The following is a 72089-nucleotide window of genomic DNA, read 5'->3' as shown; positions in this document are numbered from 1 at the left end:
TACAGAAGCCGAGAAGTATCTGTCAAAGAACACCTCCTTGAAACGGCTCCATGGCATCTCCTCTGGACTGGCTCTCTACTTCTCTAGTAGACTCACCACAGTTCACCATCGACCCGCCTCCCCAGACAGTTGGAAGGTGGCATAAAGGACTGGCTGCCTATCCGTGCAGTGTAGGACCTCCAAGATCCTTTCTGTCTTCTCCACCCAGTCCTCCACCATCGTTGGGTTAGGTCCTCCAGAGAACGTTGGAGGATGCATGCATGTAAAACTCTCAATGGTGCACCCCACATCAACAAGAGAGCGCTCGTATCTCCTCACGCTCCAACTGATCTCCCGTAACACCTGCCTCGTCAAACCTCGAGGCACAGAAGGGGGCTCATCACTTGTAGTCTCCTCGGAACCACTTCCCAAGTCATTATCCTTGGGCTCCATTCTGTAACACAATAGGAATTTATCAGTATCCCTACAAAACATATAGTTAACACAATGATCTACACTAATCGTGTTAACTACCCCCTGCCAGGTCTAGGTCTGTCCTGTCACACTAACATGAAAGTCATCAATGATCTGCCCTGCTTTTACTGGAATCGCCATCCTAGGAAAAACACAGAATGCCATCGACAAATCCTAGTCTAGCAACCGAACAACCCTAAACCAACTCTACCCATATCCAACATCCTATACTCTGGTATGTACTCACAGCTAAGCATAACCAAGTCTACAAGACCTAACAACTTGGTTAGCTCGATACCAAGCTGTCATATCCCGAACCCAGAAATGAGACCCGGGGTGAAAATGTAATCTAACTTGTCTCTATATCCGATTAAAACATCCGAAGATACAGTACAAAGGATGAGGGTCCGACCCTGTGGGTTTTCTAGGCACCCTAAACACATCTAAACACAATCATATACGTAGCGGAAAAAGTCATTCTATATATATACAGTACCATACCAGAGTCTATACAAGAGCAGAAACAAACTCTATAAAAAACGTACAAATGGGTGCCCAAAAAAGTCTCAAAATGGCAACCCACCAAAATACAGTCCTAGCACTTGCCCAAGCGCTAACCTTAGTACACCGGCCACTATGTTCGGTACACCAGAACGCTAGTTCTAGTTACTTGTAGGACCTATAAAAATGTACGTACAGTAGGGGTGAGACACCTCTCAGTAAGGAAGAACACAGTTTATATCGGTGTGTGGCATTTGAGTGTTATCATGATGCAACATACGCGCAGTTAAATGCAGTCCAGTACTAATTTTACACAGTGCATACACGCACACATACACATGATCAGCAATCCCGGTGTCATCACACCCTTTGGCCCGAAGTCGGCCCGCGACATATGGCGTTGGCCCGTAGCCAACCCGCGAACACGGTGCCACCGGCCATGGCATCGTACCAGCACTAACTGGTGGATCCATACCCTTCAACCTGATCTGCCGAAATAGGCTCACGCCCTCAGATGTAGAGCCGGACACTCTTGCCTTCATGGCAGGCGATAAACATATGCCCTCGGATATAGAGCTTAACACTTTCAATACTTGGAACAATTCGGAACCCTGTTCCTACTAGCATTTCAACCATCACACACACATGCATGCTCATATAACCAAACAAACCACACCCATTTGGTAATCTAAATTATGGTTTTCCAAAAAAATACAGTTTAAACAAGTCAAGGCACAACCATCCCAATAACACAATATAAATCACCATATACGCTCGGTTTTCAACAAAACCAGGGATGCAGCCCGTCTTCCCCTTTTCTCCAAAACTGTAATAATGATCTCGTTAGATTCCCCCAAATGAGTAGCCAAAACACACACAGGACCGTGAACCACAGTTTCACCGAGTCCGATTTAAAAAATAACCAATATAAACACAATTCCCCTTACATTTACCCCAAATAACAAATCCCGAACTCCAAGGCCTCTAAACAGCGAACCGAGTTCCAAAACCTATAAATCACAGTACAAAATATACTCACAAGATTGTTTCCTACAAAACTACGGGATCATAATTGAAAACCGATCCTTACCTCGATTTTACGCCGAAACCCAAAAATCTCCGAAACGGGATTCCGATCCGTAGAACTTGTAGAGAATCCTTCCACTATCCTCATGGTAACTTTAGATTCTCGATTCTAGCGATGATCGATGAAGAAATCTAGAGAGATAGAGTGAATCCTGAGTTCCTAGAGAGAGAGAGAGAGAGAGAGAAACCATTACTTCACTACTAAGCAACTCAAAATATCCTTTTAAAGGGCCTTTGACCCGGGTGGATTCGTCGACGAATTGGAATCCTCGTCGACGAGTCCGCCATTGGCTTCATCGACGAGACGGTGGCCTCATTGACGAGGGTGATATTTCAATTTCTCCAGAACCCTCGTCATTTCCTCGTCGACGAGCCCCTGAATTTTGTTGACGAGAAGGACTAAGATTTCATCGACGAAATCTGGCTTCGTCGACGAGGCCTGCTCTTTTACAAAAATGCCCCTCTCTTTAAATATTTAAAAACCATTATCAAAAGTCGGGTTCTTACACCTATAATCTACTACCAGCATGCAATTCTCATCAACTGCATCTGTCATGTAGGAGGCATTCTATAACAAGCATGCAATCAGGTAGTATAATCAACTCAAGATATTAAATACAGGTCAACAGAAGTTCGTGCTAGAAGAATAAATAAACTATCCATCAAAGAAATTTTAACAATTTATTAAATCAAGGATAGTAGATTACAATGCTGATTTCATAAAGGCGTATAAACATAAAAGGTATGATATCAAGAGAGCATGTTAATGTATAAATATATTCATGAAGAAAGATGCTCCCTCTGAGTTATGCACCTATTCAATTTATGTTTTTTCTTAATTTTCTACTTTCTTTAACCAAGTGTTTTAAGTTTTCAATGATTATATCTTGGCTTTACATGATTAGGCTTAGAGGACCAAACAGTCACAATAGATATTTCTTTAAGTGAGCTAAGCTAGTATTGCCTCTATTTGATATGAATTTCAATATGTGTGAGAGGCACAAGTCAGAATGACTTTCAATTTAAAAGTACACATGCATAAGTCTACTTGAATTTTATGCATTCATCTAGATTGAGACCTAGGCAGTCAAGTTAGTCATTCAACTCATCTCTAAGTATATAAAGCTCTAAAGGGTATGACTTAATAATTTGAGAGCTTGTGAAGTGAAAATAAGTAAATACTCTTGACAATCAAATTATCATTTAGTTCAGAAGAGTATTTAGAATGAGTGGACATTTTCAAAAATATTTTTGTACTTAGTAATCATGTCCATGCTTGGGCAAAGAGCATATAGGATATGTGAATGTTGTGAACAATGCTCTTCGGAGAATGGAAAGTATCCTATAAATATAATTACAATCTAAAGCAAGCATACAAGTAGATAGGTGAAACCTTACCGAATATGATCATGGTTTGGTAAGTATTTCCTATGAAGGGGATAGGTGAATCAAGATTAGGGGATTTAAATATTAAGCTCAAAGGGAATAATTTGATTTAACAATAAAATACGAATTCCCAAGTGGATGCCTCTAATTTTGATTGTGTGAGGGATGTCTTATTTATTAGCACAAGATAGATATGGAATTTGTTATCATTGCTTATACCTAAAGTGATGACCAGGTCTTGACTAATGAGATTAGGGTAAAAATATATAATGCAATACGAGGTCCCTAAAGCTCAAGTCTGTGCAATGGACAAAAGTATGCTTAAACTTGTGATTTTCATGTTAGCATGGGTTAAGCATTTTGAATTAAATACCAGGCATACATGCCATGTCCATATGGAAGTGGTAAAGATTCTTAGTATAACAATATAGGTGAGTGTGTATACTAAGATTTTCATTATAAGCAACAACCACTTCCCAAACCTACAGTCATCAAAACCCCCTAAACCTAAACCTAGGAACTAAGGAAACATTAAATAATTTTGTAATATTAAGTTAAACCCAATTTTCCTAAGGATCTACGGGGTTTGCTTTAATGATCATCCATATCATTTCTTTGTCTAGGCCTCGGGCACTTCTAAATGGACAATTAAAATTGACGTGCCCTTTCATTCTATGGTGCAAGCAAGTTTTGAATAAATGTGAAAGACTGTGCTTGCATATCCAATTTTTACTAGATGTGGCATGAAAAGATTTATGGTGATGGGATTTACAGAGTGAACCCTTTTTGAAAACATTTCTCTTCTTAACTCTAAAAGGTTTATTTGAACTGTAATTCTTAGATTTGAAAATCATTTCAGAATAATTGTCAATTTTTCTTTTTAAGCAGATGATTTCCAAAACCTTCACCATTTTTCTCCTTTCTAGAGTGGCTTGATATTCTTTCAAATCATTTAAGTGCTCTGCCACCTTTTCATTTTCATTTTTCAAAATTGTTTTCTTCTCAGATATTTGAACTAGAATTCTATGCATTTTAAATGAGGTATTTTCTAGTTCTACGGAGGAAGGCATGCTTTCAATAGTAAATTCAATATATGATATATCAGAAGATATATCATAATTATTACATGAATCATTGCATGCTTTGTCAATAGGATTATCACAAGGAATATGAAATGATTCATCAAACGAATTAATACAATAACTTTCACATGAATCATTGCATGCAATAACAACAGTATTTTCACCAAGAACCACAGATGATTCTCCACATGATATTTTGCGACAATCAACATAAGAATCATCAACTGCATAACAAACTGAAACAGAAGGTGAATCATATACCTCCTCGTCGGTTATTGCAGTATGCTTATGATCTGCCACTCCCTGATCATTAAGATTTGGAGCATTTGAAGTGGCAATCTCCTTTTCCTGGGATTCTCCATATTTCTTTTCAAGTTCATCCCAAATTTCGTGCGCACTATGTCATGCCACAAACTCAACAAAAATATTAGACTCTAAAGCACAATATAATATATCCATGGCATCAAAATTAATCATATTAAAATCATTTTCATTTATTTGTGCACATCTTCCTTTAGTAGTCACAAGCCTGACCCTCCAGTCCATAGATTTCAAAAATATGGTCATTCTAGTTTTTCACGTGGTGTAATCGACACCACAAAATAATGGAGGACTGGAAAGTAACTGTCCCTCACCAAATGGGGATACACCAATGTGAGCCATCTCGATCTTTTAGCAAAAATGTTTAAGTCAATGCTATGAGGCTCTGATACCAATTGTTAGCTTTAGTGTATTCCCAAGAGGGGGAGGGGGGGTGAATTGGGTATTAAAAGTTTTTCTCCTAGGTTAGCTGGTTTTATCAACAGTACATTCACAACTTAGGTCTATCTACCTAAATGTGTAGATAAGTATAATATGTAGAATTTAAATCATGTGCATCATTCACACAATAACATACACATATGGTAAGTATAAAGTGCGAAAATATAAACAGACACACGATATGTTATCAGGGTTCAGCCAATTATGCCTACATCCCCGCCTCTAGCTCACAAGCCCGAGGATTCCACTAATGGCTCACTTAATGGGTGGAGCGGTACCTAATACAACCAGGTCAATTCAAGGGGCTGACCTCAACCAACATGCCTTAACAGGATGGCGCACCTAACTTTCCTAGCCGGGTCTAAGCCAATCTGGGACTATTTCACAGGACTAGTCTCCCTCTTCAGGCCCATGCCTGGAAATACAATAGTATTTTCTCAATAAAACTGGTACAGTGATTATGCTTTCATGTAAAGCAGATATGTACCCCAATACGCGCAGTATACTTAATCAATCACATACACATCAACAATGTAGGTAGATGTAAGCTCAGTGATGTGTATTTTTGTGCAATTTTTGTACAAGCCACACTCAACAAGATATGATCGCTAATATTCTCAAGAGTGTTCTAAACAAGAAATACCTTGGAATTTAAGCAAAGCACAAATCAATAGCAAATCAGTATTCCAAAGATATCAATCAAATATTCAAACTTGTTGAAGAAGATTTTCCTCAATAAAATACGCACAATACTAGTTTGAAAATGTTTTGCTTGTTTGGAAAATATTTGCACAACAAAAATCCAAGCTATTGGGCATTTGCAATAACAATGCAAATATCCTAAGCTTACTAGGTTATCCCAACACACGATTTATAGTATGAAAATCTGTGGGATAAACCTAAGCTAAAACTCCCCAAGAAAGGAATAACAATCAATCAATCAAATGGGAGTTTCTAGCAAAGTGTAGTAATCTCAAGCACTCTATATATTCACAAACTCAGAATATATCAATGAAGTGAAGATTTAAGAGTATTTGAACAATAAGTGTGCTTTCAAAAGAAAGGATTTTTGGCTAATGATTTTTGGCTAATCTCCCCTTAATTTTGCAAATGAGCCCCTATATATAGAGAGTGGCAAAAATATAACCGTTGGGGACATGTAGATCATTCTTAAAATTGTTTTAAAATTGTTTAATAAAATTAACCCAACTTAATCAAATTTAACCTCGGTAAAAATAATTTAACCCGCGTGATTTAGGTGGCTGAACCGAGGTTCGGTAGCCCGAACAGACTCAGTAAAAAAGGCATTTTTAAATAGTTCGGTCATCCGAGTCTAGGGTCGGTTGGCTGAACAAAAGTAAGAAACATTTGCCGCAGGGTTCGGGTGCCCGGTGCTAAGTTCGGTTAACCGAACTAACAAGTTTGGTTGCCCAAGGCCTTTTTGAACACGAAGGTTCGGTGCCTGGGTTGGTGAAAAGCACTCTGACATGGGTTCGGTTGTCCAAGGGAGATACGTTTATTATAGGTTCGGTTGCCCGAAACCTGGTCAAACTGCTGACCTTCCAACAGTTCGGGCGCCCGAGGAGTTTTGAACTCTTGGGGTTCGGTCACCCAACATCTCACATATTTTCCTAATATGTTCAATTTAATTTCAATCTGATCCTCAAATTGAGCAAGTGATTATGAGGACTTTCTTACGTGTAAGTGCTGGGACCTAGGGTCTTTTCAAGTACGCCCAAAAACTTGGCGTCGGTCGACCTTCGGTCGATCGAATTGTGCCCTAAACTCATTCGGTCTCTATGGTCAATCTATGACATTTCTGAGCTTACAGAAACCTACATGCATGACATGCAGAGATTATTAAAAACCATATCCTAATTACTATTGCAGACCAAAATAATATAAATTACAACAAGAAGATAGTCTTCAGGGTCTTCAGTCTTCAAGCTTTCACGTGCCATCAAATGATCAAGCTAATATGAACCTGCACACAAACTTGATAGATATTAAATACTGGAGTATTTGTCATAATCAAAATAGGGTATGACCTATCAGTTCAACACAATGTAAACTTGGTTTTGATACCAATTGTTAATTTAGGTGTAATCCCAATAGGGGGTGAATTGGGTATTTAAAAATATTTTGGTATTTCAATCCTCAATTGAAAACCCAATCATACATCCACAAATTTGGATATACACCAATTTCAGTATTATGCAACTAAATTGATTTAATAAATGGATATCTCAATTAATTCAGTATTACCCAATTATTCTCACATATTTTAGATATTCATATACACCAACATTTAAAACATGCCCCACAGATATAATATGAATATAAATGCGTAAATATAAAGAGAGATAGGGAGAAAGAGTGTAGACATCGAATTTTTAATGAGGTTCGGCCAAATCCGGCCTACGTCCTCGCCTTGGACAAAACCCACAAGGATTTTACTAATTTGCTCCTTAAACCCGAGCGGAGCTCTCGTTACAGATTTGCTACTTACAAGAGGCATAGCTTCCTCCTACTCTGCTGCTTACAAGAGGCACATTTTCCTCTTACTCCGCTTCTTACAAGAGGCGTAACTTCCTTCTTCCCAGTTCACAACCTAAACCGTTAATACAATAGTTGAATGAAATTCCTAAACACTCAGGTGCTTCTTAACAAGCTAATGACTACAATAAAATCCTAATACATACTCTCAAGATATAATCATGAAGTTCAATGAATGTATGTGATGATTTCAATAATAATCAAATACATGATCTTTGTATATAAAAATATGTATGATGAGTTTTCTCAAAAATCTACACCCAGTGCAATATATCTCAAAAAATTGATTTTTCAAATAATATGTGTTGGAGAACTAGGGTTTTCTCAAATAACTTTTGGCACGAATAAAAGAATATTAAATCTTTGAGTAAAACTAATATCAAGAATGCTCCAAAGATTTAAAGTCCTAGAATGAACTTCTCCCACAAGAGTTTTCAAACAAAAATATAAAACTTAGGGTTCTTGCTCTCTTAATAAAATATTAAATAAAAATATGAGTGAAGCAAAACTTTTACAATGAAGATTAAGTGCCCAAATATAAAACCTTGTATACCAAACCTCAATATCAACCGTGCTTAGCAAGATGTGTGCGTGAATGCCCTTGAATAGCTAAGAGAATGCTCAAAAGATGTTTTAACTTGATAGAGTGTAGGCAAAGTATGCAAAGGCTTTCAAAAGTATGCTCAAAGTGATCTCCCCTTGTCTTGTTATGTCTCTTAGGGTTTTGGGTTAGTATATATAAGCAATCTCATCATCTAAGCAATTTTTGGCCGTTGGATAATTTAAAACATCACATTTGCGTCAGTTTCCACGCTGAACAGCCGTTCTGCACCGTGACATTCTTCGACGAGAGCACGCATTCGTCGACGAGTGTACAACTCCTGTTCGTCAACGAGAACGTGAGTTCGTTGATGTTGGCCTTACAAAGCTTAACATCTTGTTTTGATTCTAAAAAACAAGTAGAACTTAACATGCTTTGTTTAAGTGATGTGTTGTCAGGACTCAATGATGAATGCAAGGTTAAAAAATTCGTGAAAGCTTGTACTTCAAAGAAGGATATGATTATATCAAAGCTTGAGGTATGGAATAAAACTTGAAGATCATGAAAGCATTGATATTAAAGAAAATTCTTCAAGAAGAAAAGCTCAAAGAAAGATAAAGCAAGCATAAAGACCTCAAGGAATTCAAGAATTGAAAATTTGAAAGAGTTTATAGGAAATTTCATGTAAGTACTTCAAATAATTTCAATATGGATGCATGAAACTTTTAGGTTAATTTATTGGACCTAAATACCTTTTAACATACTTGTATAAATATTTTTATAAGGTCAAAAATTATTTCAAAAAGGTTAGAATCATTTTTGGAATGAAAAGCATCAAAAAGAGGATTTTCAAAATGGTGTTAATTTTTCTATATCTGCATTGAGGTGTATTTTTCTTTATCAAAAACCATTTATTTTAAGAGGTTCAATACTAAAGTTGTAGTATTTTATCTTAGCTTTCATTTGACACCAAGATCATTAAATTTGGAGTTATACATAAAAAGTTATGACCAAAATACATTAGGGTACTCGAAGTTGACAGCAACCAGTAGACTGCTTGAACCAGGATAGGCGCTTAGGTGGTCGTGGCAGCTGACTGGCTATGTTCTGGCAAGCGACTGCTGGGCTACTGCCCCTACTCTCCTTTAAAAATAACATGGCAGGCGATTGGTGGATTGGGGCTGGCGACTACCACGCTGCTGTTTTGATTTTTCTCATAACGATCAAATTTTTAAATGGGGTTGTTTATGGCTCAAAATTTATGGAAACTTGGGGCATATTTCAATGCACTTGGGGACCAAGTTACTTAACTTTTAAAGTCTATAAATAAGCCTCAAAGATTATTGAATCATACACCAAGAATTAAAATTCAGCAAAAATTCAGCATCTCTCTCAAATTGCTCTCAAACTCTCAAGTCTCTCTCTTGCTCTCAAGCTCGCATATTGTGCACGAATTCAACTGAGTTTTTGTTGATCTTCTTCCACCAATTTTGTGCTACAAATTCTCAATATTTCAATCATTGAAAGAATTAATTGGTGACATACTTCATCGAGCTTCAAGTTAAATTCCATATTGTTATTTACTTTAAAGTATATTAGTTTTTAAATTGTTGTACTAATCAGCTCTTTGTGTGAGCAAGTTCTTGTACACAAATATTTGATTTGTATCTTGTAGATTTACGATTCCAAGGGTTGTTTGGATCGTTGGCTAAGCAAAGGCATATTGCTTAGAGAGGCGGGCTCCAGCCTATGTAAGGAGTGACCGGACGAGGGGATATCGTTTGGAGAAGGCAGGCTCTAGCCTTAACCAAGGAGTGTTGTAAAGGTTTGTTCCACCCGTTAACGGAACAGGTTTAGTGAATCCTTTGGTGGTTTTTCCAAAGGCAAGGACGTAGGCTGTGTTGAAGCCGAACCTCGTAAAAATCCCCGTCTCACTCTCTTTTTCCCTATTCTTTATTTTCAGTTCATATACAACTGCGTGGATGTTTTAAATATCTAAATTATACATACTACGTATATTTGGAAATTAAGTAAACTCAAAGTCCAATTTTGATTTGGGTTGCGGAAACCGAAAGGGAGTATGTTGGTTACACCATATATTACGGAAACCATACGGGAGTATGTTACTTGGTTAACATCCCAAAAATAAATTTACCAAGAGTTTATTTGAGTTCTAAATAATTGGAAAGAGTAATTGGATTCATTTATACAGGGCTTTAAATCAGCAAGCATAAATTCTCATTCACTACAGAGCTTTACATAAGTGTCGTGTATTGGCTTGGTTGTTTGTTTTCTAATTATAGTTGATTGGTTTGGTTGAATGATTAGATGTTTGTATGGTTAAGGATTAAATAAAGAAACTACGTTCTTGAGTGCTTAACAAATTAAACAAACAAGTCACGATTTGGTTAAAAGAAATAAAATAAGTTTAAGAATTTTAAAAATGAATTAAAAGAAATTTTTAAAAGCCAATTCACCCCCCTCTTGGGAAGCTATTCCTAATTTCAGTTGACGAGAGACATGTCTAAACTTTTTGGGCTCTCGATATTTTCTCGTCGATGAGAAAACACTATTTATCGCCAAGTGGCCTTCATGTGTTCGTCGACGAGGCCATAGGGTTCGTCAACGAGGTCTCTATTTTTCGATATTATTTTGCCTCTAAAAAATCCATCCAACCTAGAACTAATATAAATATATTTTTCATGAAATGCATGAGTCCTAAGGTCAATCTAGGGTATATTTGAGCTTCCAACTATATCTTATGAAATTTGTAAATGCAAGTGAGACTAAACACACATTACAACTAAAAATCTAAGTGTCATCCTTTTTCTCTTTTAATTTCATGGAATATGCCAAGTCGTATGCACTTCAAGTTCCTCATGGCTTCCATAGCATTCGTATCATCTGTGCATGCTAAATAATGATCCTTCTAAAAAGGTCAATGCACAAATGAGATAATTGTGTTTTGTCATTATCAAAACGAGATTGGACTCAAAAAGTCAACAAGGAAAAACGGCCCAACTGATGAGTAAAGCTCATGAGGCCACAAGAGTGCCTAAGAAGAGCTTCTTGGCAAGAATGGCTCATCAAAAATTGCCCAAAAAGAGCAGCTTGGCAAAAAAGGCTCGACAAGGACAGCTCTGCAAGAATCGCCACGAAGAGCAGGTCGGCAAAAGTTGCCCACGAAGAGCAGGTCAGTAGATATTTCCCACGAAGAGCAGCTCGGCAAGAACAATCCATGGAGAGCAGCCTGGGAAAAAATAGCTTGGGAAGAATGACTTACCAAACATTGCCCATGAAGGGCAACTCGACAGAAATTGTGTAGGAACTCGAACCCAAAAAATAAGCAAATAAATAAAGAAAAATAAGAAAATAAAAAAATAAAATTTAAAAAGAGCAAACAAGAGGTTTCGTTAATGAATCCTCTACTTTTGTTGACGAATGTCCTTCTGTAGTTAGTCAACGAAATTCAAGTGTCATCGATGAAGAGATACTGAAAGGAATTTTAAACATATGGTTCATCGACGAACCCCTTCTTTCGTCGACAAATGTCCTTCTACAGTTCATCGAAGAAGGTCCTATTTTGTCGATGAATCGTGTCGAGTCAAATGGGTATAAATAGAATTTTTTTTTTGCTTCTTCATTAAGAAATCAACTTCTCTCTCTCTCTCTCTCTCTCTCTCTCTCTCTCTCTCTCTCTCTCTCTCTCTCTCTCTCTCTCTCTCTAACCCGCAACCCACTCCCTTCTCTCTTCAATTTCTCATCGTTCGTTGCCCAATTCGATGATCATAAGTTATCAAGAGGTTCTAGAAGCGTTTCTCTACAAGTCTAGTAGAGTGGATTTTCGAATGGGGCTTTTTAGGCACCAATCCAAAATTAGGGTAAGTAGGGCATTTTAGGGTTTTATTGTTGATTTAGAGTATATGAGGCCTAGGAAATGTTAAATGTGAAATCTGCTGTGACTTCAGTTGATTAATTTGGGAAAAATGTAATTTCAGGGTTTAGATTTTCGAACACCGCAGAGCATGGATTTAGGGTTTTCAGTAGATAAGGGGATTATTTTATGTCAGTAAATTTTGAAATATGCACCGATTAAATTGCAATATATGATTTTCTGAACGAATTGGGTATATGAAAAGAATGGTTTTGACTGTTATATGTTTTGGGGAAAATTTACTTATTTGGTTTGAAATCTCCTATTTTCTATAACATAAATAGTTTAAGTTAAATAAAACCCTGGAGATGCTCAGATCCTATTTTCAACAATTTTTGTTTTTCCTTGTCAGATTATTTTATTTATGATCTATCAGATACAATTTGTGTGGTGTGAGAACAATTTTAAATGGTATATATATAAGTAGAAAGCTTTTATTGACAATATACAGTATGATATGACGACCGGGGGCCGAGATTTAATATGACAGTTGGGGGCCAAGATTTAATATGACGGTCGAGGGTCGAGATTTAATGTGACGACCAGGGGCTGAGATTTGATATAACGGATGGGGGCTAAGAGTTATTAAATAACAGGTTTTCTATGAAATGAGATATAATATAATTTTATTATGTAAATTGTCATATATGATTCTAGAGTCCTATGGATATGAAATGTGATGTTATGAGCATAGTACCGTAGCTATATGTTGGCAGGGAGTGCAATCACACTGGGATGATAGTGTCATGATGGATAGATGATTTGGTGACCTGGGCCATAGTACTACTTTGAGGTTTCTGCCCGGGGGGGGGGGGGGGGGGGGGGGCGAATCCGAGGTAGTCTTGGATGACCATACGTAGGCACAATCGTACTTACTACCTTTTCTGACTCAACTATAGTCGGCCGGCCAGGAGCTGAGTCCAACCTTCTGGCCGCACAACCCGTCATGGGGGGAAGCATGTCGTATGAGTATAAGATAGCGTGAGGACACTAATACAGCAGTCTAGGTTGTATCTTTTATGCATATATGGGCAAATTTACTATAAAAGAGCTATATTTAGCCGACAATTTATTATTCAAAATTATGTATTTTCATATATACAATGTAGTACAGTTTAAATGATATTTCATATACAGTTAAATAATGGAAATCTTATATTCACGAGAACTCATGTTAGCCACACAATGATATTAATATAATCCGTCTTACTGAGAAGTGTCTTACCCCATTATACAAATTATTTTTCAGGTCCTCTAGGGAACCGTACCTAACTTACCTTGGGGCTAGGATTAGACTTTTGAGAGTGGGTTGTCGGAACTGGTGAGATACCAGATATCATATTTTGTTATTTTGGGATTGTAATATGTAAATGGATAGTGATGTGTATTTATTTGGGAAATAGTTAGAACTCTAGTAAAGTGGTTAGGATGTTTTTAGTATTTTCCGCTGTAAGGTTTTAATTTCAGTATTGGTAGGTGCACCTGGGATTCCTTGGTTAGGGCGGGTTGAATATATATATGCTACAGGTGGTATATATATGTTTTATTAGCACCTCAGGCCCACGTGGCCGGTTGAGGCGCCACAACTTGCCCATGAAGAGCAGCTGTGTAAGAACAGTCCATGGAGAGTAGTTCGGCAAAAAGAGCTCGACAAGGAAAACTCGGCAAGAATTGCCATGAAGAGCAGTTCGGTAAAAATTGCCCACAAATAGTAGCTCAGCAAGAACAGACCATGGAGACTAGCCCAACAAAAAATAGCTTGGCAAAAAGAGTTTGGCAAAAACAATTCAGCAAGAACAGTTCGATAAGAATTGCCACGAAGAGCAGCTCAGCAAGAACAGTCCATGGAGAGCAACTCGACAAGAATAGTTCGGCAAAAATAGCTAAAAAAAAACTGCTCAGCAAAAATAGTTTGGCAAGAACGGCTCAGCAAAAATAGCTCAACAAGAACATTTCGGCAAGAATTGCCACGAAGAGCAGCTTGACAGAAATTGCCCACGAAAGGCAGCTCAGCAAAAACAGTCCATAAAGAGCAGTTCGGTAAGAACAGTTTGGCAAAAACAGCTCAACAAGAGTAGCTTGGCAAGAATTGCCCACGAACAGCAGGTAAAAAAAAATATCTTTCGAATTTTAGAAGCAAGCTCCATATATTCGAAACTAAAATGGGGGCAAATTGATATACCCTAAATATACCAAGGTCAAAGGATCAATCTGTTATATGAGAAAATTAAGACGCAATAACAATCAAGGTCAACACTCAAACACAGCTACTCAGAATAGGTCAAACGCCATAAAGGTTAGAGTGACTCACGCTCGCGCCATAAACAGCTGGTGTCAAGTCCATAAAGGTTAAGAGCGATTCACGCCTATGTCATAATTCGCCAATAAATAGCATTACTTCTTCAGGTCAAATTATGCCGCTATAAATAGGGATTCGGATGGAGAGGTCAAGGTATCTCATTCATAACCACACTTTACTGTTGTATATAACCTCTCTAAAGTAGTCCCTTACTTAGACATCAAAGTGATCCCTCGAAGTACACCCTGAGTCCTCCAAGCCACCTTTGTTTTCATCCTTTTTAGGTGAACGAAGATCGGAAGACTCGTTGGAGGTCTTCAACATTTTTATTCTGCAACAAATCTTACTGTCAAAATAAAAAATAAAAAAAAATAAAATAAACAATGTTGTAGAACTGGACTTAGCTTTACCTTTTTTTTTTTTTTTTTTTCATTTTTTAAATTAGCTACGGAATAAAAAAATAATTTGAATTCCTTTCATCTACTCCCAAAATCCAAAGTCCAAGTCTCTAATTGCTGGCAACGTCGACTTGAAGAAAAAAAAAATCCTACATCTTTTGGTGGTTCAAAATCAAGAAAACAAAAAAGTATTGAAGCTTTTTATAAACAAAGGCGATCATCTTTCACAGGGCCATTTCTTTTTAAATTTTTTATTAATGCTACTTTTGAACTTTTTGATTTTTCTTTTTACTTTATTTCATGTCATAAATAGTTTGATGCGTGATTGGCGTTTTTAAATAAAAAATATTTAATGAAGCTTGATTTTCTTTTATATACAAAATAATACTTACATTAAACTTGATAAGATTATTAAAATTCTTTAATGATCCATCATATCCAATTCTCTTATTCGACGATTCAAATATAAATTATAATTTATTTGTTATACTATTCAAACAATTTAATTTGATTTATTTTGCTAAGTTTATAGAAAATGATATGACGTTACGAATTAAAATATTATAATTATTTATAAAAAATTTCATTGATTTAAAATTTAATTAATTTTTATTCCTTTTATATTAACTAAAAAATATTATATGATTGAGTTACCTTTATGAGTAATATTACCAGTAGTGGGTGGAATAGTAATATTCAGTTTTCCTTTTGCTACTCATTGATAGAAATTTTACCCGTTGGTAATTTCACGTGCATGCCGAAGAATTAGAATTAAAAAAAAATATACTTTATGTCATCATTTCAATTTTTAAACTGATTTAGTGCGACAACGAGCCAAATGGGTCAAATCAATTACATCATGCAAAATATAATATGATATCTTCTTAATTATTTCAGTCAAGTTGTGCATTTAATATAATAATAAAAAAAAAAATTTAAAGAAGGTACTAGGCACGAGAAAAAAATTGCCGAGAAATTGTGGGTACCAAATTTTTATTTTTTGAAACAAGAAAATTAATACTCATTTTAATTCAAAGTAAAGTAAAATGATCAAGGGGTCATCGAGCTATAAGATAAAAGAAAAACTAGAGAATGACAAAAAATTAAGAAGTTTGAGCAAGGAATCAATTGGAGATGTTGAGGAAAGGAAAAGCGAGTGCGAAAAATTTATTACTATGAAATTGAATAGTTTGATAATACAGATTATCATAAAGAGATTCAAGGAGAAGAGATGAGTTGAAGGAATTGCTAAAAACGGAGGAGATATCAATAAAGAGGTAAACAACCCTTGTAAATGAGAGAAAATCAGAGTGCATTAATAAAAGGAAGGCTATCTCTGATAACATCCTTATTGCTCAAGAATTTATAGACTTTTTGAAGAATAAAAGAAAATGAAAGGTGAGGGCAGCCATTAAACTTGATATGAGCAAAACATATGATTATATTGAATGGAATTGCATAGAAAACATCTTATACAAAATGGAATTTCTACACAAATGGATCCATTGCATGATGCATTGCATCACAACAATGAGGCAAACAACCCTTGTAAATGGGAAGCCATCTGAATCCTTTGAACCACAAAGAGGAGTGAGACAGGGATAGCCTTTATCTCCTTTAATTTTTATTCTAGTCATAGAATTATTCTATGCACTCATCAGCCAAAATATTGTAGAGGGGGGGGGGGGACTTTGCTGGCTCAAAATATGCCAATCAAGCTCAATTATTAGTCACTTGTTCTTTGCTGATGACTGTTTAATCATCTGTTAAGCAAACTTCCAAAATTTCTTAAAGCTAAAGAGGATACTAAATTTGTGGGATCGGTGGTTGATAAATGGATCATCCTAGGGAAGAGGTCATGTTCACCATATATGCCATTTGATCTTTTCGCTCTGGATTTTACTCTGAAAAATTCAAATGCCTCGCTCTAATACCAATTGACAGTATGGTATGTTCTGATACCACTTGTCGGCCCATTGGGGTATATAGTCTAGAGGGGGGGTGAATGAACTCTTTCGCGTATTTTCGCTTTTATCTACAAAATAAAATTCTTGACAAGATACAAGCAATTATATCACAATAAATGAAATGTAAATCATGCACAAGATGTAAAATAAAGAGTAGGATAGAGAAGCTTAACAACGGTATTTTAACGTGGTTCAGCACGAAGCCTACACCCACACCTTGAGACCAACTCAAGGATTCCACAATCCATTATAAACTCCTTCATCGGCCAAGAATCTTTACAACGAGAGAACAATTCCCATCGCTCACCAAGAGCCACAAGGTTCACCAAGAAGCCTTGCAAATCAATTCACCAGAAACCTTCACCAACTTGGTTCACAAAGAACCTTTTACAAAAAGATGATGGATTACAAAACAATGCTCGTTTAATTGAGTTGATATCAAATACAATAAAATCGTCACACTATTCTCTCAAGGAATGAATCAAACAAGCTTAGAGAGTAAGAGAGAAATTGAGCACTTGTGATGATAAACTAAAATGCAAAGTGCCTAGGTTTTGTATTCAAAAGATATTTTTCACTAAGAACTTGTAAAATCACCAAAACCAACGTTTAATCAAATCTTTGGACTTGTATTTATAGGCAAAGGGGCGAATTAGCCATTTTATGGCTATTGGGCATTTAATATAAAAACCTATTTTAAAAACTAACCGTTTTTCACCCGTTGGTGTTATGTTTCCGTCACAATTTATCGACGATTTTTAGAACCGTTGACTTTTTTATTCCCTAAAAGTCTTTAACATGAAAGTTGTGGGATTTTTTCTTAACTTTCCACAAACACCAAGATCGCCTTTTTTGGAGTTTTCTACCAAAACTTATGCCCTAAATATCGAAGAGTGATCAGGAAATTTGAGAGGTGCATAACTAAGGTTTTAAACCCAACCAGGATAGAGTTTGTAAAATATTATAATACTAATATGATTTAAAACTTGTCCTTATGGAAATATACTTGATTTAATTGAATCTTTAGGTACATAAAAATAATTTTGACTCAACCGGGACCAAGTATATTAAAGTTCACAATACTAAGACCACTTAACACTTGTCCCATTTTAATCAAAAAAGTTGAGTATAGGATATTTTCATATAAGTCATGATTTTGCCTTTGAAAAATCTTTATTATGAAACAATGAAAAACTTATTTTTTATTTAAGTGATATCCTACATACTCTTGTGTCCTAGTATGCATATGCAATTTGCTCAACTCTTGCTCAGTAATTATGCGTGAAACAAAACTACAAAAGTTACAATAGTTCCTACCTCAAACACTCTCTATTACACTATGTCTTTATTGGATGTTCTTGAGTTCTTCCGAATGAGTGTCCACTTTGATCTTTCCTACTCGAACGTCTACTCGGTCCGATCTTTGCCTTTGATCCAATATCTTCATGTATTTGTCACTTGTACTTGTACTAACTTGATCTGTAAACATGGATTACACTTGAAACAACAAATAGGTTTATATCATCTAAACACATTAAATATAATTATATAACCACTAAAGATAACAATCTCCCCTTTTTTGATGATGTCTAACCTATTAAAATTTTACTTAATTTTTGCATTTGAATTTGTACTTATCATAGCTTGATATCAAAGATTAGTCTTCCTAAGACCACTAATGGATTGTTATCATCAAAAAATCACAATTAAGAACATGTAGCCACCAAGGCTAACAGTAACAATATTTTTTGAGTCGAGAACATGTAGACTTTATAGCGACGGTCTTAGGCTTTGAATGACGGTTTTAAAACCGTTATTAATACTTCCTCATAGTATTATTGCTAACGGTTTTTCAAACCATCACTAATACTTTGAAAAAATTAATTTATTTTTGAGAAATTTTGTAGAAACCTATAATTACATTAAAGCATACATAAAATTAAACTAGAATTACTAAAACATTCATAAACTATTCAAAATTAAAATAGAATTAGCATACATAAAATTAAACTAGAATTACTAAAACATTCATAAACTATTCAAAATTAAAATAGAAATTGTTCAAAATTCAAATACATATGAATACAAATTCAAATTAAAATATACAAATTAATTTTTTTCAAATAATAAGAAATATAGAAAAAGTCAAAAGCTGCACGCAACCGATTGTAGTGTGTGGCATCGTCATAGTGTTGTGACAGCCATAAACCCTACAAAATGATAATTATACAAAAAATTGGTATACAATGTTTGAACATATATGTATATACTATAATTAAAAATGATTTGATAGCAAAATAATTGGACATTCAAACATAGTTAGAAAAAAATAATACAATTGTAAATAACTAAGTTTGATTAGTCGGAATTTACCCCACTCGGTTTAGACCTCGTATGCTCGAATTGTAAGCTAAATGTTTAAAGTGAAATAAGTTTACTAAGTTTATTTGTATTCTTACTTTGCTTCTAAGGGGGGACAAAGCTCTCGATGAGGAGGTTTTGGGCATCGTCAGCTTCAGCATGTCCAAGTCAATGTGACGGACGTGTTGGGACTGACGCCATTCAGTTTGGACCTCGTATGCCCGAATTGTACACATAAGTGCTAAAAATGAACTAAGTTTACTATATATGTTGGTATTCTAATTTTGCTTCTAAGTGGGGAAGAAGCTCCCGGGGAGGAGTTTTTGGGTACCGTTAGCTCTGGCACGTCCAGATCAATGTGACGAACGTTTCAGGACTAATCTCACTCAGTTTAGACCTCGTATTCCCAAATTGGAAACCTGGGCGCTTAAAATGAACTAAGTTTACTAAGTTCGCCTAACATCTTCCCTTCCTTCGTGCTTTTGCTTTGAAATATGTTGGATGCATATCCATCAGGGAACTTCACAGATTTCAACCATTTAGAGAAATCATTCTTCTCATCCTTCGAAAATGTGTAACAAGCTAATGGCATAAGAAGTTTGTCCCTATCACGAATCATATGCAACTTAGGCCGTATTCCCATACCTTCCATATCCTGGTGAGCATTTGTATTGTCCTTTGTTTTCCCATTTATATCTAGCAATGTACAAATACCATTCTCACAAATGTTCTTCTCGATGTGTATAATATCTAAGTTGTGGTGTAGTGGAAGATCTTTCCAGTATGGCAACTTGAAGAAGATGTTTCTCTTCGTCCAATTTAACTTGCACTCAACACATTTACTTTTCTACTGTTCAGTGGTTTCCCAAATTTCACATCTCTGATCAACTTGAGCTAGTTTAATATCTTTTTCCCACTTAGTCGGTTTGGCTGCAACCTTCGTTTAGGTTTTCCATTAAAACTTCTGACACCACGAGTCCTCCAAGGATGTTAAGGTCGTAGAAAATGATGAGGACACATAAAGCATAACTTACGTCCAAGCTTCAATGATAAGGACCTAGCATCCTTAGTACACACTAGGCATACTAAGTAACCTTTTGTGCTCTAACCTGATAGATTGCCTTAAGCAGAGAAATCATTAATTGTCCACAATAGTGTAGCTTGCATCCGAAATGTTGTCCTATTTTCCACATCAAATGTCTCCACTCCTTTTTCCTATAGTTATTTCAACTCATCAATTAATGGCCCTAGGTAAACATCAATATCATTACCAAGAGCCATCGGTCTGGGAATAAGCAAATGCATATAAATAAAGGGTTCTTTCATATATCGCCATGGCGGCATATTATATGACATCATCATAACTTGCCACATGCTATACGGGTTGTTCATATTACTGAAAGGATTGAACTCATCTGAAGGAAGGCCAAGTCTAATGTTGTGAGGATCACTAGTAAACCACGGATGTATTTTATCAAACTCAGTCCAAGCTTCCGAGTCTGTTGGATGGCTAAGGGTGTTTTCCTATCGAAGACGTTTCTCTGTATTCCATCTCACATTTGCAACGGTCTTTCTGCACATGTACAATCTTTGCAACTGCAGTATTAATGGATAATATTACAAAACTTTTAGGAGGATCTTTTTACCCTTCTTCTGATTAGTTCTATACCTTAGTTCACCACATTCTGGGCACTCTTTTGTATTTTCAAGTTCACCATAAAAAGGTGCACAATCATACCTACATGCGTGAATTGGGTCTCAGTAAAAACGTATGTATTGGAGTGTAACTGAGACCCAATTCACGCATGTATGTCTTCGCCTCATAAAATAACATTAGAAGTGTTTCACCATCAGGCAGTGCCACCTTAATGAGGCTTAAATGCTTGTTGAATGTACTCTAAGATAACCTATGCATTGCCCTTGCATGAAGCAACTTTATCAAGAACTCTAATTTTGAGAACTTTGTACAGTTTGAATATAGGGGCACCCATGCATTCCTCACGAGATTTAAATAATAAATTAACAAAATATAAAGAGAATTATTTAGAGTTTGAAATGGTTTTTATTTACCATCCCACGACAAATCCCCAAAACCGTCACCGGTTTTCTATCCTTTCCAGAAAATCGTCGCCGATTTTTCTCCTTTCTCTGTCAAAATATATTTTTTCCAATTTCTTTTATTTATTATATTTTCTGGGTATTTACACCCAATTTTATACCTTTTTTATATGTATATTCAAAATATTTTTTTTAAAAAGCTAAATTTTTATAACTTTTTAAAATTTTAAATATTAGAAAATAAAAAATATCTTCCACAACTAAGCGAGTCTTTAACATTTTTTTTTCTCATCTCTTATAATAAAAATAATCCATCTTTATTTTAAATAATAAATGTATACATAATTATCATATCTTAATCTTCTTTCATTTTTTTTTTTATTAATTGAACAAAACAATAAGTGAAAACACCTAAAGAAGTAGTCTTAGAAAGAATATATCACATAATTAGAATCCACAAATAAATACATTAATTACATAAATCTTTGACTTAAGAATATTTAACCTCAAAAAAGCCAACACACTTTTTTTTTTTTTTTTTGTCTCTTAAAAAGAACCAACTTTTTACTTTGATTTTTTCTATTCATCAATCATAGAAAATCAGTTAATAATTAAAATAAAAAATTATATTTGGGAATTCAAATCCAAGAGTCAAATTTAAATTTGGGTAAAATTATAAAAAAGAAAATATTTATTTTTTGTACAAATACATAAAAATCATATTCATAATTTAAATTTCAAACTCTAAATATATATTATTATTTTTATATATTTTTTAAAAATAAATAATATTTTTGAATGTTATATTTTCTATCCCTTTAACAAACTGTGAGTATATATATATATCTTATGATTGTGGAAGGTTTCAACCTTCAAACGATCGCCTTCAGAACTATATTTAAAATCATAAGATATTTTATCCCGGGGGTGTGTTCCCCCTTCCCTTCATAGTTATCACTGGCCCCACCCTCTAAACTTTCTATTTTCGTCCATTCCGCCACGCTCTCCGCAGTTTCAAAATTGGCGAAACTTTCTATTTTTGTCTATTCCGCCAAGTGCTCTATTATATAAACCCACGTGCCCAACCCATAACCCTCCACAAACAACACACTTTCTCCATAGCTCGATCTAGCCACTAGCTATATAGAAACAATGGCAGAAATCGAATTGTTGCACGTAACCTTCCTCCTTTCCTTCTTTCTTTTCGTTTACAAATTCGTAATCTTGCCCAGACAGCGTAAGCCCAAAAATCTCCCACCCGGCCCTCGCGCACTTCCGGTGATCGGCCATCTCCACCTCCTCAGGGACCCCGTCTTCCGTGCCCTGGACGAGGTCTCTCAGCAATACGGCCCCGTTTTGTTCCTCCAACTCGGGAACCGGAAGGTCCTGGTGGTTTCGTCCCTCTCCATTGCCCAAGAGTGTTTCACCAAAAACGACATCGTCTTCGCCAGCCGCCCTCACCTGCTTGCCGGCGAGCACCTCCAGTACAACTCCACGACCGTGCCTCTCGCCACATACGGCGACCACTGGCGCAGCCTCCGCCGCCTCATCACGGTGGAGATACTGTCGGCGTATCGCGTTGCCATGTTCTCCGGTATCCGGGAGGAGGAGGTGATGCTGCTGACGAAGCAGCTGTGGGAGAGCTCCCCCGGCGCCGGGTGGACGAAGGTGGATGTGAAGACGAAGCTGACGGAGCTGGCGTTCAACGGCATCCTGGCGACCATCACCGGGAAGCGGTACTTCGGGAGGGACGTGGCGGACATAGAGGAGGCGAGGGAGTTCCAGAGGATCTTCAAGGAGTACACGGTGCTACATGGGAATTCCATGCTGGGGGACTACTTGCCGATCATGCGGTGGTTCGATTTTAAAGGGGTGGAGAAGGGGATGAAGAGGGCGATGAAGAAGATGGATGCGTTTTTCGTGTCTCTTATTGAGGAGCAGAGGAGAGTGAGGGGCAAGTCAGGGGCATCCTCGAATGATGATGCTGCGGGAGGCCACGGGATGAAGAAGAAGAGGACTTTGATTGATGAGATGCTGCAGTTGCAAGAGGTTGAACCAGAGCTGTACACCGACCAAATCATCAAGGGTATTGTACTGGTAAGTATGTGCAGGACTGCTCGTCTTAATTAATTTCATAATTTGTATATATATATATATATATATATATATATATATATATATATAGATATATATAATATCTTCCCAATATGGGCCATAAGCGAATGATTTAATTAGGGTCCTTAATATTTTATTTTATTTTTTTTTTATTTTTATTTAAAATTAATTTTTGAAAGTATATCAAGTAATTTTAGCTGCACTGTGCACTCTACCCACCAAACACGTGAATTCCATGAAACTAAGAGAATGGTAAATGCATGCATGAGAATGTAGTAACGAATTAAGAAATGAACAGTTAAATTAAATCTCAGGGATTGGGGAGAGAGAGAGGCCGTGCACGGGTCTATAATGTTATATATACATATAGGCGCATAAACTTTATTGTGTGTAGGGATAGTAACAATAAATAATGTTAATATTATTATATTAAAAAAAAAATTTCAGGGCTTCAAAATTTTTTGGGTCCTAGGCAAGCACCTCAATGATCTTAATGAGAGCTGGTCCTGTTAAAACTGTTTTATATAACTTAACTTATATTAATTATGTCTTGCATGTTATTGTGTGTCAAGTAATTAGTCTTTCTTATTAATATATAAATCATTATTTTTCATTAAACCTTTTAACGGGTATGTAATAGATAAAATGAAAAGTAAATCAAGAAAAGAACAAACTTAGAAGAAAGTAAATATTATTATTTAAAATGTCAAAATAAATCTAATTAAGTAAGATGTGTGTAATCTTAATAAAAAATAATATTGAAACTATAAAATGTGAAAAATTGAAAACAGTTTTTATATATTAACCAATATTCCATTTAAAAAAAAAATGAACTGTTTGATTGGCTTAAAATGATTAAATAAATATGCACATAATTCAGAGACGCAAACAATTTTTGATGGCTGCCTAATAAAATTTACTAGAAGGGAGATGAACCTTTTCCCTTATTTTAATTTTATTCCTTTTTTTAGGGGCTTGGTGATTAAACAAAGAAAAAGATTTTTGACCGCAGGGAATTTAATCTTGACTCATACTTGACCATGGCTCTTTTTTATGGTCTCAAAATATTGCGACGGTTGACGACCTAGAAATCTATTCATCAAAGTCACTTTCATTTACAAAATCCTGTTCATGCATCGCAGACAATGCTCACGGCAGCAACTGAAACTTCGTCCACAAGCATGGAATGGGCGATGGGACTCCTTCTCAACCACCCAGAAGCCATACAGAAGGCCAGAGCCGAAATAGAAACTCACGTCGGACTAGACCGAGTGGTGGAAGAGCAAGACCTGCCCAAGCTGGCCTACCTCCAGAACATAATCAACGAGACCATCCGGCTGTACCCGGCGCTACCCCTTGCGCTGCCGCACGAAGCGTCCGCCGACTGCACCGTGGCCGGCTACGACGTGCCACGCGGGACCATGCTGCTGACCAACTTATGGGCAATTCACAGGGACCCAAAGCTGTGGGATCGCCCGAGGGAGTTCGTGCCGGAGCGGTTTGAGGGGAAGGAAGGCGAGCGGCGCGCGAACCTGATGATTCCGTTCAGCGCCGGAAGGCGGATTTGCCCAGGGGCGAGCTTGGCAAGGAAGGTGATGGGGCTGACACTGGCGGTGTTCATTCAATGCTTTGATTGGAAAAGAGTTGGCCCGGAGAAGGTGGACCTGACGGAAGGAAGTGGGATCACCATGCCCATGGCGCGGCCATTGGAGGCCATGTACAAGCCACGCTCCGCCACCGAGAAACTCTTACATGTCTGAAAGCGGGGGATTAGCAGCTGATCGCTATACGCACGCGCGCGTACGAGAGTTGTTAATTTACCAAAAAAAGCCAAAGAGACTGATGTTAGACGTTGTCTTTAAAGTTCGAGGTCCTTCCACTCCACGATGTTGAATTTTAACTGCATTGATATATTTAATATGTATTTGTCGCCGTCAACAATTACCTGTTTACATTATTAAGAAGAAATTCCTCGAACGTTTCGAGCATACTTTCCAAGATATAGGTCTTTTTAAATAATAATTTATAAATTTCAAAATGGGCGGTAAAAAGTAATAATATATGCATTTATCATTGAAATATATTGTCCTCTTTAGATTTAATAATACTTATCAAGAATGAATGGTAAGATAAAGCATATTAGGTGAGTCATATCACATGAACACTTTCTTAAATAAAAATCTAGTCAGTCATGTACTAATCACAAGAGTGAATGGCAAGATAAAACATATTAGGCGAGTCATATTACATGACTAGATAAGAGGACTTTCTTAAATGAAAATTCTAATCAATCATATACTAATTACATGAGGGAATGACAAGATAAAGTAGATTAGGTGAGTCATATCTTTTTTAAATGAAAATCTAATCAGTCATATACTAATTACAAGAGGGAATGACAAGATAAAGCAGATTAGGTGAGTCATATCACATTACTAGATAAGAACATTTTCTTAAATAAAAATTTAGTCAATCATATACTAACCACATGACAAGTAAAATATTATCATATTCTCGAACATTACATAAATTTTGATGCTCATTTTTTACTTTATTGATCTTATTAATTTTTTTTATTGACTTCTGTGCTAGAGGGGACTTGGGCTCCTTTTGAAGAACCGTTTGAGTTTAATTGCACAATAAAGTGAACTTGGGGCTTTAAAGAATAAGCTTTGTTGAGTTCGCAAATACAAATAAGGCCAATGAGGCAATTTTCCTATATCAAATATGACAAATTGAAAATAATTTTTATATATTAACCAATATTCCATTTGAAAAAATGAGCTGTTTGATTGGCTTAAAATGATTAAATAAATTCAGGGACGCAAATATTTTTTTGATTGACTGCAGGGAATTTAATCTTGACTCATACTTGGCAAGGAAGGTGCTGGGGCTGACACTGGCGGTGTTCATATTCAATGCTTTGATTGGAAGCCGGTTGGCCCGGAGAAGGCGGACCTCGACAGAAGGAAGTGGGATTACCATGCCCATGGCGCGGCCCTTGGTGGCCATGTACAAGCCACGCGCCGCCACCGAGAAACCCTTGCGCCTCTGAAAGCGGGGGAGGTCTGCGGGTGCAGGGGATTAGCAGCTGACCGCTTCACGCACGCGCGCGTATGAGAGTAGGAGTTGATGTTGTTAATTTACCAATAAACCCTAAGAGGCTGATGTTGGACGTTGTCTTTAAAGTTGGAAGTTCTTACACGACGGTCAATTTTAACTGCATTGATAAATTCATATGTATTTATTCGCCATCAACAACTACTTGTTTTAATTTTTAAGAAGAAATTCCTTGCACGAGCCTGCTTTCCAAGATATAGGTTTTTTTTAAGCAATAATTCCTGTAATGACAATAAAAAATAGTAATATTAGCATATAACATCGAAATATAGTATTGGACAAGTCTAATTAATCAAATCAAGTTAGATTTGATGTCACTGATCCAGATTGAATGGTAAGATAAAACAGATTAGGTGAGTCATTATGTCACAGGACTTGCTAAGAGCACTTTCTTAAATGCAAGCAGGTCTAACAACTCGCATGCAATTAACGCTTCCCAGGTATACATGTATGCAACTAGCATGTCTCAAGAGTCAAAGCAAATCTAGTCAATCATATACTAACCAAATGACCATTAAATTAAATATGCTACTACATGAAAACCAAGTGATCTCGAGGTGCGCACACACCTGTGGAGGTTAGGCTAGCAACATGCCTAAAACATGATTTACATCATCTGAGGTGAGCTAGGGTGGAAAAGTGTCTACCTTGTTAATCACTTACGCATGAATGAAGTACTAGTCTTCAATGCTCATAAGTAGTGAGGGTCTCATAGACCAACAACCACGCTCAAATGTAAAACTGGCCAAACAACGTTTACCTCATGATACACGTGCAATGAGAAAATGTGTATAAAAGGGTAGGCGGTCTCAGTCCCCTGCCTATAGGCCAATTCATTCTTTCATGCTTGATTCTTTAGAAATCTTCAGCATTGGAGATAGCCCCCAGAGGACATCAAGATCTCTCAAGTCATCTGTTTCCTTTTCTTCTGGTACATCACATAAATGTTGATGGTCATTTTTTATTTTATCTTATTAATTTCAGTCTCGACTTGTGTGCTCGAGGGGACTTGGGCTCCTTTTGAAGAACATGTTGTGTTTAATTGCACAATAAAGTGAATTTGGGGCTTCAATTTTTGGCTACTTTTTACTTTTGTTTTTTTATTAGAATAAGCTTTGTTTAGTTCACAAACACACTTAAGGGCAAAGAGGCAGTTCTCCTTGTCTCCAAGGATACTTTTGGAAACCTTTTCTTTTCTATTTGCAAAACCCTAACTCTTTGTTTTTTTTTTCTTTTTAATAAAAGAGGACTTAAGGGAAGGGAAAAGAAACGCTAACACACAGATTCGACAAAGTTCTCTATTTTCTAGGGTCCCCTCACTCTCTAAATTTGGAAAAGTTCTCTAATTGCTATCAAGGTTGGCCCTTGCTCTACTTATCATAATCAAAAATCCAATTATTCTTCTCAAAATATTGAGATTTAATTTGGTTTTCTTTAGCTCTAGTTTGGAACAACTTTTTTTGCAAGGTAGGTAGTTGATTCATGTAGCATAATAATTGATATAGCCAAGATTAATAGGCATATTGTTGTGAAAAACGAATGCATAGCAGAATAAATTGATCTTACAGCGCAGCACTCAACGGTGAAATATACAGAAAAACAGTTACACAAATTATAATGAAAGCAATAACAATGACACAAAGAATTATGTGGTTCGACAATGCTTACATCATTGGGAGCAATTGACAGTTTTTTTCTTACTATCTTGTGTCCAAAGACATGAACATATAGAGTTACAACATATACAATGTATATATAACCCTCTCAGAGGTTTTTCCCCCTCGAAATCCAACCTATCCAACGTACCAAAATTTAAAGTTCGAAAACTAGTGCTGGGAACCCGAGCCCAACTGTTGACGGTTTCACACATACCATCGATGATTTAATACCCGAGAGCAAAGATTCATAGTAACAAGCTCAAAACTTTCAACTGCTGCACTACACCTAGGAATCGTCAACAGTTTTACGGTTTATTCCTACAAACCAGCTTCTTGTTTTCTACCATGTTTTCTCATTGTAAATGCATCTCACTCAATATATAAGCCACATATCACAACAATCTTCACCTTGGGAAACATACGCCCCTTAGGAGAAAACTGAAAATGTGAACTCGTTGCTCCACCTGGGACAAAAATCCATATAGGTTGGGACCGCCTCTTATCTAGCAACTGGAGACAAAAATCAAGTCCAAGCAAAGGTTGAACTTGTCCGTGGCAACTTTGGCTTCTGCCATGAACCCTGACTCCATTGTAAATTGTGCGTCCTGAGACTGTACCATGGACTTCAAACAAACTAACCTTCCCCCAACAGTAAACACATACCCTGGTATAGACCTTTACAACAATTTACATTGATTCTCCACAAAATTGTTAGCTTAAAAAAGCTTAATTTTGTTTTGATAATGACAAACCAATGCATCTAATTGTTCTATCAAGTGTATTTACAGGTATTACAATTTAAAAGTACAATGAAAGATGAATAATGGAAAACCATGAAACACACAAATGAATGGAAGATGACTATTGAAGAAAAGTTTGGATGAAGATTAAGCTGAAGGACATGAAGATCTAGATAGTGTACCATGTGTATTTTAAAACATGTCTCATGTAAGTGCATCTCCATTGATGTTTGTTATGAAGCTATTAGGATAATTACTTGATCCTAAATACCTTTTAAAGACTTGGAAAATATTTTTACAAAGTCCAAATGTTATTTCAAAAGGTTAAAAATAATTTTTGGAATAAGAAATAAAAATAATATTTAATTTTAGGATGTTCAAGCATCTAAGGCTAATGCTCTGTGATTACGTGCTTAAATTGTATAATTAGGTACTTTAATCCATGCGTTACGAATTATTATTTTTAAATTAAATGCCTAATTACTCTCAATATTTTAACATTATGTCCTAGTTATAATATTTGAGTCTTATTGAGTAATTTATGAATTTTTAGTTTTTTTTTTTGCAGGGCGACTATTGGAAGCTAAAAATTGACAGTACTTCATGATATGTGCGTAACTCTCTCATCCGACATTCGATTTAGATGTTTTAGGATGATGTTGAAAGATAAAAAAAAAAAAATGCTATACAATTTTAATGTTTTACATTTTAAGAAATACTGGATGCATCAAGGCCGAAATCGGACGTGAAGTTACCATACACTGTTTTGTGGACTATTTCGACATTACTTCATAATCTGGGTGTAACTTTCTCGTACGAGTTTTGATTGAGACGATTCAAAATTTTGGAGAAATATAAGAAATAGCTTTACAACTTTTGTGTTTTGAACTTGGAGAGATATGGACGTTTACTATGTCAAAATCAGGCTTGAAAGTGCAAAACGGACCCTGTGTTAACAAAAGAAAAAAAAATTGAATAAAGGCCCATTAAATGATGTGCCCACGTGAGAGGGTTGCATGGCCCATGCGCGGGTGTTTCCTTGGGGCACCCAATTGGAGCTAAAGGGCTAGGGAGTTCCTTTTTATTTGGGTTGATTTTGAAAAGTCAAAGAGGAAGTTTTAGGTAGGCTATTCTAGGGTTTTCTTTAGTCTTTTTTTTTTTTTAGCTCTTTTGGCAGCAGCTTTAGCCCGGGAGGAGGCTCTTCACGACTGGTTTTTTCTTTCCCCTCCCTCTCTCCCTCTCTCTCTCTCCCTTGTTATTTTTTAATACTTGTTCAAGTTATTTTTAATGATAATTTCAGTTTTGTTTATTTAAGTATTTCTTTGGAATTTAAATATTTGTTTTACTACAAAAAAACTGGCTTTTAGTGACGAAAATATTAGTGACAAATTCAAATTCGTCACTAATAGTAGGGTATTAGTGACGGTTGTTGAAACCATTACTAATACAACACTATTAGTGACGAAAATGAATTCGTCACTAATAGTTTCGTCACTAAAAACCTGAAAAAATCGCGTGAAAATATTTTTCGTGCAGAATTTATCCCGGGAAAATATTAGTAACAATTTCTGTGGTATTAATGACGAATTAAATCTGTCACTAAAAGGTAAACATTAGTGACGATTAAATAACCGTCTTTACTATTATTAAAAAATAAATAAAAAAAAATTTACTTCAGAGGATTAGTGACAAATTTAAAAATTCGTCACTATTGGCCCGTTATTAGTGACGGATTTGAGAGCCGTCACTAATACTTCTACTTTTTAAAAAAAATAAAAAATTTTACTTCACAGTATTAGTGACGAATCTAAAAATTTGTCACTATTGCCTTATTATTAGTGACGAATATGAGAACTGTCACTAATGCTTTCTTATTTATAAAAAAAATAAACGGAGAGTAGTAGTGATGGTTTTGAAACCGTCACTAATGCCCAAAAACCCTATTATTGCTATCCACGAGATATCATTCCTTCTTCTCCTGACTTCTTCCCCTTCCCCGCCGCTTGCTCCCGCGAACAGCTCCCAGTCGATCTCCTGGCTTCTTCCCCTTCCCCGCTGCCTGCTTCTACGAACAGCTCCCAGTCGTTCTCCCGCTGCTCTCTGCCGCCAGCCGCTGCGCCAGCTCCTCCTCTTCCCCTCCTGCTCCAGCGATCGTCTCTCCCAATCTCCCCCTGCTCTCAATCGGCTGCAAGTCCGCTCCAGCTCCTCCTCTTCCCCTCATCCTGCTCCAACGATGGATCCTCTCTCCCAGTCTCCCCCTGCTCTTGGCCGAAAGCCCAGGTTCTTCTTTCCCTTTATCTTTTTACTTTCAAGCATATATTTACATTGTAAGAATATACTGAATATTTAAAAAAATTTGAATGTATTTTGTTATTCTTTCAATGTTTGAATCCAACACAATGACATGCCCACATATATTACTTCAATTTCTAACATATAAGAATTGGTAAATGCTACACACATATTAATATAAACGAATTAATTACTAAAAGACAATCATGTTTGAGAGTTTTTTCCTAATTATATAGAAGTGTATGTGTGTGTGTGTGTGTCTATGTATATATATATGGATCGGAACTCTAAATAAGCCCTTCAAACCTACTTAGGCAGTAGTCAATTTGGGGATGAAAGGATTATCGTTTGCCTATTAATGCATTCTTGATAATTTATCAAATAAAGCACATGTAGAAATGGAAAAATAATATTATACAAAAGTATAATGTTTTATCTAGGACAATGGAAAAAATAGATTATAAATAGAAAAAACTAATTAATTAGTTAATGGAATTATATTTGTATGTATGTATGTATGTATGTATGTATGTATGTATGCATACATGCATATAAATAGGGATATGTAGGAATGAATCATGCATGCATGAGGAATTGATTTGAGGACTTTTATACAGATAGATTTGTCGCGGCGTCCCGGGAGCGCGTGTGCCCTCGGGCGGCGAAATTAAAATTATTTTAATATTTTCAGGAAAAATATGGTGTAGGAGTCGCCACTAACCTTTAGTGCGGTTAGAACACATGATCACTACCCCGTTAGGAGTAGAATCGGTCTACATTACCAGAGTTGGGGTCGGGAGTTCGGTTACGCGAGGGGAAGGTACGAGCACCCCCTACGCGCCCGTTCTTAAGAACGGCACCTAATTAATTTAAAATTATCCCTAAGTTAATCTAATAAATCTTTACATTACTCCTTTTTATGAATTTATAAATACATAGGAAAATAAATAAATATATACATATATTCCCTCAGAGCTTAGGGTACGTGATGCCCAAAGGCTAATACCCCTTGCAATTAAATCATAGGGAAAAAATTAAGAAAATACACTCCCAACATTTTGAAATTATATATATAAAATTTTTATAGGAAAATACTAGTGTGGGAGGTTTTAATATATATTAATAAGATAATAACCTAAGAAATTAAATTACCCTAATATGTGTGATAATAACAGGGATATAATAATAAATTGCTATAATACCTAATGGCATATCCTAATAATAAACCCACCTAATAGATAGTAGTGATATACACACAAAAATAGGAATGATAATATAATACTAAACTTATAACAATAACGATAACAATAATAACACTAATAATAATACTAATAACAGTAATACTAATAATGACATACTACACGTAATAATAATACACAAGCATATAGTAAGATATCAACATTCTATAAATATAATGATACTCACTTATAAGTAATCAAAACCTCAATATATGCACATAGGGAAACAATTAATTCCTAAGATAAAATAACGGTTCTACGACAATAGTCCTTATGGAGACATAATCCCTAGAATAAATATAGGATGTATACTATACATAGTATGAAACAATCGAAGAGTATTACCACTTATAGACACAATGACAATGTGGAAACAAAATTAAATCTAGAAATTATGACTTTTATAAACATGTAAGGGAAAGAAATCTAATTATGGAAAACAATTAAAGCTTGAATCTAATAGGTAATATATAACACACTATAGAGAAATCAATAGCCACAAGAGGGGACTCATAAAAATAAATATGAATAAATTAGTTTTATATCAAGGAGCGTTTTCAATAATATGAAAATACTAGAAATTGATATGCTAATGATGTGGACGAAAATTCAATTGCCATAATAAAGGACTAATATAATAAGCAAATAATCAAACCCTAAAACATTACTTAAACATAAAATATCAACTTCTAAAAACGTGAAAACTACCAAATGGTGTGGCAAAATAAATGCATTGTAAAAAAGCAAAGCAAAAAGTTATAGTTGCAAGTTACACAAGTAAAAGGATTTTGATGTTTGTTGGACTTTGATGATCAATGGGAATAGAAACCCTGCGCTATGTGGGAGTTTGTCGGGGCTACTCACAATTTTTTTCTAGCCAACAGGGCGCCATGGAGCTTAACTTATCCCTTGGAAAATAGCATTCACGATTGCATTGAAGAGTGGTAAATTCAATAGCCAACTAGCCAAGTAAGTGATTGTGAAGGGCTTTTGAGCAGTGGTTAATGTCATGCGGAATTTCACAAGTGCCATTGGTTGACTTCAGTGCATTTGGGAATGGAAATTTCCTAAAGGGGGGGGACAAAGGTGTTCTAATGTCTTTTGCGGTTCTCTTGATTTATGAGGGAGATCACTTCGTGCATAGTGCAAACCGTTGCAAGGGAAAAGGGAGATATGATGGGACATTCCTTCAGCATACAACTCAAGGAAGGGGTAGAAAGCGTAGGCAACATATCATTAGTCACGCTTGTTGGTAGATTAGATGAAGAAGTAGGCTAGGAGCTAGTGGCTAACGACCACCCCTAAGGGATGTTTGAAATGAGTACAAGGACTGGTGATTGCCAGATAAGCAAAACTCACAACTACCTCCACGACGAGGGTGTGGAGCTTTAAGAGGCCAATATTTAAATGGCGCTCAAAAGCTTAGCGGAGCTAAGAAAACAACTGATGAGTTGTTGGGAAGGGGATATGTTTGCCTTTCAAAGCACATTTGGAAGCACCATTGTTGTTTAGGAGAAAACATGAATAGGAGGCATGCACGAATGTGTTGTAAGGACGACCGCCACGGCTCAAAAGGTGGAAAAAGTGCTAACAACGTATCCTATTCCATTGATTAGTGTGATTTGTTGGGACAGTTGAGGTTCATGCCAATAACTTCACTAAACTTTGACTTGAGGTCAAGCTACTATAAGTAAGGATTTGCTACTGGGGGTGAGCCGAACAAGACTTACTTATGTGATGTGGTTATACTATTGGGGCGTTTTATTGATCTTTTTATGATTTCTTTGTGATGCCTTTTGGGTTGTTGACGAATGCGCCTGCAAAAACATTCTATACATTGATGAAACACTAGGTATTTCGTAAGTACCTCACACAAGTTTGCCGTAGGGTACCTGGATGATAGTGTTTGTCCAACCGCTCCACTTCTAGAGGGAAAAACATGAAAAAGCTTATGGAAAGTGGTTTTGTTAATATGCTTAAAGGGGAGAACAGTTTTGTATGGGAAGAAAGAGGACAGGTTCTTTCGCTCAGACGAAAAAACGTATCAAATTCACTTAGTCATATGATCAAGCCTTCTCTTTATTTAGGGTCATTATCAAATGGGAAGATCCCAATTGGATAGTGGAAGAGTTGCGTTTCCTTTCTTGGCCTCAACCAACTATTACAGGAAGTCGTTAAAGGGGTATTCACGGGAGGAGGAACAAACTCCTATGAAGCAAAAATACTGAAGAAAGGGTCTTAGGGGTGGAACTGGAACTGGAACTGAAGAAATGTGCAAGAGCCTTTGATGACTTCCAGGATGGGGCCATAATGACAAATTTCTATACTTGCTCTTTTGGATGCATGGAAAACCTTCAAGGTGCAAATAGATTGCATTAGAACTTCACCTTTAGAGAGAGGGTCTTGTTACAGATGGGCATCCTATTACATACGAGAGTCATAAGGATTTAAGTAGGCTAAGTAACACAGGTTAAGAGAAGGGAAGATGTAGTGGTGATATATTCGTTCTTTGTGTGCAGAGGTTGCACTTACTTGGGTCAAGTTGTGGTTTGATGAAAATAGATAACTCAGGAGTTAGTCATTCTTCTCGCACGGACCAAAGTAACACCGGAGGTAGCAGGCCAATTGTAGGAATTTTGGCAAAAGAAAACATTTTATTTCTCATTTGAGGCACAAGGAGGGGCGTGTTGCTGAACCAAAGTCATGGATATACTCGAGTAGAAGGTTGAGCTATAGCGGCCCATGAGACGGTAGCACACTTAACTCATGAGTACTGTTTACCATGATGATGTAGGAGTGCATTCCAGGGAGAATTTAGCCAAATATCGAGTTGCGCAAAACCTTTAATACAGTCAACCAAAGAGGGAAAAAAGAAGAACGTCAGTTCTGGATGGAAGATGGATTTTCTGAATGGACCCATGGTAGACCGGACTCTTTGTTCCACGAGGGTGGTATCTGATGAAAGATAACATTTGTTGAGAAAAGTGTCATGATCCCGTGTGGGGCCGAAAAACAATCCGAGGATTGCAACACACTTGGCCTCTATGCAAGCAGAGAGTATTATTGGCCACACATGCGTGATGATGCTCACGTCGATTATACTCGAATATGTCTCACTTGCCAACAGGGAGGAAAGGTGGGAGGCGAAGGAAGAATGCAGGCTGCTAGAGCCCTACTAGTACCATCCAACTTGTGGGAAGTGTCTCAATGGACGTCATCACCAACCTACCTAGAGTGAGAGATGCAGGGTCTATACTTTGTGTTATGGATAAGTTTTCGAAGTATGTATGTTTCATAGTCACGCCAAAGTAAATGTTCGGCAAAAGGAGAGAGATTTGGCACCCACCAATTCTTCTCTACGAATGTTGGTGTGAAATATTGGTGGTGTTTTCCCAAGATATTGTTAGTTGATCGAGATTCACGATTAATTTAATGCAACTTCTAAACAAAACTTTTCAAAATCCTTGATTCACATATGACATCTCTTCAAGTTATAACACCTACCGACAAATGGACAAGTGGAGAGATTTGATCACTCATAGGCTACTGGAATAGTACTTGCATATCATTTCGTCAATACCAACTTGAACACACTGGGTGCACACTACTTGATATGGCTTAGTTATGTTTCAATTGTCCAACAGGACCTCAACAACCAATAGGAGACCTTTTGAGCGTGTTGCCTGTCTAGTAGCTGCTATGAACTCACATTGTGGACGAGCCATATATAAGGAAGAATCTTAAGGTGTGTACATCTTCACTTGAGAATGTTAGATAGAATGTAGAGATTGCACAAGTCTATTTGGAGAAAGCTTCTAAGTAGATGAAGAAGTAGGCAGATCAGGGGAGAAACTACAACACTTTAAAACGTAGGTGACTTGGTGGTTGTTAAGCTCAATCCTTAACAAATCAGTTCACTATAAGGATGAGATAGGAGACTACTTCGCAAATATAAAGGACCAGTCTCCGTCTTGACCAAAGTCGAGAAGGCCTTTTACATAATTGACCCTCCTACTTGGATGGAAGTGCATAATTTATTTCACGTCGGTTGCCTCAAATTGTTCAACACCGACAATCGATTATCCGAGCAGAAGTTAGTTTAACATAGCAAAGTTGAAGACGGTGCAACCTAACTGATGTAAAGCTGAAGATGTTCTTATAGATAAAGAGTTCATATCCTTAAGGAAGAAGTGGTTGGAAGTTCTTAGTGAAGTGGAAAGGCCTTTGTTGGCCTTACAAGGCTTAAAAATCTTAAAATCTTATTATCTTGTTTTGATGCTAACAAACAGTGAAATTTAATGTATTTGTGTGAGTAATGATATTTTAGGGCTCATATATGAGAAAGTAAGGTCAAAGTGCTTACAATGATCAAATGAAGCTTAAATGAGTTAAAACCATGGATTTAAAGATGATATATTAAATCTTGAAGAATATGAGGACATGAATGAGTTGTTTGAAAGCCAAGGAATATTAAAGTCAAAGAGCCAAAGAAAGGCAAAGTGAGAAAGCTCAAAGAATATGGACGCTTGAAGAAAATATGGACTCAATCCAAGGACAAAGCATGGAGACTCAAGAACCTAGAATGTTAATGTCTAAGAAGTCTCATGTAAGTGCTTTAATGTTTAAAGTATCGTTGAAATATTTTGAAGCTCTTAGGTTAACTTCTGAGACCGAGCTACCTTTTAAAATACTTGGAAAATATTTTTTTGGGGTCACAAATTATTTTAAAAGGGTTTGAATCATTTTTGGAATGAAAGCACCAAAAAGAGTTTTTGCCAAATGTTGTTAGTTTTTATACATCCGCATTGAGGTGCCTTTTTCTCTATCCAACTCCGCTTATTTTAAAAAGTGATCAACATGAAGAGTTGTAGGAATTTCTATTAGCTTTCTTTTTACACCAAGAAAAACCTAATTTGGAGTTATACAATAAAAGGTATGGACAAAACATTGAAGCAGGATCAAAGTTGTCAGGCAAGCGAACACTGTTCATGGTAGAACTTCAGGCACCTAACAGCTGACAGAACAACCTCAGGCAACGGACCCTGTGAGTTCAAGCGCCTGAACATGTACTGACTTTGAAAATCATAGTTTTATAAAACTTCAGGTGACTAACTCCGATACTTTAGGTGCCTGAACACTGTTCAATGGGCAGATTTTTAAATTCTAATATTTTAAAATATAGCCGTTTTGAGCTCCAATTTTTCTAACAACTTGGAAAACTTTCTAAGGAAACTTTGCCAACATGGAAACAAGTTTGAAAGCCTATAAATACATGGTTTTGCAAATCAAAATATATCCAAGAATTGAAAATTCTGTTTTGAGAAGCTAAAAGCACTCTTGTTCTTACAAGTTCTCTTGCTCACTCATTGTAAATCTCTTTTTCTAAGATATTCTGAAGTGCTAATCCTTCCTCCACTAAACTCCTACTGCTAATCCTCATCTAAGAAGGATATTGGTGAATTCTACACTTGAGCTTCATTCTATTTCATATTGATATTTTACATTCAAGTATATAGTGCTGAAATTGTACTAACTTGCTCTTTGAGAGAGTATACTTGTATGTAGATTTTATCTTGTGTTTCTAGTAGTTCGTTGACGTTCCAAGGTGTTTGGATTGTTGGCTAAGCAAGGGGATATTTCTTAGAAAGGCGGACTCTAGCCTATGTAAGGAATGACCGAATGAGGGAATATCGTTTGGAGAAGGCGGACTCTAACCTTAACCAATGAGTGTTGTAAAGGTTTGTTCCACCCATCAACGGAAAAGGTTTAGTGAATCCTTTGGTGGTTTTGTCAAAGGCGAGGACGTAGGCTGTGTTGAAGCCGAACCTCGTAAAAATCTCTGTCTCACTCTTTCTTTCCCTATTCTTTATTTTTAGTGCATATTTAAATTGCGTGGATGGTTTAAATTTGAAAATCATATAAACTACGTATATTTAGAAATCAAGTAAACTTTAAATTTGATTTTGATTTAGGTTGCGGAAACCGAAAGGGAGTACATTGGTTGAACCATTCTTTGCGGAAACCATATAGGAGTACGTTACTTGGTTAAACACCCAAAGATAGATTAATAGAAAGTTAATTTGAATTCTAAGTATTTGGGAATAGTGTGAATGTGTTGTTGAAAAACATATTGAAGAAGCAAATCTATATCAGCGAAGTATAAATTATAATTCAACTACAGGGCTTACAATTTCATATCCAGGGCTAACAACAAAAGATATATTGTGATTGAATGGTATAAAGCTTGAGATTGATTGGATAGTGTTTGTATTCCAAGAGTGCTAAATCTTGAATGATTTCATCAATCTAATAATGCTGCAGTGAACTTATATTTGATAAATAAATTATGGTTGTGTTGGTTTGGAGATTGTGAGTTATTGTTTGAATGTTTTATTAGTTGTATGGTTGATTAAAGATATTAAGTTGTTGTGTGATTGGTGAGATTAAACAAACAAGTTAAAGAATTGGTTAAGTGTTTAAAGAAGTTAAGGAATCTTAAAAGAAGTTAAAAGAAAATTTTAAAAGCCAATTCACCCCCCTCTTGGGAAGCTATTCCTAATTTCAGCCTTGGTGATGAAGAAATCAACTGGATTTTTGCGAAAGATATGCTATGAACAAAGTAGAAGTGTACCTAGCGTCAAAGTCTATGAGGACATCGAATGCAAAAGTGGGGAAGCGTCACAAGTCGAACTTGTCCAGGGCATTATGCTTGCCTATAATCACTGTTCTCATGCATTTCGGATGAGTTTCCTTTATGTAAATACTAGTGTAGGTTTATTTTCTAGTAGTAGTTTCTCCCTATGCCAAAAAGGCAGTATAACTTAGTAATTTAAGTGTTTCCTAAGGCCATGGTGAGAATTGCATATAAAGCTCTTTAGGGGAGGGTGCGTGTTAATCAACTTGTAAAACTCACTAGATATTGTCTATGTATTTAGCCTACTTGCCTCCCTCGCTAGACACACAATGTTAACAGAGGTGTTGTTAATGAATTACATTGCTTCAATGTTTAATGCTTGCTAGTAACTGCTTTCATAAATGCTTACAACTTCAGCTGATATTTGATTGAATGATATAATGAAAGTGGTTTGTGGATGAATTATAGTAAATGATAGGCTAGCTAGTTAAACAATGGGACGTAGCAACAATCCGACTATCTAGAGAAAACACAGATCGGGCGGCTAGGATTACACCATGTCGTTATCCGAACGTGCGGTCCTAGTTGTGCCACGTGTCACTATCTGAATGGTGACATATGTCCCACCCAATAAAATATAAACATTTTTTCCTCTTATCTCTCCTTTTTTCTTGTTTCGTTTCTTTATCCTCCTTCTCATTCTCTCCTTTTTTCTTTTTCTCTTTTCTTCCCTCGCAGCCCTTTCTTTCTCTTTTTTTTTCCTTTCTTCTCTTATGGATTCTCTCAAACTCTTCACGGATCCTCTTTTTCTTTCTCTCTTTATTTGATTTTCTCTCTCATTCTACTTTCTCTTTCCTTTCCTCTTTCTCTGATCTTCTCTTTTATTTCTCTCTTATTTTCTTTCCTATTTCTCTCTGATTATCTTTCTTAGTCTTCTTTCTCTAATCTTCTCTCTCATTTCTCTCCAATTTTCTTTTCTCATTTTCCTTCAGATGTCGCACTCCCTCTCATTTTGCTTTGTTTCTTTTGCTATCTAACCTTATTTTGTCTTTTTATTTTATTTTATTTTATTTTATCAAAACTGAACTAGGAAGGGAGTTTCAAGAACAAACCAAGCTTTAATTTACCTAAACCCTCAAAACTTCAATATCAAGACAAAAAAATCCTCTTAAGCAAAGACATTAAGCTTAAATTAGAAATTGGAAAATATTAGGAAAAATAATGAAAAATATGGAAGAGTTCACATTTTTATGTTTGGTTATTAAGGAAAGTAAAAAAGAAAAAAAATATAACAAATTAATGAACAAAATTATGATTTTGCTCATCATCTACATATGATTTTTCTTAATTTTATTACATTAAAATAAATTTTTATTTTTAATAATATTTTGTATAGAGAAAAAATATTGTAAAATAAATTTTCTTTCTATTTTCCTTTTTTGGTTTTGTTTTGTTTTGTTTTTTTTTCAAACAAGAATCTTGATTCAAACGGGTTCCACATATTTGTAGGCAAAGGCACAGTTGTCCCTTAGGATTTTGATGACATGGGTCTCAAGCCAAAGAGAGAAAACTCCCCCACATTTTTGTTTTTCTGAAAGAAAAACCCTAACAAAAATGTGATTATCTTGGTGTTTCCTAACTCACCCCCCACTTTAGAGTCGAGCCAAAAAGTTGGGACATCTCCCTCATTTGGTAGAACCCAAAAAGAAAGAAAGGAAATTAAAAATAAAAAAATTTTAAAATACTTTAAGTTTCACGGAAGTCGACACTAAAATTATATCACATAAACTTGTCTAAAAAAAATACTAAGTTTCACGGGAGTTGCGACCACTACACTAAAATTATATCACCTAGTCTCAATTGTATTGATTAAAATACAATGTTATTTTATCATAGGGGCATAGTGTCCCATGGCATCTAAGTCCTTTTCAAGAACCCTCCCCAAAGCTTTTCTCCGAAGAAAAAAAAAAAAGCAATTTTCACTTATGTTTTCTAACAACTCTATATTAAATATTTATAATTTAAAAATATATAGAGTGAACTTATAAAAAGAATTTTTATATATCTTTATATGCTTTTAATTTGAACTAAAAAAATTATTTATCTACTTTTTTGAATATGAACAAAAATTTTCTATTTACTTTTAGGTAATGACTTTATGCAATAAAAATTTTATTTAAAAAATGTGTATACACTATTGAGTCAATTTTTTTTTTTAATAAAATAACACAGCATGTAAAGTTAACTTGAAAGCTTATTTCTTACTTGAATTTTAACACTGCTAATTATAATTTTTATTGTACTAATTTAGTAATGGGTCGTTTCAATTAAATATAATAGTCAATAATAAATTTCTCTTTTATGATTTAAAAATTCCTTCAACTGCTATATTATTGGAAAGAAAATTCAAACAGCCCAAAAACTACTTTAGTCGTGGCATTACAACAGAGTCATTAAGGTCAAAAGAAAAAAATAAAAAATTATTAAATAAATTGAGCCAATGACGCCATTGTTTTTAAAAATTAGTTTCAATTCTTGACTCACCTACTTTCGCCGCAACTAAGCATCCTATCTCAATAAACAACTATTCCACCCAATTAAATACGTGATATTTCTCATTAAATTAAAGAAAAAATTTATTTTTTTTAACAAATTTATGGAGGGATACTTAAAATTCTTAAAATTTCAGGTAAAACTTTTCAATATTCTTAATTTTTAATTTTTATAAAAAAATCAACATCTTTTTTGTCAAATTAGATGAAAGGTCAGTGTCTTTCCACAAATATACAGCATAACGAAATTAATAATTCTTTAGGGACGAAGTACTTACCAGGATAACGCCTTTGATGATCCGGGAACTGTACATTTCCGGCTCAGACTCTTGCAGTGACAGCATCTCACCGATCAAAGTCCTCTTTTGCTTTGACTCGCTTCTGCTCCTTGCTTCTCTTTGCTGATCAATTAGGTGCTCCAAGAACCCATCCACCTTTTCCATCACCTTCTTCATCCTCTTCTCCACTCCTCCCACAAAACTCACCCGCCGCACCGCTGGGAAGGCGTCCGCCACGTTCGAGCTCCCGTGAAGATCCACATACTCCTTGAAAATTTCCCGGAACTCCCTAGCCTCTTCCAACTCCGTCACATCACTCCCGTAGTAACGCTTTCCGCTGATCATCCCCAGGATGCCATTCAGTGACAGATCCGTAAATGTTGACCTCGCGTCTACCTTAGCCCACTTGTTCCCGCCGTGGCTCATCTCCCACAGCTGCTTCAGCAGCAGATGGACCTCTTTTCGCCGGAGGCCGGCGAACATGCCGACTCGACTCGTCGATAAGATCTCGAGAGTGGTGAGACGGCGGAGGCTGCGCCAGTGGTCGCCGTAGGAGGCCAACGGCATGGTCGTGTAGTTGTAGTGGAGGTGTTCTCCGACTAGCAGGCGGGGGCGGTTGGCGAAAACAATGTCATTTTTGGAGAAGCACTCATCGGCGGCCGAGAGCGAGGCGACTACGAGGACCGGGCGAGTCCCGAACCGGAGATGAAAAATGGATCCGTATTTCTGAGAGAGAGAGTGGAGCGTGAGGAAAATTGGGTCCTTGAGGAGATGGAGATGGCCGATGATCGGAAACGCAGGCGGGCTTGGCGGTAGATTTTTGGAATTTCCTTGTTTGGGCAGAATAAAGAACTTGAGAAGGAAAACAGAGAAGCAGAGGAAGAGAGCGACACCATACAATTGCATTTCTCCCATTCCTCCGCCGACAAAGATTATCAATTGGTTTTCCGGTTGATTTAATTCGATGCTGCGCGCGGCTCAAGTGACCTTTCAAGCTGTGTCGGAGAGGAAAATGAGGATTTATTGCTTGTCGCTCGTAGGAAAATGCGTTAATAATTGACTTGTGCGGTGCTTGATGGGACGTTGATGGTTTTTTCGATTTTAATATTATTTTAACAAAATTTATTTTAAAATAGTTTGAACTGAACTGTTTTTTTTTTTTTTACAAATTGACGCAATTCAAAGCACCCTTGTCCATCCGGTGTTTTCTTAAAAATATTAAAGGTAGATGAATAAGAGTTTTTTAATTTGAATCAGCCCCATTGACTAACACGTGCCAGTCAAAAACTATATCCGACGTTTTTTGTTTAGTTAAAGTTCGTCTCCTTTTTCTCCTCTCTTGTTGCGTGGTTCAATGTCTAATAACACCATTTGAACGAGTGTTTTTTACTAGTTCAGCTAAATCAGGGCCTACTCTCACAGCGTCAACATGGACACAGTATCGCTCATATTTTGCCGACATTTTCATTTAAATATCAATTTCAATCTTTTCAAGTACACTAATTTGTTCAGGGCATTATGCTTGTCTGTGACCGCTTGTCTCGTGTGTTTGAGATGAGTTTTCATCATGTAAATACTAGTGTAGGATTATTTTTTGTTATTAGTATCTTTGTATGCCAAATAAGATAATATAACTCCTCAGTCACTTTAATGTTTCCTAGTGTTAGGATGATAATTACATAAAAATCTCTTTAGGGTAGGGCGAGTGTTCATCAGTCATTATAAAATTCACTAGCTATTGTCAACATATTTAGCCTACTTGCCTCCCCCGCTAAACACACATTGTCAACGGAAGTGTTGTTAATGAATTGCATAGATTCAATGTTTACTGCTTGTTTGCCACTAATTTCATGAATGCTTACTGTTTTCACTGTCATTTGATTGAATGTTAATAAAAGTGTTTCGTGGAGAAATGTTCGTAAACGATAGGTTGGCTAGTTAAACAAGAGTGTTTTACCTAACACCGCACGACCCTTTCACAATAATGTGAAAATAGTCAGACTGTGACACTTGATATCAGAGACAAAGTTATGACACTTGGTATTAGAGCCAAAGTCATGACACTTGGTATCAGAGCCATGGTTCAGTTGTTACGAGAACTCAGTTACCGTCATTGTGGGATTTGGAAAGCTTTAGTAAGTAACCATGGCACCAAATAATGCTGAGAGGATCAGCGTGTTGGAAGCAAAAGTTAAGGCAACAACCAACATTGTGGCCGCAGAGGTGGCCTAGATGGGAGAACTTGTTGATGAAGTGATGGGATCACAAAAACATCAAACAGGTTTGATAAGCGACATGTTAGAGGAATTTCGCCATACAGTTGAAACTTTGCAGTCGCAGATGGCTGATCTGGATGCAAAGGTGAATATGATGGTTCTTGCTATGGGGAACTCCAACACTCCGGGAGTTAGCAAGACCAAGGTACCAGAACCCAGGACGTATAGGAGTGCTCGAGATGCCAAGGAGTTAGAGAACTTCTTGTTTTATGTGGAGCAGTACTTTTGTACTGTGAGGATGGCCCTAGAATAGGCCAAGTTTGATATTACGATCATGTACTTGGTTGGTGATGCTAAATTTTGGTGGCGTACCAAGTACAAAGAAATTGAAAATGGAAGTTGTGTAATCGATAGTTGGGCAGACTTGAAGAGAGAGCTCAATGCCCAATTCTTTCCTAAGAATGTTGAGTATAATGTAAGGAGAAAGTTGAAAGATCTTAAGCATACAAGGTCAATTAGGGAATATATGAAACAATTTTTTACTTTGATGTTGGATATTGAGGATATGTTAGAGAAGGACAAGTTGTTCTATTTTATTGAGGGGATGAAACTGTGGGCAAGAACTGAACTTCATAGGCAAAGGGTTCAAGACTTGTCAACTGCACAAGCTGCTGCAGAACGTTTGACTGACTACGCTGGTGATGATACCACTTCATCCAAATGGTTTGGTGAAGAGGGAAACAGTAGAAAGTCTTTCAAGAAAGACAAACCCAAGAGTGGGGGAGTCAACTCTAAATCATCAACCTCAAAGGAAGCTTCGTCGTCTCAAGGGTTCAACACACCCAATGGAAAGGGGAAGAGTAAAATTTCGTGCTACTTGTGTAGAGGACCTCATAGAGTGAGTGAGTTTCAACACAAGGGATTACTCAATGCCTTATAAGCTTCCACTTCTAGAAAAGTGGTGGAAAGCGAGAAGGAAGAGGATGATGCCCCGAGGGTAGGTACAGTGCGGCTAGTGAGCGCATTGGAAAAGCAGGAAAAAACACCGAAAGTTACACTAGCAAGAGGGTTAATGTTTGTGGACTTGAGGATCAATGGGAAAAGTACCCACACTATAGTGGATACGGGGGCAACTCATAATTTTGTTTCACAATTAGAAGCATGGAGACTCAACTTATCCTTAGAGAAAGATATAGGATGCATGAAAGCAGTTAATTTTGTAGCCCAACCTACTGTAGGAGTAGCCAAGCAAGTGACTGTAAATCTTGGACGGTGGGAAGGTCATGCGAATTTCACAGCGGTGTCATTGAATGAATTTCTAGTCATTCTAGGAATGGAGTTCTTAAGGGGGACGAGGGCAGTGCTGATGCCTTTGGATGGTTCCCTGTGCCTGATGGGAGATCACACGTGCAAGGTGCAAGTCGTTGTGATGAAAGGAGACGGTAGGAAGTCCCTTTCAGTCATACAACTCAATGGGAGATTGGGTCAGGGTGAGCAGACATGTCTAGCCATAGTGGTGGTAGACAAAGAAGTAGGCCAAGAGCTGGAGCCTACGACCATCTTAGCGGTGTTGGATAAGTATAAGGAGGTGTTACTGGATAAGCTACCTCACAATTTGCCTTCATGACGGACTGTGGAGCATAAGATCGAGTTGTTGTTATCAAGAGTGAAACAACCTGATAAAGGGCCATGTTGGATGGCGCCTCTTAAGATAGTAGAGTTAGGGAAATAGCTTGATGAATTGGAAGTGGGATGTGTTCGCCTTTCCAAAACACCATTGGAAGCATCAGTGTTGTTTCCGAGGAAATATGAAGAGCATCTACGGAAGGTGTTCGACAGGCTGACGGGAAATAGTCTATATGTGAAGAAAGGGAAGTTCTCTTTCGCTTAGCGGAGCAACAAATTCCTTGGTCATGTGGTTGAACGAGGTCGTATCCGGAGGAGCATGGAGAAAGTAAGGATTATTCAAGAACAGAAGATCCCCACGATAGTGAAGGAGTTGCATTCCTTTCTTGGCCTTACTAAATACTGCAGGAAGTTCGTTGAGGGGTATTCACGGAGAATGACTCTAATGACAAAACTACTGGGGAGGTATTATTGGCCGCACACGTGGAATGATGTGGTTGATTAAACCAAAACTTGTGTCACTTGCCAACGAGACAAGGGGGAGCGAAAGAAGTATGGTACTTTCATCGCCGCACCAAAGTACTGTTCGGTATAGGAGATGACACAATTGTTCCTTGTGACTGTTGTAAAACCTTGGGGTGTTCCCCAAGTTATTATTCATGACTGAGACTTTATGTTCACTGACAACTTCTTGACAGAATTTTTCAGGATATTCAGGTCACATATTAACATCTCTTTGAGTTATCACCGACAGGACAAACAGATAGATGAAGAGATTCAGAAAGCTACCAGAAGAGTACTTGCGCCATTTTTTCAACGACAACCAGAAGACTGGAATGCAACTACTTGATGTGGCTCCATTATGTGGTAATGCCCAAAGGAGCTCAACAACCAACCAGAACCCTTTTGAGCTTGTTATAGGCCAGCTGCGGTTGTTACCTCACACAGTGGGCGAGTCATACAGATGAAAGAATCTTAAGGCGTACATCTTCACCAGAGAATGGAGACAGAATGTAGAGTTTGCCTGAGTCTATTTGGAGAAAGCTTCTAAGAAGATGAAGAAGTGGGCAGATCAGGGGAGAAGAAGACTGCAACACTTCAACCAAATGAAAGTACATCATGCGTTTCATGTCCGCTGCCTTAAGCCGTTCAACACCGACACCAACGATTTGAGCAGAAGTCAGTCAAACAGAGGAGAGTTGAAGACAGTGCCATTTGACAGACATGAAGTTAAAAAGATCCTTGCAGCCCAGAAGTTCATATCCTCAAGGAAGAAGTGGCAGAAGTTCCTAGTGAAGTGGAAATTCCTTGATGACAAAGAAATCAACTGGATTTGAATTATGTAGATTCAATGTTTACTGCTTGCTTGCCACTGCTTTCATGAATGCTTACTGTTTCCATTTCTAGGGGATTGAATGCTAATGAAAGTTTCTCGTGGAGGAATGTTGGTAAACGATAGGCTGGCTAGTTAAACAAGAGTGCTTTAGCTAGCGCCACACGACCCTTTCACAACGGTGTGAAAATAGTCGGATCGTGACACTTGGTATCAGAGACAATGTCGTGACATTTGGTATTAGAGCCAAAGTCATGACACCTAGCTTCTTGTATATCCCTTAAGATTTTCATCACCTTTTTCCTCACTGAAGAGTGGGTCAACCTCATTAGGGTCGATGACAAACCTCCCAATCTTTGCTTTGACTCCATCCCCAACGTCGTTCCCTTCGAGATCATCCGCGCTGCTGACTTTTCTAGCTTAATTGATGCCATTTTGATGAAGATATAGGTCCCCTTTTTAGCGGCTCCTTAACCGCTGGATTCGCCACCAATGGGGATTCTAGCTTGTTGTGCAATGAAATGCAGAATAAAATCATGAAGTGAACCGAGGATCTCGGTTGGAGACTATGGATACTGGCACACCATGAACGCGAACTATCTCTTGAATATATATTTCTGCCAATATGTCCATGGAATAACCAACTTTAATCAGAATGAAATGAGCGGTCTTTGTCAAACGATCAACAACCACCCAAATTGCATTCAACCCCTGTTGTGCTGGTGGTAATCCCGTAACGAAATCCATCAAAACGTGATCCCATTTCCACTCGGGAATAAACAATGGATGCAACTGCCTTGCTTGTCTCTAGTGCTCAGCTTTAACCTGCTGGCACGTCAAGCACTACTGTACAAATTTAGTTATCTCTCTCTTTATTCTGCTCCACTAGAAGTACTCTCGCAGATCCCGATATATTTTAGTGCTACCTAGATGTACGGTGTATAGGGATTTGTGAGCCTAATATAGTTCTCCTGATCTCGGTATCTGCAAGAACACAGAGCATAGTACAGAATCGCAGGGCTCCGTCATCTGATATACTGAATTCCTCACCCAGATCGTCTTGCACCCTAGCAATTACCTCTGCTAACTATGCATTATCACCCTGAGCTGTTTTAATTCTCTCGTACAACATAGGCTGAACCATTAGGCTGGCAACAAACGCCTGAGGACTATCTTCTACCAATTCTATACTATGTCTCTCTAAATCCATTAGAATCGAGTGCTGAATCTCCATGGCTGCTAACAATGGACCCACTGATTTCCTGCTCAGAGCATCAGTTACCACATTCGCTTTCCCTGGGTGGTAACTAATGGTGCAGTCATAATCTTTAATGAGTTCAAGCCACCTTCTTTGTCTCATATTTAGTTCCTTCTGAGTAAAGAAATACTTCAAGCTCTTATGATTTGTAAAAATCTCGCACTTCCCACCATATAAATAATGCCTCTAGATTTTTAAAGCGTAGACTACTGCAGCTAACTCCAAATCATGTAATGGGTAATTCTTCTCATATTCTTTAAGCTGTCTAGATGCATAAGTAATGACTCTGTCGTGCTGCATCAACACGCACCCAAGACCCTTCAAAGAGGCATCACTATGTATTACGAAACCGTCCTCCTCTGATGGAATAGCTAGAATTGGCGCCAAGACCAACCACTATTTTAATTCTTGAAAACTTTGCTCACATTCGTTGGTCCAATCAAACTTCACATTTTTACTTGTAAGTTGTGTTAATGGACCCAATAGTCTGGAGAAGCCATCTACCAGTCGGTAATAGCCTTCTAATCTCAGAAAACTCCTAACCTCCTGAACGCTGCTTGGCCTTTCCCAATTCACGATAGCCTCTATTTTACTCAGATCAACTAATACACCTGCTTCAGAGATCACATGGCTGAGAAAAGTAACCTGCCTTAGCTAGAACTCACATTTCTTTAATTTTGCAAACAATTTCCTTTCTCTCAATATCTGCAACACCAGCCTCAAATGATGCTCAAACTCCTCAAAACTCCTTGAATAGACCAATATATCATCAATAAATACAGCCACAAACTGGTCCAAATACTGATGGAACACCTGATTCATCAAATCCATAAATACTGCTGGTGCATTAGTCAACCCAAACATCATCCCTAAGAATTCGTAATGCCCATACCTGGTATGAAATGTGGTCTTCGAAATATCCTTTGCTCTAACTTTCACCTGATAGTAACCTGACCGCAGGTCAATTCTAGAGTAAACCTGGGTCCCCTGAGGCTGATCAAGTGAGTCATCAATCCTAGGGAGAGGATATTTATTCTTTACTGTCAGTTTGTTTATCTCCCTATAATCGATGTACAATCTCATGGTTCCATCTTTCTTTTTCACGAATAGAACTGGTGCTCCCCAGGGCGACACACTGGGCTTGATAAAACCCTTGTCCAGTAATTCCTATAACTGATCTTTCAATTCTTTCAACTCGACTGGAGCCATATGATACAATGCTTTAGATACTGGCACAGATCCTGGCAACAGGCCTATAGTGAACTCAATTTCATGATCAGGTGGCAAACCAGGTAATTCTTCTAGAAATGCATCTAAAAACTCTCTCACTAATGGTATGTCAGCTTGTCTCAATTCTTCTTTTGGAAAATCTTTTATGTATGCAACATATCACTAGCAACCGCCTTGTAGCAATCTCCTCACCTGAATGGCTGACACCAACTGTGGTGAGGCACATACGCGTGATCCTATGAATCTGTACTCTTGCTCGCCTGGGGGTCTAAAAATTACTTCCTTCTAATGACAATCAATACTAGTGTAATAAGTTGTTAGCCAATCCATGCCTAATATCACATCAAACCCCTACATATCTAGGACCACGAGATCCGTGGGTAGTACTCTCTCTTGAACACTCACTAAGAAATTTCGAAACATTTTCCTGTATCTTATTACAGATCCTATCGGCGTACCCATAAATAATTCTACGTCTAACGGTTGTTTCTCTACTCCAGTCATTTTTACATATGCCGCCGATATAAAAGAGTGAGTGGCACCTGTATTAAACAAAACAACAATTTTATATGGTAAAGCAATAATGATACCTTTGACCACGTCTCTAGCCGTCTCAGCGTCTCCTGGAGTCAATGCATAGATCCTCGCCGGCGTAGTATTCCTCTACTGAGCTCCATGGGGTGCCTGATATCCATCTTGAAACAGTCTGGGAGCCGGTGCATAATTTGACGGAATCCGACATGATCGAGCCATATGGTCGGGCCTCCCGCAACGATAACATACATTCTCCCCCAGTTGGCACTCACCAGGATGTCTCCGTCCGCATCTAAGACAAATGGCAGGAAGTTGTCCACCCTGAAATCCACCGGGCTCTACCATCCATCTTTGGCCTTCGCCAGATCTATCTCCTCTTCAAAGGCCTCGATTGGGACTTGCATGAAAACTTGAGGGCGTAGTCCTCTTCCTCTGACTCTGTGTATCGATCTCCCTAGGTAGACTCTCCTCCGCTATAGTGGCCCTGTCAACCAACTCTGCAAAATCCTGGATCCTCAGTACCACCACCTGCCTGCAAATATCTCGCCTCAGGTTCCTCTCGAACATTCTGGAATTCTTCACTTCATCAGGGACAATATATGGGCAGAAATGCGAGAGCTCGATAAATCTTGTCATATATTGCTGGATAGTCAATGATCCCTAGGATAGGTTCAGAAACTCTTGTATTCGAGCCTCTTTGACTGAGGCAGGGTAATATCTATCGAAGAACACATCCCTGAATCGAGCCAAGGTCATCGGAACTGGTATAGCCCTTTGCTCCTCCAATAGTCTGGTTGCTGACCCCCATCTCTCAGCCTCCCCCGCTAGCCTATACGTGGCATATAAAACTCTCTACTAGTCTGTGCAATGAAGTACTGTCAGAATCTTCACTACCTCTTGCACACAGTTCTCTACAACTACAGGGTCAGTCGCTCCAGAAAACAATGCGGATTCATCTTCATAAATTTCTTTATGGTACATTCTTGAGCTAAATATGGTCCTCCTTGCTTTCTAGAACTCCGATTAATATCAGCCATAACTTTCCAAGCCACACTACGTAGCACAACATCTAAATCTCCACCTCCTGCACCAGAAGAACCTACTCCATCATCACCACTGGCATGAGTGCTACTGCCTCTCTGGGTCCATCCTGCAAACATATAAAACACCGTTTTAGAATCCTATTTCCCTATAGACCCAACTTAATAAACTAAAACTCCAAATTCTCTATTAACCATCTCTCTTGATCCTAACCCCAAATCACATCCCATAACCTAAATATATAACTCGTCGATAGTTTACTATGGATTTTCTAAAGTCGTCACCCCACGAAAAACATAGAAACCCCCACGAATATCCTGTATCCAGATCATAGAATAAAACCTCAAATTATTTTCCTATATTCTGGTATTGTTTCCCGCTGCACTCTAAAGTTTACAAAACCTAACAACCTAGTCTTTAATACCGAATTGTAACGACCTCAAAATTTACATTATTTTTTTTAATATTATATATATATATATATTAACTATTCTGATACCCTCTGCTATGAAACTCGGGCCTTAGTAGGCACTAGGGTAATCCTGTATACAGTATTCGTGCCTATGCAACGGAAACATAAACTATACATCCATACAGACTATGCAATACCAAAGTTCAATACATTCAGACCATAGTCATATAAAACAACTCCCTCCAGTATCACCTATCCCAAAAATACAAACCTCAGTCACAAACTCACCCTAAAACCAAGGCTATCAAGAAATCACTCTATCTGCGAGCCTAGTTGGCTCACCTGAAAAATAGTAAAATAATAGGATGAGACGATGCTCAGTAAGTAGAAATATGCTATTACTAGTGTGTGGTGACCGAGTCGTAAAACTATAATAATAGTATGCAAAACTGCATGATCTAGTAAATCTGTAAAACACATATATCACATGTATAGTAGCTTAAAATATATGTATCATCAGACCTTTCTATCATTCATACTACTAATATCATACTATATACAACAAAGTTGTAAAACTGTATACATATACATAACTGTGCTTTATCCATGGAACTCTGTATGTCATGATTTAACCCCTCATGACAGGGTTGTGCAGCCCATAGGAGGGACTTAATTTGGTCCGCCCTCCAAATAAGTCACTATACTCTACACTACCTCAGCCCGGCCAAACTGCATACTCTCTTAGGCGCGGGACTGGCTGCTACCTCATCAAACTGGCCCCCTCAACCTAGCGAACTGGGGAGCTGCATACTCTCCGAGCACAGTTTGACGGTATCCACACACTATCTGAGATATGTAGTTGCACTCTATATGTATATAGCAACGGTACCGTGCTCTGCATTCTTTATCTGTATCTGTCTGTAATCATTCCCCAAGGATCTGATACTATATATATATATATACATATATACTCTTTTATTGTTTTCATCATGTTTTCAAAATTACCATAACGCTATCTTTCTGTACTATAAATTCTGTAATCTCTATATTTTGTATCTGTAGCATCTTGATGCTATCTTTGTATATTTGTCTATAAAATATATATCTATATACTCAGTCTGTATACTCTAAATGTTACGGTAATAGGAAACATGGCATACTACAAATGCTATATATGCTGACCTGAGTAAAACTGTAATATACTATTTTGGATAAACATCTATAATATACTGATCTGTATAAAACTAAAACATACTAATCAGAGTAAACATCTGCATACATATATATATGTATATATATCTATTTTGTGAAACTATTTGAATAAAAGCCGTATATGTATGTATATCTGTCTGTATAATCTCTGCAAATAACTGGCTATATCTGTATGTTCTGTATAACTTCATATACTAGAAAAACTGTATAAAGTTCTACGTCAAATATTATCTACTCAGGTCACACATACTTTACGAAAACATATTCTGAAAAACTACATAATAACTAGTATACATCCATGTTGGTAAAATTTCTATTAACATATTCAAATTTCCTAGCATAGCATATTCCTCTTACCTTATCTCTGAAAAGTCCCTACTATACTCTAGCCCTATACCCATAGGGTTCTTCACTTAACACCCTGAAAACGACATCCCACAGAACAAAACATCAGTATTTTCCTACATACAACATTTCCTATAACTGCAGGGAAAGTAGATTCTAAATAAAACACCTTACCCTGAAATTTGGGATGAATTTCAAACCAACTTCCCCCATGATTAGCTCTGGTAGACTTGCAAAAAACTTCTCTAGGAGCGTCGTGGTCACCTCAGATTTTCAATCTGGCAAAAAATGGGACCAGAATCGAAGAGAGAAGAGGACGGGTGCATTTTAGAGAGAGAGAGAGAGAGAGAGAGAGAGAGGGATTTCTGCGCTGATTTTTTAATGAAAATATTCAAGTTTTTCTTTTTATAGCCTTGGATTCGTCGACGAGACACGTCATCTCGTCGACGAGTCCTTAAGAAATTTCGTCGATAAACTTCCTTCCTTTTTGACAAATTTCAAACTGTCGAAAAACCTCTCTCGGTATTTTCTCGTAAACGAAACCTGACCTCATCGATGAGCTTCTCTTATATCCTCGTCGACGAATCCCCTATGTTCGTCGACGAGGACCCTTCTAATTTTTTCGAGTTATTACATCTAAAGTGCAATGTCGTTATGTTTACTTCTATTTCTATTTCCAATTACCTCCCTCTTTATTATTTAAATACCATTGTTTTTAGGGTCGTTACATTACAGGTGTGGGCCTGAAGAAGGAGATTAGTTTTGTTGAATAGTCCTGAATTGGCTTAGACCCGGTTAGGAAAGCTAGGTGCACCATCCTGGTAAGGTGCGGTTGTAGGTCGAGGTCAGCCTCGTTAATTGACTTGGTTGTAAACGGTGCCGCTCCACCCGTTAAGTGAGCCATAGTGGAAACCCTCTTGCTTGTGAGCTTGAGGCAGGGACATAGGTAGCATTAGCTGAATCCCGATAACATATTGTGTGTGCACTTTATTTTTTCGTAATTTATTTATTGCATGTGTATGTTATCCTTCAATAGTTGGTGAATGTTGCGCAAGATTTAAATTTTGGCATATTTTATTTATCTACGCATTTGAGATTACATAGACAGACCCTAGGTTGTGTAATACTGCTGTTGAATTAGTTAAATCTAGGAAGTAATTTTTAAATTCCCAATTCACCCCCCTCTGGTAATACCTCGATTCCAATAATTGGTATCAGAGCCTCATTGCACTAGACTTAAACGTTTTTGCAAAAGATTGCAATGGCTCTCATTGGTGTATCCCCATTTGGCAAGGGATGATCACCTTCCAGTCTTACATTATTTTGTGGTGTAAATTAAACCCACTAGAAAATTAGAATGAGCATATTTATAAAATCAATGGATTGGAGGGCTTGACAGATGATTGTTAGACAAACCTGTATGCAAACGAATGAAAATGATACTACTTTTGTGCATGCAAATTCAATTGCCATAGACGTGCTATATTGTGCTTTAGATTCTAACATCTTTATTAAGATTATGGCATGTAAGGGTGTGAAAGAAATTTGGGATGAGCTGGAAAGAAAATATGGAGAGTCCTAAGAAAAGGAGATCACCACTTCAGAAGTGTCAAGTTCAAATGATCCGGAGCGGTAAATCATAGGGCTAATGCATCAACAAAATAGGAGGTATGTGACTCTCACTCAAGCTCGATTAATGATTCATTTGTTGAATTCTGTGTTGTTTCATGTGCTGAATCATCCATTGAATGTGTTTATTGATGCACTTGATGATTCTCAAGTAAAATACCGAAATATATTATGCGATGAATCATCTGTTAAATTTTGTGATAATCCTACTAATGACATAAGCAATGATTCAGGTAATGATTGTGTTAAATTTTGTGATGAATCATATGTTGAATTATATGGTGAAAGCATGCTTTTTAACGAAAGACTAGAAAATGCTTTATTTAAAATGCAGAAGCTTTTAGGTAGGATACCTAAACATAAAATCTTCCTGAGAAATGAAAATAAAAAGGTGGCAAAACACTTAAAAGAATTAAAAGTATATCATGCCACTCTAGAGAGGAAAAAGGTTGAAAGATTTTTTAAAATCATTTGCTTAAAAAGGAAAATTGAAGATTACTCTGAAATGGTTTTCAAATTCACAAGTGAGCAAGATAACCAGAATAAACCCCTAGAAATCAAAAAGAAAAATCATTTCAAAAGAGGTTCAAAATTGATACGTAAAACCCATAGTCATTCATCAACCTCATCTTGTAGAAACCGAATAAATAAGCATAATCTTTCGCGCATACACAAAATTTTCTTATTCTTTGAAATGTTATGGCACATTCAATTTACTTGTCCATCTAGAAGTGCCAGAGGCATAGATAAAGAGATGGCGTGGGTAGCTATGAAAGCAAACCTCGTAGGACCAAAGGTGAAATGGATCTAAATTAACATTACATAAATATTTTTAATCTTCCCTTAGTTCCTAGGTTTAGGGAGTAGTGATGACTGTAGGCTTGGGAAGTGGTTGGTGCTCAAAATGAAAATCTTAGTATATGCATTCACTATACACTATATTGGATACTAAGAATCTTAAATGATTAAGTCAATATGAGTATTCAAGTAATATATCCAACCTGAACTTAATACGTATATATATCATAGTGTCTGGATAAAATGTGAAAATTGGCTAAAGCATGATCTAGAAAATCCACTTCTAATTGGACAAGGCATCCTTGCTAGGTATATATTTATTTATGCTTAATCCATACTTGAATTAAAAAAAAAAAACTAAAGTTAAGCATACTTTTGTCCATTACACATAATCGAGCTTTAGGGAATTCGTCTTACCATATATCATTTTACCCTAAGCTCCTTAATCAAAATTGAGTCATCACTCTGGCCTAAAACACTAATGATAATAAATGCCTATTCCACTAAATGCTTATTAAAAGAAAACCATCAGAATAAAGTTAGCGGGTATCCACTAAGGGAATCAAGTTTCTCATCTAGTTAAATCTAAATATTTCCTTTGTGCTTAAATTGTAACAAATCCCTAATCTTGGTTTATCTCCTCCATAGGAAATCCTTACCAAACCACGATCATATTCGGTAAGGTCCCTTCTACCAGTATCCTTGCTCCAAATCATTATCATATCTAAAGGATACATTCCAATCACCAAAGAGCATCGGGTACTAATTATTCACATCCTCCATAAATGCACTTTTCCAAAATAGTTAGGACATATTCGCTAGCACAAAAACATTCTAAATGATGTCCTACTTCTTCATGAATGCTTTTCTAATCTTAAATGAAATTTAATATTTAAAAGTATTCATTTAAATTCCCTTCACTTCCTCTCAAACTTTATATAAAATCATTTAGAGCTTCATCCTCATGAATTAAATTAAATGGATAATATGATTGGTATAGGTTTCAACATATATGGAATGATTGAGAAACCTATGCAAAAATTCTAAAAAGTAAAAGTCATTTGAACTTGGGCCTCTCATGCATTGTAAATCATAAGAAAAGAGGCAGACATAGGCTTATTACCTCAACGAATATTAATTGTGACTTTTTGGTTCGATAAGCCTAAAGTATTCATGCGAAGTCTAATTCCATTAAAAATCTTAATAATCTTGGCTAAAGAAGGTAGATAGTTAAGAAAAGACATAAATTGAATGAGTGCATAACTCAGGGGGAGCATTACTCTTTCATGACTATATAAATTAAATGCTTTCATTATCTTATAATATCTATGCCCATATACCTTTATGAATTACAACATTGTACTGAACTCATAACTATCCTCTGCTCTTTACTATGCATATTTTTTGTTGGATAGTTTATATTTCATAGATTCTTGATTACTACTGGATTGCATGCTTGTGTTGAAAGCCTATTGTATGGCAGATGCAGTTTATGTGTATTGCATGTTGGTAGTGGTTATAGGTTCTTGCATGCTTAAATTGAATTATATATTGCTTGCTTGAATCTATTAGGAATTAGTTTTATGGGAAAACGTCCAATTTACAAACGACATGCTGCCGAAATTTAGGTAGATTTTTCCCAAATAAAACTATGTACAAAGATGATTATGATAAAATGAAAATTAAAATATTTTTGAAAGGATGAGTGAAAACTAATTGACTATTAACTTTCATCATTACATAATCATTAGGTATTTAAAAGAGCTAAGCTCCATCCCTAGAAAAAAGAGCATAAAGAACTCATATACATCATTCTTTGATTTTTGAATATTGATGCTCTTCTACGAACCCTGAGCATCATATCCTGCTCTTAAAGCCATATATTTAGATATTGATTGTTCTTGGTTGTGAACACAAAATCATGCCTTAATATATTTTTTTTTATGCATGTGTAATTGATAGGGAGAGCTATACTAGTCGTATAAAAGAGTAAATTAATCTTTACCAGAATATTTAAAAATTTTTAAATTGAAGGCTTATACTGATTGGCATGTTAAATGAATTTAATCTTTGGCTAGTATAAGTAGTTCACTGTGTCTAAGCTAGAATTCAAATCGATAGGGGGAGCATCCAAAAATTAAAATGTCTATCATATTATGCTGTCTAAAACTTTTTAGCTTAGATCTATTTTGAATTCACGGTGGTATGTGCTTAAATGAAATGATCTTTGTGAAAATCTTAAGTTGATATATATTGCTTTGCCACATGTTGTTTGTGTTTGCCATGTGATCCTTTGTAACGTCCTCAAATTCTATCCATTATATATATATATATATCTACATCCATACCTAAGCAGCGGAAACACAAATCATCCAACCATTCACAGATATGCTATACAATACCAGAATTCAGTATATACAGGCTATAGCCATACAAAAATACCCCTCCAGCATCATCTACTCAAAAAATATACACAACTATGTCAGAACTCACCCTATAACCAGGGTAATCAAACGACACTCTATTCGCGAGCCTGATCTGCTCGCTCTAGTAGGCTCACCTGAAAAATGTTAAAGTAATAGGGTGAGTCGACGCTCAGTAAGTGGAAATATACTATTACTAGTGTGTGACAAGTAAGTTAAGAGTACTTTTAAATAGTAACTGAACTGTAATGAAATAAATAATCTGTAAAGCATGTCTTTCTTTTATAATTTAAAATATATTGTATCGTCTGTATTTTCTACTTTTCATATTGATAATACCATACCATACTTATCATATATTGTAAAACTGTATACATATACATAACTGTGCTTTATCCCTGAGACTCTGTATGTCATGATTTGATCCCTTATGACAGGGTTGTGCGGCCCGTAGGCGGGACTTAACCTGGTCGGTTCTCCAGGTAAGTCATCATACTCTGCACTACCTCAGCCTGGCCAAACTGCATCCTCTTCTAAGTGCGGGACTGGCTGCTACCTCGTCTAACTAGCTCCCTCTACCCAGTATGTTGGGGAGCTACATCCTCTTCGAGCACGGTTAGACGGTACCCACACACTATCTGAGATATGTAGTTGCACTCTATCTGTATATAGCAACGGTACCGTGCTCTATAAATTGTATCTGTCTGTAATCTTCCACACGGATATGATACTATAAACATATATACTCTTGCACTATTTTCATCATGTTCACCAAAATTACCATAACGTTATCTTATGTACTGTAAATACTGTATCTGTAGCATCTTGATGCCACCTCTGTATATCTATCTATATACTCTGTCTATATACTCTGTATATTATGGTAATACGAAAACATGGCATGCTAAAACACTGTACATACTGTTCTGTATAAAATTGTAATATATATACTGATATGAGTAAAATTGTTTACATGTATATGTATAATATATGTGTATCATGAAACTATTCGTATAATTTCATCATCACGTGAAAATCTACTTAGGCCACACAAGCATTTAAATCCATATTTTGTAAATACAATATAATAAACTAATATAATTATGTGTCCATGGAATCTCTAATAGCATTATGAAAACTCCTAGTATAGCATATTTCCCTTACCTTAACTTTGAAAAACCCCTATATAATTCTAGCTATATACCCGCAGGGTTCCTAGCCCAATATCCTGAAAGCACAATCCCCTAGAATAAAATATCAGTATTTTCTTACCTACAACATTTCTTATAATTAAAGGAAAGACAAATACTGAATAAAATGTCTTACCTTGAGATTGGGATGAACTCCAACCCAACTCTTCCAACGATCAATTCTGGCAGGCTTGCAAAGAACTTTGCCAGGAGTGTCGTGGTAGCCTTAGATCTTCGATCCAGCAAGAAATAGGCCCGAAAACAAAGAGATAAGTGAGAGAGGGACGTAGAGAGAGAGAGAGCAGCGCTAAGAATGGGTAAAAATCCAGGTTTTTCATTATTTATACTGCCAGATTCGTTGACGAGACACGTCACCTCGTCGACAAGTCCTTCATTAAATTCGTCGACAAAACCCTGTATTGGTCGACGAAATTCAGAGCAGCCCATATCCGTCTCGGTATTTTCTTGTCGACAAATATAAGGTTTTGTCGACGAATTTCCTTATGTACTCGTTGACGAAACCTTGTATTCGTCGACGAATTTCCGTACAATTCCATGAAATTATTATTATTATCATTATCTCCAAAATGCGATGTCATCGACAAAGCCTACTACCTCCTTCTGTTCCTATTTCCATTTTCCTCTCTCTTTAATATTTAAATATCAGTATTTTTGAGACGTTACATCCTTGCTTTAAATTGTATGACATCCTTAGGATCATTGTTGTTGTGTTTTTCTAGTTATATTTTAAGTATGTGCTTAATTGACAAACCAAAATAATGTTGCTTGCTTGCATTATCTTAAAATTTTTTATTTTTGGCAAGCAACCCCAAGTACTTTTTGCAAACATCATAAGGGGGATATATAGTTGTATATATATATATATACACACACACGTATATTTATTTACATGTAATTTTGGCAAGAAATTATTTCAAATCAAAATCTATTAATCTCTTGCCTTATTATTATTATTATTATTATTATTATTATTATTATTATTATTATTATTATTATTATATACATACATGTTTATTCGGTATCTTCACATGAAAAGAACTAGTTAGCCTGTGTTTGTGCTGAAACCAACTATTTGCTATCATATGTCGTGTGCTTTAAACTCAAATCTTTCATGAGTCTTATGCTACATTTCAATTGCAATGGTTTGTGTATATTTATGGTCTAACCTTATTTTCATGTGATACAAATCTTTAAATGACCAATTATACGGTTTGTGTGCTCAACTACCATTGTTTTCTAAAATAGTTTTATTTTTTATATGCCCAAAACTGTTTTAAATAGGGGATGTTCTCTTAAGCTAATTTTTTGAAATGCTAAAATTGTTTTACTTAGCTTAACCCTTTTTGCAGATGCAAAAAGGGGGAAAAATAACACTTGCAAAAATTGGTATGCATATTTTTAGGGGAAGCTTTATTTGCTTTATTTGGCTTTACCCATTTTTGCATTTGTATTTGTCATTATCAAAAAGTGGGAGATTGTTGACTTTTTGAGTCCTATCTCGTTTTTTATAATGACAAATACAAGGTACCATTTTTGCATTTGTATTTGTCATCATCAAAAAGGGGAAAATTGTTGACTTTTGGAGTCTTGTCTCATTTTTGAAAATGACAAATATAAGGTATTTAATATTTTTCGAACTTGTGTGCAAGATCAAATTAGTGAAATCATATGGCGGCACATATTGACTTGAAGCAAATGAAGATCCAAAGTGTTTAATTCCTTTGTAGTTTTTAATTCGGGTATGTAATATCATTTAAATTCCAACGGTCTGTAATAATTGGTGCATATCATGCATGTAGGGTCTATAAGCTCAAGACCATAGATGAACCTTTGGGATTCGGTCGACCAACGTTGGATTTTTTCGATCGGCTCTTAAAGGCGCTAGACTGACCATAGGACCCACAATATTGCATGAAAAAGTCCCCCATAATCTTAGAATTGATTATCATATGAATATGAACACTTTATAAGAAGAATAGGACCAAAATGCTAAATGTTGGCATGTTCGGTCGACCAAACTCCAATGCACAGAGTTCTTTAATCGACCAAACCTTCCCAAGGTCAAATAGCTGATGACTCAGTCGACCGTCCTAAAATATATACCAACGCCTTGGTTGATTGAACAGACACGTGGGAAGTCCCAATGCCCTGGTCAATCGAACCTTCAGGTTCAAAAGGACTTGGTTGACCAAAGTGTATAAAGCTTCATCAACCAAACTTAGTCTGGTAGACCGAACCTCAGGGGTTCTAAAATCGCCTGAAGTCTGGTTGACCAAACTTACAATTCAAAAATGCCTTGGTCGACCGAACTTGGCAATTCGGTCGATCGAACCTCTAGTACGGTCGAACGACCTTCTGGGGTTGTCCAATTCTTACCGAGGTTAAACTGGGTTATTTTTAATTAAACTCAATTAATCTTTTCTCAAAAAACCCAGCATGTTCCCAACAACTATAATTTTTCTCATCTTTATATATTGTTAGCTTAGTTGGGCTTTTTAATCTTATTTTGATGATAACAAATGAAGGATGTTTTAACATGTGTTGTTGAGTGGTTCTATTTTAGGTCGAAGCAAAAGGACACTCACGGTTAATCGTGGAAGTAAGATGGAGATCAATGTCAATCAACTGAAAGGTTCTCAGTATATTGAAGCAATGAATGACAAATGAAGAGCTTAAAGACCAAACAGATCCTAAAGTAAAAAATGAACCTCAAACGGCTCCAAGATTTAGTGATTAAGAAGGTCATACTTAGAAGGATATTTATAAATACTTCAAGTCATTACTATTTAGATATGTGAAGCTCCTAAAGATACAAAGACTTAGAGACCAACACTTGAAAAACTCTTGAAAATGGTTTTGAAAAGTTATAATTAAGTTTTTTAAGTAAACTAGATTTTAAAGATAGAAAATATTTGAAAAGAGAGGACAACCTAGCCGACTAACTCATTAAACTAAAAGTACCCAGCTGACTGACAGTACCCAGCCGACTAACCATTTTTAAACGTGGTTCAGTCAGCCGACTAACAAGAAATCTTCAGTAAAGTTAGTTGTCCATCCAACTGACTCAATGAACTAAAAACGCCCAGCCGACTGATAGTGCCCAATTGACTAACAATTTTGAACGTGGTTTAGTCAGCCGACTGACAATTTGTCAGAATTATTTTTTTGAGACCTAAAATGGTGTCAGCCGCCTATCTAGCCGACTGACTAGTGTAAAAAATGACCCAGTCGAGTGGGTTAGCTGACTGACTCGGCGGAGAATTTTCAAATTTCAAACTTGCAGGAAGATTTTCAAAATTAATACTCTGATTTAATATCTTTTGAAAAGTTACCTAAATGCTCTATGTTAAATGAGGAAATTTTTCTTTAAAAAGTTCTATAAATACCTCCCTTACTCAATGAAAAATACATTCAAGCAATACACGATTTCTATGCAAAAACTTTCCTAAAGCTCATTCCTGCTTACACCTTTGCTGGGAAGAAATTCTATGAAATTGGTGGATTAAAAATAAGGGTTCGGTTATGAGTTGCATCTAAATCTTTGAGAAAGAACCATTGGTGACTTCTAAACCTTCGGCTTCACATTTTCTATTTAGTTTTGGTTTTGAAGTACGATTTGAAATTTAACTTGTACAACTTGTTCTGTTTTCTAGAGTGTTTTTGTACGCAGATATCCATTCCTTTCTATTAGATCTTTGACGGTTCAAGGTATTGTTGGATCGTTGGACAAAGCATAGGTTGTTGCTTGGAGAAGTTTCTCTTCCTGAAAAAGAGGTTGGTTATTGTAAAGGATTTTGTTCCACCCGGAAGGAACAAGGTACAATGAAATCCTTAGGTGGTTGACCTAAGGCAAGGACATAGGCTGGGGTAAGCCAAACCTCGTAAAAGCAGCGGTGTCACTTTCTTTCCCTTACTCTCTTTAAATTCTATAAAAAATATAAACTGCATGGATGTTGTAATTCTTTCAATCATAAAAATAACGCATATTGGAAATTAAATAAACCAAAGACGAGTTTTTTCTTGGGTTTGTGGAAACCAAAAGGGAGTACGTTGGTTAATCAATTTTGTCAAGAAACCGTAAGGGAGTACGTTGATTGGTTAACAACCCAAGACCTATTAGCTGAAGGTTTATTTAAATTCTAATTTTGAAAAATGATTGGATGTTATTTTAAACTTCAAAAGGCAAATACAGGACTTGCACATTAATATACAAGGCTGTTGAATATTGCAAAGCAAATATTGATTGATTGTGCTTTGTTCGTTTGATTTGAGCAGTTAATCAATTAGTTACATGTTGTGGTTGTGGATTGAATAGAAGAAGTAAGTGGTTGTGTGAATTGTCTAATCAACAAGAATATTAAAAGTCTTTAAAAGGTTGTAAAAAGTCAAGAATTCATAAGAAGATTCTAAGGAATTTTAAATAATTCGATTCACCCCCCCCTCTTGGGACTACACCTTAGGTTTCAATTGGTATCAAAGCGCGGTTATAGAAAATCCTAACAAGTAGTTACACAAATATCTAAATGACACAAATAGGAGTAGCTCCCTTTGGGGAGGGTCAATCCTTAACTAGACCACCCATTTTTTGTGGATTAAATTACACCTTTTGGACGCAACGAATGAGAATCTACCTTCAAACAATGGTCTGGAAGGCATGGAATGTTGTCACAAATGGAAATATTATCCCTACTAAACTAGTAGATGAAAAATAAGTGCCTAAGGAAGATAAAGAATTAATCGAATCAGATTACAAAATGCTGCAAATTAATTCTGATGCTATAAATATCTTATATTGTGCACTTGATGCAAATGAATTCAATAGAGTAATGGCGAGTAAAACAGCCCAAAAAATTTGGGATAAATTAGAAGTAACCTATGAAGGCACGATAGATGTTAGGGATAGTAGAATTGATATGTTAACTAGTGAATACAAAGCTTTTAGGATGAATTCCGATAAAACTATAACAATCATGTACACTAGGTTTACACATATCATAAACTCACTAAGTGCCTTAGGAAAAACATATTCCACCCATGAGATGATTCATAAAATTTTAAGAGCACTTCCACCTATTTAGGAACCGAAAGCCACAACCATAATGGAAGGGAGAAACCTCAAAACAACTTTATTAGATGAACTCATAGGATCAATTCTAACCTATGAAATGATTTTGAAAGAAAGAAACACTTAAAATAAAAATAAGAAGTTTATATCTCTAAAAGCCTTGAAAGAGCATTCAAGTGAAAAAGATAATGAATCTAGTGAATTAGAAGATGCAGACTTAGCTTTTATAACTAAAAGACTTGGAAAAGTCTTCAAAAGAAACAAGAAATTCACTAGAAAATTCAACAAATCAAAAGTTGAAAGAGGTGAAAGTAATAAAAAGGAATACAAAAGCAAAAATGAACCTCCCACTTGCTATCACTGTAAAAAGGCAATACACATCAAGTCGGACTATCCACAACTCAAGAAGGAAAAGAGGAAAAAGAAACCTGCAATGAAGGCAACTTGGGATGTCACAAGTTCAAGTGAATCGGAGAGTGAGTCAAGCGATTAAGAAGTAGCAAACATGTGCTTCATGACACACAACGAAGGGGTAAACTCTTACTACTCTTTCTCTAAAGATTCATGTGATGAATCATGTAGTAACTTATGTGAAAGCATGCCTTCTTATAAAGAACTTCAAGCTAAATTATTCTCCCTCCTAATAAGTTCATTAAAGTCTCAAAGAGGAACATAAGCTTGAAACAACAAAACGAAACCCTTAGAAATCAGCTTGAGTCCTCAAAACTTGTTGAAAAAGAAAAATACTTAAATATTGAAGAGGTTGAGAAGAAAGTAGATAACTTGTCACAAAAATTAGCTAAGTCTCAAGAGAATGAAGATAGCAACAGAGTGCAAGAAATAATTGATCTTAGAAACGAAATTCAAGAAAAGGAAAAGGTCATTTACAAATTTACCAAAGGTAAAGATAACTTCGAAAAAATGGTAGGACAACAAAGGATGACTAACAATAAAGAAAGCATTGGTTACAATGGAACACCAAACAAGAAAAAGAAAAACTTGTTAATGGGATATTTTGTAAATCAATCTAAACACTATGGAAGTACTTCATCAACAAATATTTATGAGCATACTACTTGCTACATGTGTAAAAATAAAGGACACATAATGTTTAATTGTCCACTCAAGAAAAAGTACATTAAAATAAAAAAAATGAATGGAGGATAAAAGTCAAAACTCGACAAGATTTAAACAAAGTTAAGAAAGTTTGGATTCCAAAAGTAACAACATAAATCCTTTCTTGTAGGTTTGCTTTAGGACTACTCCGTCTAAAGATAAATGGTACTGGGACAGCGGATGCTCAAGGTATATGATAGGAGATAAATCTAAGTTCACTTCTTTTACTCAAAAGGATGGAGGATTTGTAACCTTTGGTGATAATGCAAAAGGCAAGATCATCGGAATTGGTAAAATAGGTAAAGACTCTTCACTTACTATATGTTGATTAAGGTGTAATCCCAAGAGGGGGGGGGGGGGAATTGGGTATTTTTAAAAATTCTTTGAAACCTATTTACCAATCAATCCCTATATCTAAGTTTAATTAGTCACTTATCCAGTTGGTATGAAATTATTCAACATACACAAGCAAGCTGGAAATTGAAATACAATGCGGAAAATGAAAAAGATAAAGGAAGAGAGAATGCAACCACAATTTTATGAGGTTCAGCCTACTTGGCCTACATCCTCACCTTGAGCAACCACTTAAGGATTCACTAACCCTGCTCCTTAAAGTGGGACGGAGCTTCCCTTACAATCTGCTACTTACAAGAGGCACAACTTCCTCCTACTCTGCTACTTACAAGAAATACAGCTCTCTCCTCTCACACCGGTTCATACACCGAACCGTGTATACAATAGAATCTGGAAAATACACTCAAAAACAATGCTTCTAACAAAAGCTGGTGAGTACAATTCAAATTCTTAAAACATTGACATATGATATAACTTGAAGCTCGTGAATGAATGAAAACGATAAAATCATTTTATGTATGATATGCCTCAACACACAAACCCCTTTTTAACCAAAACTTTCAAGTAAAGATAAATTCAAAACATTTTGGAATAATCTAGGGTTCTTGGTTCACTTTACAAAAAGGCACACTTATATAATTGAAGTGAACTTGTTGGCAAAAACTTTGTCTTGAATATACACTCAATCAAAATCACAAAGTTCTATTTCAAGTACTCAACCACAAAACTGAGTATATTAATTTGCAGGAAAATATCCCTCAATTAAAATTATAGTTATAAGTGTCAAGGATATTAAATCAAGTTCTAATGTATCTAAAGATAGATCCTTTTAGAAACCACACACTTGAATCAAACCTTTCAATGGGTCACACACCATAAAACAAATAATGATCTTGTTTAAAATAGCTTGGTATATATAAAGATACTTTCGAGATCACTCTTTTAATCAAAACTAGGTTTTCCAATAAGAAGCCCTTTGAGAAAATATATGTATATTTATATGCTCTTGAACCAAAATTTAATCTACCAAGTTAGATAAACTTTCTCAAGTAATGATCTCTTAGAAAAATAATTTTTGTATGAAAGGCATACTCAAGATCAATACTTTTCAATACTAGTCAAGAACAAAGAATGAGATGATATGTAAAAATCACAAGACTAATAGCTTGAAAGATCAAACCTCAATACTAGATTGAAGTACAGTAGAGTAAACAAGTTCCCTTTGAAAATCTGAATTGATTTTCCCAAGCTTGAAGATATGAGATTGATGTATAGGCAAACGAATAACACTAAGAGTAGATAATCAACAAACTTGCAACAAGGTGTGTTCTTCTCTTTCTTGTGTGTCTCACACTTGTTCTAGGGTTTAGATATTCATAATATATAGTATATTACCCTTAGGATTGATCTCAGCCATTGGATCAATAAGATACCTCACGTGTCTTTTTAATAAAGAACTGATTTTTAGGCTTTCCCGCGGGTTCAGGCAACCGAACTCAACTTCAGGTTCCTGAAGTGTCAACTTCAGGCACCTGAGGTTCCAATGTCAGGCGACCGAGGTACCTCTGCCAAGTTCTGTCTTTTCCATTTAATTCTTTAGGTTACTGAACTTAATTTTCAGGCTACCGAAGAAATTCTTCAGGCGCCTGAGGATAACTTCCGGCTATCGAAGTCCCCTCTTTCACACATATTCATTTCCAGTTTAAAATTCTACTTTAATTCTTTGCTTGGGTTTTTTATAAAACAAGTTTTCCATGATTTTAAACACATTTCTAAGCCCATGTAAGTACTCTAATGATGTACATGAAATGCATGAATCCTAAAATCATTCTAAGTTATCATACGAAAATGTAGGTACATGAGTTCTAAATACCCATTCCCAAGACATTCTTGAACTTTGCTGCTTGCATCTTGATTCTCATACTCTTTGAGTTCCATGGTACTTTCTAATATGTATCAGCTTTACTTTATGGCGTCCATGACCCGTTATCTTTCCGTGCATGCTCAATGTAAGTCCTGTTCACAAACTCAATGCACAGATCAAATATCAAGTGATTTGTCATTATCAAAAACCGGATTGGACTCATAGAGTCAACACTATAGATGTTGTCTTGTTAGTTGATGGTCTAAAGCTTAATCTATTAAGCATTAGTCAACTTAGTGACAAAGGATTTGAAATAATGTTTAAGAAAGACAAATGCATAATTCAAGATTCTAAGGATCATAAGACACTATTCACTGCACTTAGAATGAACATTGTGTATTGCATAAACCTTGATGGCTTGATCTCTCAAGATATAACTTGCTTAGCTGCCATGAGTGAAAATAGTTGGCTTTGGCATAGAAGATTAGGATATGCTAACATGGATCTTATATACAAGCTTTCTAAAAGAATTTAGTTAAAGGCTAGCCCAACACCAAGTTTATCAAAGATAAAGTGTGTGATGCCTATCAACTAGGAAAACAAATCAAGAAAAGCCTAAAAAATAAGAAACATATATCAACTAGTAGACCCTTAGAGCTCATACACTTAGATTTGTTTGGCCCTACTAGAACTCTAAGCTTAGTAGGAAAACAATACGCCTTCATAATTATTGATGATTACTCTAGATACACATGAGTGTTATTTTTAGCCAATAAAGAGGAAGCATGTAATTCGTTAATCACTCTATACAAGGAGCTTCAAAATGAGAAAGGGTACAACGTATAAAATCTAAGAAGTGACCAAGGAAGAGAATTTAAGAATCAAGACATTGAAAAATTATGCAAACATGGCATAAGTCACAACTTTTCAGCACCTAGAACTCGACAATAAAATTGAGCTGTGGAAAGGAAAAATAGAACCCTTCAAGAAATGGCAAGAACTATGCTTCATGAAAATAACTTACCCAAGTATTTTTGGGCCGAAACTATAACTACAACTTGCTATGTAATTAATAGGGTTTCCATTAGATCAAGCCTAAGCAAGACACCCTACGAATTATGGAAAGGAAGAAGGCCTAACATAACTTACTTTCATGTCTTTGGATGTAAGTGTTTCGTACTCAATAACAAAGACAACTTAGGAAAATCTGATGCTACATCGGATGAAATAATTTTCCCAGGATACTCCACAAATAGTAAGGCCTATAGGATCTATAACAAAAGAACACTCACCATAATTGAATCAATTCACGTTGACTTTGATGAATCAAATCCTTTTTCAAGAGAAGTCAAAAATGAAGAAAATGATGATACTTTCAAAAAGGAGGATGAGAAAGAAATCAAGGAAGAAAAGGAAATAAATGAAGAAAACCCAAAAGATGAACTTATAGAAAATCCAGAATTACTAAGAGAATGGAAGTATAAGAAAGATCACCCTCAAGAACAAATTATAGGTGAACCATCTAGAGGTGTAACTACTAGATCTTCTCTAAAGAATTTGTGCAATCATTATGCATTCTTATCTCAAAATGAACCTAAAGATGTGAAGAGGTCCTTAAGGATGAATCTTGGATAAGTGCTATGCAAGAAGAATTAAACCAATTTGAAAGAAGCAAAGTACGGCAATTAATACCCAAACTTGAAAGTCATTCGATCATAAGAACTAAATAGGTATTTAGAAATAAAAAGGATGAAAATGGCATATTCATTAGAAACAAAGCTAGACTTGTAGCAAAGGGGTATAATCAAGAAGAAGGGATAGACTATGATGAAACATTTGCCCCTGTTGCTAGAATGGAAGCTATTAGAATGCTATTAGATTATGCTTCCTACAATGAATTTAAGTTATACCAAATGGATGTCAAAAGTGCATTCTTGAATGGGTATATTAATGAAGAGGTATATGTCGAACATTTCTCTGGTTTTGAAAATATTGAAAATCCTAACAATGTATTTAGACTAACTAAGGCTTTGTATGGATTAAAACAGACCCCTAGGGCCTGGTATGAATTTGTATGGATTAAAACAGACCCCTAGGGCCTGGTATGAAAGACTTAGTTTATTTCTAATTGAGAAGGGGTTTTCAAGAGGAAAAATTGATAGTACTTTGTTCATTAAAATTAAGGAAGATGACATACTTTTATTTAAATCTACATAGATGATATAATATTTGGTGCCACTAATGAACATCTATGTAAATAATTTACAAAATGTATGTAAGAAGAATTTGAAATGAGCATGATGGGAGAATTAAACTATTTTCTTAGACTTCAAATCAAACAAGCAAAGAATGAGACTTTTATAAGTCAATTCAAATACATAAGAGAAATGATACAAAAATTTGGTATGGAAACAGTAAACCCACAAGAACACCTATGAGTACCTCTATCAGCCTAGACAAAGATAAAGAGGGAAAACCCATAGACACAAAGCATTATAGAGGTATGATTGAAAGTATACTATATCTAACAGCCAGTAGACCCCGACGTAATGTTTAGTGTGTGTGTGTGTGTGTGCATGTGTTTCAATCAGCACCTAAGGAATCACACCTAATAGATGTTAAGAGAATCCTAAGATACTTAATAGGCACTATGGACTTAGGACTATGGTACACTAAGGATACCAGGTTGAAATGATTAGTTATTTCGATGCGAACTATACAGGGTGTAAAATAGATAGAAAAGTACAAGTGGCACATGCCACTTCTTAGGAAGATCTTTAGTCTCTTGGTTCTCTAAGAAACAAAACTCCGTGGCTTTGTCAACTGTTGAGACTGAATATGTAGTAGCTGGGAGTTGTTGTGCGCAAACACTGTATATGAAACAGAAATTAAAATATTTCAATTTGAAATACACAACTATACCAATTAAGTGTGATAATACGAGTGTGATAAACATATCTAAAAATCCTATTTCACACTCAAGAACCTAACACATTGACATAAGACATTACTTCCTAAACGATCATGTTAAAAAAGAAGATATCATTCTAGAATTCATCAATACAAATTATCAATGGGCTGATATCTTCACTAAACCACTCTCAGAAGATAGATTCATAACCATTAGAAGAGAGTTTGATCTACTGCATAGTAGAGAAACTAACTGAAAGGACAATCTTAAAGAAAAATCTACAGTCAGCCAACTGACTCTGAGGTCAGCCGTCTGACTGAAGCAGTTTTTTTTTTCGGAACAGAGGCCAGTCAGCCAACTGACCATGAGGTAAGCCGATTGACTAACAGAGCAACCCTAGACTCTTTTAAAAAAATCAAATCATTTGAGTGGTCAATCAACTGACCTAGGGTTTGTCTCTTTGTGTGCTCTACATATTTTTTTTGGCCTGTACTTTGATATGTTGTATGACACAACTTGATTGCTTTACTTGTTTCTTTCCCCTAGTTGTTTTTGAATGATAGTAAAAATTTTAAGCAATATAACAATAATCCAAGCAGAAGTACAATACAATACACATGATAATGATAGACTTCATGCTTATGTGATATGCAATATGCTACATGTGTATATCTTGAAATTGGTATTTTGAAAATCTGAGCATAAAGTTGTTAAACATGATTTAGAAACATGAATTTTGAAATGACTTGACCATGTATGCTTATGATGGATCACATGAATAAATGAAAAATTGGCATCTATGAGCAGTGCATGATATGACATTAACATTTGAATCTAAGAAGTATATTGGAATCCATGAATATATCACTTGGTGTTTGAGCAATGTAACATAATTATGAGTATGTAATGATATTGATAATATTGCCATGATCTTGGTATTTGAATGATGAATTATGAATGACAAATATGACTTTTGAAGTATTTTTCGCAAATATGAATATTGTATCTTACTCTTTTTGATTGATGTAAAAAGGGGGAGTAGTATTTGAGCAAAAATTGAGTATGATATTGAAAAAAATTCGAACATGAGATATGTATCAAAAGGTAGAGGGAGAAGTATTTGATATTGTTGAGCATGATATTGTATGATGAGTTGATGAGCATGATATTGTATAATATTTTTTATGAGTATGATATTGTATGATGAGCATGATATTGTATAATATTTATGACGAGCATGATATTATAAGAGGAAGTAAAATTATGCTTGTTGTAAGAGGGAGTCTTTTTAAGGCTTACTTATATTTTTCCTCCTCATTTGTCATCATTGAAAAGGGAGAGATTGTTAGCGTAACTTGGCTTTTCAATCTTATTTTGATGATAACAAAATGAAGGATGCTTTAACATGTGTTGTTGAGTGGTTCTATTTCAGGTCTAAGTAAAAGAACACTCACGGTTAATCATGGAAGTAAGATGGAGATCAATGCCAATCAAGTGAAA

General features: G+C 36.2%; 2 protein-coding genes across 2 annotated transcripts; one reads left to right on the top strand and one right to left on the bottom strand.

The window, feature by feature from the left end:
- Positions 1-22482: 22482 nt before the first annotated feature.
- Positions 22483-25575, top strand: LOC131161683 (cytochrome P450 81Q32-like). Its single transcript, XM_058117611.1, has 2 exons — positions 22483-23481; positions 24642-25575. The coding sequence occupies exons 1-2, from the start codon at positions 22537-22539 to the stop codon at positions 25257-25259; spliced, it is 1563 nt and encodes a 520-aa protein (XP_057973594.1). The 5' UTR covers positions 22483-22536; the 3' UTR covers positions 25260-25575.
- A 5391-nt stretch (positions 25576-30966) lies between these two features.
- On the bottom strand, positions 30967-42926 carry LOC131162759 (isoflavone 2'-hydroxylase-like). The gene is made up of 2 exons (XM_058119362.1): positions 42012-42926; positions 30967-31188 (listed from the first exon to the last, which is right to left on the bottom strand). The coding sequence occupies exons 1-2, from the start codon at positions 42924-42926 to the stop codon at positions 30967-30969; spliced, it is 1137 nt and encodes a 378-aa protein (XP_057975345.1).
- Positions 42927-72089: the final 29163 nt, after the last annotated feature.

This window comes from Malania oleifera, chromosome 8 (assembly GCF_029873635.1).
Source record: "Malania oleifera isolate guangnan ecotype guangnan chromosome 8, ASM2987363v1, whole genome shotgun sequence".
Lineage (NCBI taxonomy): Eukaryota > Viridiplantae > Streptophyta > Magnoliopsida > Santalales > Ximeniaceae > Malania > Malania oleifera.
The sequence above is the reverse complement of the archived record's forward strand: the minus strand, read 5'-3'. Positions and strand labels throughout refer to the sequence as shown.

Coding starts and splice junctions, on each gene's coding strand:
- LOC131161683 (XM_058117611.1), top strand. CDS start 22,537: ATGGCAGAAATCGAATTGTTGCACGTAACCTTCCTCCTTTCCTTCTTT. Junction 23,482..24,641: donor TCATCAAGGGTATTGTACTG/GTAAGTATGTGC, acceptor CATGCATCGCAG/ACAATGCTCACGGCAGCAAC.
- LOC131162759 (XM_058119362.1), bottom strand. CDS start 42,926: ATGGGAGAAATGCAATTGTATGGTGTCGCTCTCTTCCTCTGCTTCTCT. Junction 31,189..42,011: donor TCATCAAAGGCGTTATCCTG/GTAAGTACTTCG, acceptor GATTGAGAGCAG/GGGGAGATTGGGAGAGACGA.